The sequence below is a fragment of the Parasteatoda tepidariorum genome, chromosome 10 (assembly GCF_043381705.1).
Source record: "Parasteatoda tepidariorum isolate YZ-2023 chromosome 10, CAS_Ptep_4.0, whole genome shotgun sequence".
NCBI lineage: Eukaryota > Metazoa > Arthropoda > Arachnida > Araneae > Theridiidae > Parasteatoda > Parasteatoda tepidariorum.
Genome location: NC_092213.1, coordinates 39,044,695 through 39,107,237, shown reverse-complemented (window position 1 = coordinate 39,107,237; position 62,543 = coordinate 39,044,695). Strand labels below are relative to the sequence as shown.

Genomic DNA, 62,543 nt, shown 5'->3' with positions numbered 1-62,543 from the left:
GGCTACAAAATCGCTCTTTTCGGTGTAGGATATTTATTTTTGCTTTCTGTCTGTTGAATAAAAGTTTAAATGTAAACAAAGTTTTACCTTAGGTAATTTGTCTCAGCTATCTATTCTCTTCATAAAATTTTATTTAATTGTAAGTAATTTTAAGGTTTAATTATGCAATTTTTGAATAGAATCGAATCTTTCTAATAGAGTTCGTAATATGTAGTTATGAATATTCCGAGATAAAAATTTATCGACTGTGCTAATTTTACGTTTTTTACTAAAATAAATTTTGTGAATAATTTTTAGATTCTTGAAAAAGTATCTTTAGTATGCTTAAAAACAAGATTCTTGATAGAAATCAAGATTTGACTATTTCCTCTGAAGATTCAGTATTTGAAAAATCTAAAATCGAAAATGTGCGTGATATATTTTATCGCAATACTGTTCCTTCTGAGGGAAAGAAGAATACTGAATATTTAGATAAAGTAATTAAAATTGAAAATATGGATGACACTGAGACATCATCAAAGAATAAATATGAAAGTTATCAAAGTTGTGTCAAAGGTATTAAGAGGAAAGCTGACACTTGTTCGATTGTTTCTGTGAAAATAAAGCAAAAACTTTCAAACAGCGAGCCAACTAGTCAGCTTTCTAAAAATTCAACTGCTGGTGTGATCGAATCTTTAGTGTCTGTTAAAATTAAGAAGCATAATATTTCTACCAGCGAACAACATATACAGCCTGCGAAAAATCTAACTGCTGAGCCTCTACAATTGAAGAAAGCTGTATGCAATAATGCTAAAGAAAGTAAAAGTGAGGAAAAGTTTGACTGTAGTTTATCTGATAGCAGAAAACAATTTTGCAAGCAAGTTCCGCAAGCACAACAATCTATACCGACTTTGGAAAATGTAACTGCTGAGCCTTTAAAAATGAAGAAAGCTGTGTGGAATAATGATAAAAATAGTGAAAGTGGAGAGACGTTTGAATGTTGTTTACCTGGTTGCAAAAAACAATTTCACAAACAGAAAATTTATGAAACTCATATTAAACATTTCCATGGTGTTTTTAATTTTGAAAAGTCTGAACCTATCATTACTGCACTATTTTATGACTGTAGAAAAAAGGGTGATGATAAACTTTCCTGTAAGAAAAAGGTTAAAGAGAAATTTTATAGTAAGTCATCAGCTAAGTTAAAAGATGTTGAAACTGAAAATAGTGATATCAGATCTACTCTACTCCCATCTTCATCGTTTGATTACAAATTACCTTCTAAATTTTCTGATTCAGAAATTCTGCTTCCAAACTCCTTAATAAGAAGTATTGATCTAATTTCTGCTGGAAAAATGATTACAGAAGTAATATGTGAGGAAAAAAAATTGCCTTTAAATTTTCTAGATAAAGATTTTTACCCTATCAAATCTGTTTCTCTTAATAAAAGAGGTTTAAATTTGGAAAATGATAATGAAAATATTTCTGGGAGTTGTAAGAAAGCTAATTTATCCTCAAAGTTAAATTTTCAGGAAAAATTTTCTTCTGTAAGAAGTGATAATATCAAATTGCTCGGTGACAACAAAGCGCAACACAGTTTGAATAATGCATCCGTTCGAGTTCCCGTTCTATCAAATACTGGTGACAGTTTAATTAGTACAATTACCCAAGAGAATAACGAAAAGTCAATTTCTGATATTAAAAATAGCATACAAGAGGATCATATATATGCCTCTAAAAAACTTGATGGTGAATATGTAAATCAGAAAATAGATGCATATAAAAATAATTCTGTGTTATATTCACATTACAAATTAAATGAAAAAAATGATAAAATAAAAAACCCTTCTATAGATACTAATAAATTAGTCACAGGTAGTGATATTCATTGCGGAAATGCATCTACTCTAACTGTATGCAGTTATGAGAAATTCGTGAAAAAGAAAGAAAGAGAATGCTTAGACTTAGATTCATCTTTGAGTAATAAATTCTCTATATTAGAAGTAATTAATCAAAAAGGAAATGCAAATAATCAAGATAAGATATCCACAGCTGTGTCTTTAATTTTACATAATATGACACACAATCCCTCTTTTGGTTTAATGCCTAATTTAAATACCAAAGTTTCACAAAATACTCAAATAGCAAGCAAAAATGTAGACTTTATTCGCCGTATTTTTGAATTTTGCAATTGTGCAAGAAACTTAAAAGATATTCTTTTTAAGTGTAAACAAATTCTTCACAGGCTTAGTGAATATTCTGCGTCTGAAGATAAAAATATTTCTCTCTTACCTTGTGCTGTTGATACTGAAAAGTGTGATAAGCTGTTGCATTATGTTTTCTTTCTTGATGTTATACGAGATCCATCATTTGCTTCTACTTACGTCCAGCATATTTTAAAAAAACCTGATTTGGCAGTTTTAAACAAATTAACTAATCCTGTTTCTCTATATTTAACAAATACAGAGAAGGAACTACCCAATGTAAAACTACGTAGAGACAGGGAATTTTTGCAAAGGAATTCTGATTTCTTTACAGCTCTTCTAAAAATCCAAAAGTCATGCCATATTTTGCCTTATTCTAATTCTTCAATTTCAGCTGAAGAACTATGTCGTCCTACTACTAACCTGAGACTTGAAAAGAGTGACTATTTTGCACAAGTTTTTTGTCATGTTAAATCTGAAAAAGACCCTATATTCCTGCAAAGTTATGGTGTAAATAAAGATTTAAGTGTGTCTCCTTTTGTAGAATGTGTTTGCGATGACTATTACGTTCACAAATTGGCAGGTTTTGTTCTGTTACCAAGACCTGATAGTTTTGTGACTAAAGATATGTGTGTCGGTTTATGTTTCGAAAGTACTACATTTTCTTTTAGGCATTTAGTAATTCAACTTTCTTTGATTGCTGAGGAAGTTAAAAAAATTATATCTGAAATACGAGAAGAACTGTGTAAAGAAAGTACTCAGCATTGCTTATCAGATATGGCAAACAATTTACTCATTATATTTAATTTGATTGACACAGAAACAGATAGTGTATTCTCATCTCTTGATTTAGTTAATAATTTTGTAAATGAACTGCCCACGCTAGAGAACAAGAGTTTTTGGGGTGAGATTAAGGTAGGATTAATTAAGCATTCTATAAAAGAGATTATTAATATCATTGAGAAGTTGAAAGATTTAAAGGAATGTGATACCATCTCATAAATCCTAATTTCACTAGTTTGATGGTGTACTGGGAAACCAAGATATCTCTGTATATATAGTTAGAAACAACAGAATAGAAAAAAACCTACAAACGCCACAAGCAACATTGAAAAATAATAATTTAAAAGGACGCTGTAACATAATAAATTATTATTGGAATAAATAAATTATTGGCGAGCTTATCCACGACGTAAACATAAGTAATCCTCTCATTTCTTTGCATTTCAATATTTTGAAATATTTTAATATTGTTTGTTAAAATACATCTAATAAAATTAAAATGTATTTTAATTCAAAATGTTTTACTGGGCTCTAAATAGTGGTTTGACCACTAAAATCTGACTCACCTTGAAGAAAAAAAATCAAAATCATTGATCTCCCAGCCCAGCAACTATTAAAAATTAAACATAATAGAAGATAGATTTGGTTTTATGGTCTGTGTTTTTATCACAAACTGGAATAATCAATTTATCATAATTGTGAATATTACCCATAGTTTTTTACCCCTTAAATGTTGCATGATTTTGAAGAAAACTGTCATAAAAGTGCCTATTTTTTCATTCAAGAAAATAGTATAAAACTAAGTGTATGTACAATGCATGTATTTCATTTTAATTTCCAGGTTAATTTTTAGCCTATTTTTTAAACACATTATTAGTCTGGTATTACCACCTGATGTATAGATTGAGAAATAAACATGATTCTGGGCATAAGGAATAGATTATATTAATCTTTTTGGTCCATTACATTTCAACCCCCCAACCCAGAATTATAATGGTCGCAAGAGATAGAGGGCAATAACTTCATCCCATCGTTTTGATAAGAGCAAAAAGGAAGGAACTTATAATTATATAATAATTTATTTATGGTAAATATGCAACATTTAGACTAAATATTAAAGCATACAGAATTTCAATTTACTCAAGTCTTCAGTTGTGAACCTTATCAGTTAACAAAAATTTAAATTAGTTACGTTAATTTTGTATCATAAATTCTTTATCTTTGAATTATAAGATTTCTATCATAATTATACTGATGAATTTCAAGCTTCATATCACATTGGATCGACTTTCCCTTTTAATTTAATTTAGAATTTTTCATGTTCATTAGATATTTGCCTAAATGCACTACTGTTTTTTTTAAACAATGCCTAATATTGATACATTGCTTCACAATATTTTATTTAAAAAGTGAAACTATGTTTTCTCTTTTAATTTGCCTCTTCCGCGACTTTATGCAATTTCTTTGTGTGTCAATCATCTTATCATTCTCTAGTAATTTTTGCAGTGATAGGATATTTAATATTTATTATACAACTTAAAAATGCAGTACGACTTGCATATAATGAGTAGCTCGGGGAAAAAAAAATGCTTGCTAAATCTGAATTGTTTGAAGGAAAAAAAATTGATAAAATTTTTTTTCGAAAATTGCTTCCAAATAATCTTTATTGAGTATTAACAAAATATTTTTCTATCGATTGTTTCATTCAATCTACCTAGCTTTTCTAAAACAGTTTTGTGTATGCGATTGTGTTAAACTTTCCCATGCATCTGTCATCAGGTGAATTTCGTCAAGAACAAAATTTTTTAAATACTCTTTCTTTTCCATTCTGTCTTAACATCTTAAGAATTAATTGCTTTCTGTAAAATGGCGTTTGAAACTGCGTATCAAGAGGGTGCAAAACTGAAGTTGAGTTCGGAGGGGGAGGAAAAAGCTTTGTCTTTTAAATTGCTAACATATGGGTGAGCTGACCAATTGTCAACTTGCTTTTCAAACACTTTATTCCACTCGTGCAAAAATGAGACATATAGTTATGAAGTCATCCATGCTTTTTTAGTATTTTATTTTCAAAGGAAAATCAAAAAAATCACTAGAGTTTCTTTTCTCAACAAACAGCTATAAAGTTATCTTTTGAAAATAATTCTGAGAGAAAAAAAATGTTTGAAAAAGGGTTTTGCATGTAGTAAACTTAAACATTTATTAATGATTGAAAAAATTCATTGTAAATATGATTAAATCTTTTTTCTTTTTTTTATATATGCTCATATGCTGTTTATAAAATATTTTCTATGTAATAGTTATAGTCTATTATTTTTATGAATAAAATGTTTTTGGAGAAATGTATGAATTCAACCATGTTGTATAGAAAATACTAGTATAAATTATTAATGTATCCTGATTAAGAAAAAACAACTGCCACTATTTTTTACAAAATATTGCTGTAAATATTTTACTATATTGCGCATGTTGTTCATATTTTGTTTTTTTAATATTTTCATGTTGTAAAATTCTTTATTATTGTACTATTAATTAAGCATGTTTTTTTTTTTTGGAAGAAATATATATATTTGTATGGGTAAAATAAATTCATATGAATAGACGTTTCTGCCATCATTTGATAAATCGACGTCTCGTTTTTAGTTTTACACAAAAATAAAGACATTATGCTAAAACTAAATTGTATAATCACTCTGGAAACACACAAATTATAGTCTGAGAATTACAGATTTGTCAATCAAATTAAAGAATATTATCTTAATAAATATCATTGCAAGCCTTTTTTTTATGTAGTGGAGGAGATATTGGATAGTTTTCTAAGTTTCACTAGTGAAGCTAATTAAGGAAATTTCATCTGCGAAATTATTATAGTTATTATTTTGTTTTAAATTTGTTATGAACATAGAAGGAAAAAAAATCCAATTTTTCATGTTTTAAAATGTAAATTAGAATCATTTATTTATATAAATAAAAAATCATAAAGAGTAGAATTGATTACATTTTATACTATAAATGGTTATAAAATGAAGACAAAACACTAACAGCAAGTAAAAACATGTATTTGTATAAATAGCTTCATTGATAATTTTTTGTTTGAAATATCAAGGGGGTCTTCAGATTTCAATTATTGATAACCCACCAATGTTACTGGTGTTCAAGTATAGTATGTCCAAAATAAAACGCAATTCAGGAAAGCAAAACATGGACAAAGGAGAAAAAGAATGTACATTGAACACAAATTACAAAAAATTTTTAATTCTTGTAATCTGTCAATTGACAAATTAGGCACACTTAAAAAGATTATTGAAGAGATGAATCAACGTTTTTGGGAAAACATTTTAGATGTCGGGCAATCTGCATACTTAAAACTTTTTTAATAGCTTCACAGAAAAAAAACCAGACTTTAGGAGACTGTCACAGTCCTTTCGAAATCAGACCATTCCCCTACCCCCCCCTACCCAAAAAAAATAAGACATGGCTGACCCAGATGTTTGGGCAGTGGCTGTGTCCTGATGAAACCATTGGCAACGATCTGAGTGCATAAATATTCCACAAGCAATTACTTTTACTTTGATGGCAATATTCCTCATTTTCAGAGGCTGGGTTTTATTTGGGATGTGCTGTCATTTATATAAAGTCCCTGCTTTTCAGCCAAAATATAACTTGAGAACCACAAAATAAAATTTTATAATATTTTGTTAATTTCTTCAGGTTACATCTGACTAAATAACAAAGGAATCCTAATTTTCTTTAAAAATGTAAAAGATTTTTCAAAACTTTATTTGTTTAAAATTTTCAAAAGAAATTAATTTATTAAAGAATGGTACTCTCTTTAGTAAATATTTCATAAAATGGGATAATTTTCAGAAATTTTTTGATAAATATTTATAATTTAAACAAATATTTTTAAAATGAAAATTATTTCCAAAAGTTTAATTTTGTTCTAAAATTTCATTTAATATAAAATATGCTTATTTAATATAAAATAAAACTTTAATTATCACAATAAAATCTACTAATTACAATGCGAAAAATAGCAATCCGAGAAAATAATCTATTAATCATAATAATAAAATACTTCAAAAAGCAAAGTAATTTTCACCCTCACACTTTTATAAAAAATTTAAAAAAAAACTTTATTACGTCCTAATGCAATTTGTATAATGAAAACAAATTGTAATTTGACGGTAATTTAAAGTCAAGTAGTAATTAGTAGTAATTTAAAGTCAAGATTTGGGAAACAAGAAGTAAAAAATGCAGAAAAATATCGGTCACGTGATATCTGGCTTCCATGATTCGAACATGAATGACATTTCGAACGAACGTATTTATATAGATAGTGCGCTTAGCGTTGCGAACGTTTTATACCTTTTGTTCCAACTAAGTATACTCCAGTTCTACACCAACAAGCAATATTAAAAATAATTATCATTTGTAGAGTTTTGTTCTATGGGTAAGTGATATTTTACTTTGTTTATCCCCATCATTTTCAATGTTATTATTAAAATTTCACTATTTGTATATATTATGTATTGTTTTTTTCCGCCATGTTTGCTCTTTTCAGACATGTTCGTTTGGCATATTTTGGCTTAAAAATTTGGCGGAACTTCGCCAGAGAGATATAAGAGAAATGGCGTATGCGCATGTATCTTAAAACTAATTTACGTTTATTTTTTGACTAAAATATAAACTTCTTATGATGGAAGACAATAATTTTGTTGAAAAGAAGTTGAATGAAAGTGGAATAAATGATGACGAAAAACATAGTCACGATACTCCTAGAACTAGTAATGATTTGGCGATTGCAATCGGTTCAGAAAGCGTAGTTGCAAGTGATGGTAATTTGAATGATTTTAATTTACAAAATGATAGTGAAGGTTTTCCGTCTATAGAGATTGTTAATTGTGAGAGTAGACCTGAACTGCGTGCTGATTTTGAGAGGGAATTCGGAAGCTCAGGTGACGAGGAAGTTTCTCGCCACATTCTAGAAATTAGCGAAAGAGATAGTATTTTGTTCGCCACAGATGACCTTGAAATCCATGATAACGAATCATCTGAAACAAATTTTAAGGATAAAGTTACCACTTCTCTCATGGAAGATCCAGATCCTCTACTTGTACCTGGTAATTCTAATGTTGAATCTGAAGATATAGCTTGTGTTAAAGCTGTAGAAAAAGCTGTAAATGAATGGGTTCAATGTTATGAAGGTGTATCCTCAAATCTGGATGAAAGTGCTATGCACAATGAGAGCTCATGTGACTCCTTCCAACAAGAAAGAAATAAGTGCAAAAGCAATTCTTCTGAAAGCCATGATTTTGAAAATAATGCAAATGAGGAAAGTTCAACCGACTCATTTAAGTATGGGAAAAGAAAACGCAGCAAATATCCATCAGAGAGTCATGATTATGAAAGTAATGTAAATGATGAAAGCTCATCTGATTCCTTTAAAAGGGGTAAGAAAAAGCGAAAGATCTCTGTTAGCCAGGATTGTAGTTCCCCCAATGTAATTCCTAAACGCCATAAAATTGAATGGAAAGTGGGAGAGTCGGTCAAGATTAATGAGAAAGAGGTTTGGTATGATGCAAAAATTATTGATATTAATTGGAAAAAATTGACTGTCAAAATACACTACCTTAATTGGAATTCAAGATATGATTTTTGGATATCCATGGATAGTGAAAGGATAAGATCATCTGACGGTTTAAAATCTACTTCCAAAAAGTATAAACGATTTTATGTAGGACAAGAAATTCTTGCTAACTGGAGTGACAATGTAATGTACGAGGCTGTTATTAAAAAATGTTTAGATAACAATGAGTATTTAGTTACATTTAAAGCTGATAGTGTGCATCGTAAAAAACATGCTTCTGAAATTAAAGAGCGCCCTAAATCAGATGTTGTTTATAAAGAAGCAGATCAAGTTGTTAAAGTTCCTTCTAAGCAATTTGTGATAGAAGAAGATCATAATCAGTATAAATGTTCCTATCCTGATTGTACTAAAAGCTTTCGTAAGGAAAAATTATTGATGTCTCATATTAAACATTATCATGATGGAAAAGAGCAGAAAAATACTAATAAGTTACCTACGCCGAAACTTGAACAATCTCATAGAAAACTGACTAGTCCTAAATTAGAAAAATCCTCCTCAAACAAAACAACTAAGTTTGAACAAATTAGACCCCGTACATCTAATTCTGAATCATCTCAAATAAGTCCGCTTAAACAAAATTTGCCGAAAGGTGAGCCATTAGTTCAAGAATCCAATGTAGCTTCTAGTAATGTAGATGTCAGGGATGAAAACAATGTATCTGCATTACTTACATCTTCTGAAGCTTCGAATATTTCTTCTGAAGTTTCAGTTGATGATGAGGTTTCTGGAAAGCCTAGCGAAGAAGAAGTAGCTGCCAAAAAAGTGACAAATAAAAATGAAGCTGTTCTGAAAGAAAAAAGCTTAAAAAAAACAAACATATCTTCTAGCAAATCAACTTCTAAAGTGATGACTTCATTACTTAAAGTATCTCCATCAAAACCGAATGATAATCCCAATGTACCTCTTCGACGATCTTTCGGCAGAAAAGTATCTCTTCCAGCTAAATTTGCTGACTCAGAAATATATTTGACTTCTCCATTAATGAAAAGGAAAAGTATTGCAATGTCAAGAGCTGAGGTTGCAGTAACAAATAAATCGAACTTATCAAATCTGAAACAAGGTAAAAAAGAACAAGAAATTATTGAGACTAAAAATGCTTCGTCAAAAGCGAGTAAACTTACTCACAATAAATCGAAAAATTTGATAAAAGAGCCAACTTATTCAAAAACAGAAGTAAATGAAGAAGTTAGTACTTCGAAGCAAACCATATTACCGAATAAGTCATCTGAGATGAGTCAACAGGCTGTTCCAAGTAAGAAAATTGGCAATACTTCAAGTATTTTGTCCAAGTCATATTCTCAAACATTATTTTCTACTGATAAATCTAAAACTACTGTTAAATCTACTAAAAAGGAAATATCTTCTAATAATGAGAAGAAAGATACTCAAGTCTTAAGTGTTACTGAAAAATCTGATGTCAATCAAATTGTTAAAAATGAAGAAACTCCCGTTTCTGCAATTTTACCACAGGACTCTACTAGTGAAAATGACTTGACTCATCCAAAAGAAAGTTTGACCACTAATAATACAGATACTCTAAAGGAATCTGAGGGTGTTAAAAATACTATTAGTGAAGGCCAAGATTTGGAATCAAATCTGGTACCAAACGAAATGGAAATCAAAGAGGATATCTCCTCAACTGATAATAAAAGTCCAGAGTTACTTCCTAGTGAAAATAAAGAAACAGAAAGTAAAGATATTTTGAATGAGACAAATAAAACTGTCAATTTTTTTAATATTAAAGAAAAGAAAGACATTAGTGCTAAAGTAAATCCTACAGCTCAATCTCTCACCCCTACTCATGTCATGTGCACTCGTTTCAAAGACTCTTCGTGTGAAAAGGGTAAAGGTGGAATAGCTGAGAGCATCTTGGGACTTCGCTCCAAAAGAAAGATTAGAAAACCATCCTGGGCTGTGAAACCGAAAAGGAGAAGAACTCGCTCAAAAAATGAATCATTTTCAATGGATACTGATTCAGTCGGTAGTACTCAGCAACCTGTTGTGGCTGAAACTGAAAGTCAAGAACATTCTGAACATGAAGAAACAGATGATCTAGTTGCTTGCATTTGTAACAGTACTGCTGATGAAGGCAAAATGGTTCAGTGTGATTATTGTAAAACTTGGCAACATTGCATTTGTCTTAATATGAAAACTGTCGATGAAGAGAAAGAGCACATGTGCTGGAATTGTCGATATTCCAAATCTATTAAGGACATTACAGATAAACACTATTTAGAGTGGGTTGCTAAGAAACAATTTCCATCATTCAAATGTTCAGAGGAGTGTAAAGATACTGGTAGTAGTAAAAGTTTAGAATCTCTTCGCCGAGCTTTTGAACTTTGCAATCGTACACGAAATGTAAAACAACTTCTTGTTAAGTGTAAACGAGTTGTTGATACGTTTAACAGATTCTCTGCAAAAGTGACTGGTAATAACGAATCATCATCCTCTGATGTTTCTGATTCTTCTGATGAAGAAATAGATGAATCTATGAATGAACAAAAGAAAAGAATCCCATTTAATTTGCATAGTGTTTTCTTTTTAGATATTTTAGTTGATCAATCTTTTACTTCTACTTATGGGGTTAGCCTGCTGACTGCACCAGAGTTAAAAATTTTGACTGCTCTTAATAAATCTGTACGTCTTTACTTGGAAAACACTAAAACGGAGACTGCTAATGTTAAATTCCGAAGGGACCAAGAATTTTTACACAGGCATAAGGATCTCCATAGTATTCTTCTTAAAATCCAGAGACATTGTAAAATATTACCTTATAACCAATCAGATATTACTGCTGAAGAAGTATTTCTACCAACTACTAAGGTTAGACTTGAAAAGAGTGATTTTTTTGCTCAGCTGTTTAAAGATTATAGAGCAAAAAAAGACCCAATTTACATGCAAAGTTATGGCAAAGATAAGGATTTATGTATTTCCCCATATAGTACTGCCAACTGTAATACTGATGACAATCATAAGCTATCTGGATTTCTGCTGCTTCACAGAACAGAGAAGAGTCTGAGTAGAGATATGTGCATGTGCATTGGTCTTTGTTTTGAGAGTGTCTCGTTTACTCTTGGAGATTGTGTTGCGGAATTTGCCACAATAGGTAAAGAAATAGAATATACTGTTTCTGAGATGAAGTCTGAGGTAGATAGAGAACATGGTGAATTTTGTAGCACAGAAATGAAGGACAATCTCTTGGATATATTTGAATATATAAGTGCGGAAGTGAATAGTGTGTTCTCTGGTCTCAGTATGGCAAATCACCTCAGTAATATACCCATTGATTTAGGTAAACCTGTTGGTTTGACAGAAAATGAAAAGGCTTTGTCTCAATCAACAATAAGAGAAATGCGCGGTATAATGAAAGATTTACAGCTTTTGTTAAGAATTAATGAATTTAATGTTGCTAAATAATAATGTATGAAGCTTTTAATGTCCTGTCTGCGTATGCTTAATTTTAAGATTTGCTCGGTTTATTTTTTCAAATTCTGTTTTTTTTTTTTTTTCCCTCTTTCCCAATTTAATTACAAGGGTCTTTTTAGAATTATGATCAAAAATAGAATCTTTTTGTTTTTATTTAAACAAATTAATCTTTTCAGTTTATTATTTCATTAAAAATGCTTTTAATAAACAGTTGTCATTTTTTTATGTTTAAATTTTTAAAGCATAATTGTTTTTTTTTTCCTTTCTAGGATATAGTTTATTTTGAAAGGAAAAAACTCAGCCATTAAATATATTACCATTGGTGTCTTTTTTTTTTAGTAATTTCACACAATAATGTATGAAACTTAATGTCTTGTCTACACATGCTTAATTTTAAAATTTGCTCAGTTTATTTTTTCAAATTCTGTTGTTTTTTTTTCCTCTTCCCCAATTTAATTACAATGGTCTTTTTAAAATTCTGATCAAAAATGGAGTCTTTTTGTTTTCATTTAAACAAATTAATCTTTTCAATTTATTATTTCATTAAAAATGCTTTTAATAAACAGTTGTCATTTTTTAATGTTTAAATTTTTAGTGTATAATTGTTTTATTTTTCCTACAATATTGTTTATTTTGAAAGGAAAAAACTCAGCCATCAAATATATTACCATTGGTGTTTTTTTNTTTTTTTTTTTTTTTTTTTTTTTTTTTTTTTCACAACTTTGGTGAACTAAAAATATAAAGATTTTTATATACTACTTGAGATTAAGTAATTTATTTATTCACTTATAATAATACTGTATTATTATAAAATGTTGTATAATTTAATGATAATGTATTAAAAATACAATGCATTGTAAGATTTTAATATTGACATTTTTATGCTAATAATTCTTAAGCTTCATAATACAAATAATTTTCTGTATGCAATAATTGAATTATGACAAGAATTGTAGTTGTCCTGATATTCCTGATAAAAATTATTTTGTCCCGAGATTTAGCTTTTGGTTCTGATTCTCCTGAATTTATTCCAGTAATCAGTAGAAAATTTTGAATCAGTAGAAAATATCGGTGATAACCGAAGCTGGTGTGAGCAGGGGGTATCAGCCCCGGAAGTCAAGTCATAAAAACTTAAAACTTTTTCTATCGAGAGAGCACAACAAATGTCTAAATTTGCCTTGAACACGCTAAAACAATAGTGTTGATAAACATGTTATCACAGTGTATTTTTTTAAGATAAAACTTGGATGCATTGCAGGGAATACTGGAGATCAATGGAAGGGACGTCACATATTTCACCACCAATGGGTTAAGCAACAAATTGCGCACAGGCAAAAATATTTTGTATATTCGAATTTAAGATGCATCATATATATTAATTTTCAGCAATAAAAAAAAATGCCTTTTTTGAGTCGACAATATGAAAAAGAACCTGACTATTTCAAAGCATTATTCAAAGTTTTTTGGAGAGAAAAAAATTTCTTCTAATTTTTTTCTCTTTGCTAGGCATTTTAAAAAGTGCCTCATTATCTGTCGAAACTAAAAAAAGAAAAAATATTTTTCAAATGTAAATTGTTCTGCTGAAAAAGTGTGATACGTTAGAAAGAAATTTAAAATTTTCTTAGGTGTCTTTTTTTTACTCCATATTTTTAATCCATTACAGCTTTCAAATCTTGCTCATGTCATTCTTTTCATCATTGAAATTTTATGAGTTTAAAAGCCGTAAACTTTCATTGTAGACTTTTTTTTTATCAAAAATAATAAGGTTAAATTGTTTTCTGAGGTGTCCGGCGAAGTGGGTATATGATTAGGCTTAGCTAAGTTTTGTTTTTTGTTTTTACATCTGTGCTAGTTTTAGTAAGTGTCTAACGCTCTATATTTTATGATGAAATCCCTGAAAAATAATTTACTACTTTGTTTATAGTTCTTTATATTAATTATGGTGCTCAAAATAAAATTTCTTTTAAAGAGAAAAGGGGGGAAACAATATAACAGACATATTATACAATCAAAAAATTACCAAAATAGCTTAATGGAACAACTAAATGAGCATATTTAAAGATGTAAATATATGAGTTTTCGCAAGTTTTTGTATTCATATACCAGTTTTTCAAGGAAAACAGAACAATTTCCTTAAAATAACTGTATTAAACAAAAGTACATGTCTGCTATAAATATTAAAACTGCTTTAAATTACCCTTATAGATATAAATTTTCGCTCTATCATTTATATTTCAAATAAACCAAAACTATTATACTTTTCTTGCTTTTTGATGAAATTGTGTAGAGTTCAAAATATACTCCATCCAAAGTGAAACCTAATTTTGACATCCATAAACATTAACTCTTTTATTTGATAATAGAAAAAAATGTATTATATAAAGTGCATCAAAATTTCCAGTAAAATAAATTTAATGGTTTGGTTTTTGAGCCTTTGAAAAAAAAAAATTTGATTTTATACCCATTTTCTCCCACTTGAACCTATGCTTTTTTTTTCTCTCCTTTTTTTTTAAAGCAAACATTAGATTTTTTATGTACTTGTTGAACTCAAATGTTATCTTTAAGGCTTTGAAATTTGTTGATTTTTGAAAATCTTTGTTTGATGTGTTTTATGAACTGTTAATAAATTTTTTTCTCTCAATTTAGTTGTGTAGTAAATTCTGAAAATTTTGGACTTGTCTCTTTAAACTGCACTTTCTTATATGGAGTACATTTAAAATACTTACTAACAGGGCTCGAAAAACGCCCGCCTGCCAGTCCTAGGCAGTCAAAAATTCCCCGCGGACAACGAATTTCTCAAATCCGACGTCCGCGTGGACAGCCATTTCCCCTTTAATGTTCATGATGTATTTTCAGTTTTTGTTATCTTACAAGCATAGATATAAAGGCCCTGCTTACAAGAGACTAGCGCCTCACTTCTAAAATGACCCTCCAATCTAGAAATACAGCAACATACTGCGCATGGTGGAATTAATGTTTCCTCTGTACTGGCTTTAAACAAGAAGCGTTAAACGCAATTATGAATATCTACCTAAATGGAAAACCCCTTTCAGATTTCTGTGCAGAAACCTCTGTAAGTCAGTGGCTTGATTGTGGAACTGGCAAACGTCTTATTTGATTCATTTAAAAAAACGCATTACCCTCAGATAAATTGACATTCCAGATAACTTGACCTTTGTCATTTAAATTATTTCATAAAAGAAATAAATTATTTCATAAAAAAATTAATTATTTCACAAAGGAAATAAATTATTTCATAAAAGAAATAATAGGTTACTATTTGTACCTAGTATTTCTTTTATTACTGTATAATGTAATCCTAGTAACTACTAATTCATTGTACAATTTATATAAATATTTGTAATAAATGGGAGAAAATTATATTTTTATTTGTTGAGAAGCTACGGGTTAGTTTCAAAAGAGGATGGGTAAAATTTCTGAGTTTTTTCGAGCCCTGCTTACTAAATAATTTTTGTAAAAATCAACTTTTTGCTAGTATACTATTTTTGAGATTTTCCTTGGATAATCTTATTCTTTCTTCGGGAAGATTTCTACTTGGGTTTCTGGTCTAAAAATTTTTTAAATAAGTTCCAGATTATAATAAACCCCAAAGGGCAACTCATAGCTACTTCCAAGCAAAGCACTATAATATTTCCATCAAACTTATTCAAATAAAAGAATCAGACTGTTTTACATGGCAATTTCATTCGACAAAAACTTGTATTTGTAAATTTTCCTCAGTAAAGTTATTTTTATTAACTAATTGCATTTTTTTTAAAAAAACATAATGGTGCAACAAACCTGAATTCCTTACTAATGTTTGCTGATTTATAGAAAAGCACAGGAAAATTTGGGTAGTCAACGTAGAAGTACCCATGTGGCTTTATTGTTGCACTATGCATCATAGTGCACTTTTTTAAAATTTTATTTTATAACCATAGTTAAACAGCCGACCCAGTTTTTTGGGTTTAACGCTAATAATGTTCAACTCCGCAGACTTGTAATTTTGAGCCTAATCCAGCAGACTCCTGGAAGAAATTTTTCCCTCATGTAGGACTTTTTGATGGAACTAACCCGCATTTGTGTTACATGGAGAGGAAAACCTTCCACAGTCAACCTGATGGCAAGAGGACCCTAACCCATGATCCCTCTACCATGGAGGATATTTTACGTCAGCACTGTGGTCGGTGCGTGCCGGGTGCGGAATTCGAATCGACCAGCTGTCGCTGAGATCGAACTCGGGTCACCTCATTGGGAGGTGAACGCTCTTTCCCCTGAGCCACCAGGGGTCATCATAGTACACTTGCAAAAGTTAGTTAATACAAAAAATACTTAATGTTTCCAGGGTAACTTAAACTGGCTTACCAACATTAGAAAATCCTCACGTAAATTTATAATAACATTTTCTTTACCTTAATGTAGTTTTCAAAGTGAATAAGCTAACTTTGATTAAAAACAGTTTTAAGCAAAGGTGGCATTAACTTAGGACAAGTAATTCAAATTAAAACATACCATATTTTTCATAAGCTGTTTCTGCTTGAAATACCAATATATATGTTTGTATAAAACTGAATGACACTGAAGGCTCTTGTATTCATTCTTTTGATTTTTAAGTTTATGTTAAAGTTGTCAAGAATACAGTCCTCTCCATGTTGAAGAGCTCAAATTCTCTTGGAGAAGTCATGGCGGCAATATCCCTATTTTTGCCAAAACTGTAGTGAAACTTCTGTTAAACGGACACTTTTGGGGACCAAAAAAAAAAGTTTTCTGTTTACTTACAGGAAGGGTACCCTAATGAAGAAGTTTAACACCGTAAGTTGTTTTTAGAATATTTTTAATGATATAGAAATAATAAAGTAATCTACAATAATTTTCTACAAGAATATTTAAAAAATATATATATTTTTTTATACAAAAAGAATATGTGAAACAGTTTGATATAAATACATAATTCTAGATGTAGCTACATGAATATAATTTTCCCATTAACATAGATATTCAAGTTAGTCCTATGATACTGAATAGGAGCTTTTAGTCCTTAGTCGGTTTCAATTATTAGGCTTACGCCTCCTAACACCTTCCCATCACTTGATAGAAAAGGTGGTAAATACCTCATTGAAAGTAAACCTCCCATGATCCACAGAAGAAAAAGAAAGCAATTCATACCTGTAAGGCACCTATGGAGTTGATCTATTTGCAGTTGATCATCTATCAAGTGTCTGAATAGATATTTCATTTATATGAACGCCTCAAAGATTATATTTCTGTTATCTTTTTTCTACCCCAGAATTGATAAGAAAATGAACGAAATTTTCAGTGAGGAAGAAGCATTTAAGACATCATTTCAGCTTGCAGGATCTCATAACCTGTGTAATACGGAGGAAAGGATCAAAAGATGCCGTTGTTCAAATTTCAGATGGAAATTAAAATGTAATTTTTATAAAATAAAAAAAAATTGTTATTATTTCAGGACCCTTTTTTTTTACCAGAACCACTCAAGGAAGTTATAATTTTTATTATATATTATTTTAACTTCTTGCTTAAAACATTCTTTATTTAAATTACTTCAATTTAAAAAACAAATTTTTTTTTTAATTTTTAAAAAAAAAGTGATTTTAGTGCAAAATTGTGATCTAATGTTTGTTAATTCCAGATTCGTGCTTTCTTTTTCTTGTGCTATTAATTTTGAATTTTTCTTTTTTTGGTGTAAATACTATAATTATACTATTTTAATATGTGCAAAATTTATATAATATTTTTTTTTCTCTCAGGTTGGTTTTATTATTGAATATGATGGCAATTTTTTGGTACTTGGCCTTCATTACATAAGCTTTTTCAGAAAATAGTGCTAAAAAAAATGGGTATAAGAATTTATTTATTTATTTCTGTTACATATTTTTATGATAATTTATATATATTTTATGTGTGATTATGCGATTTTTAAACTTAAGTTTAACTTATAAATCAACTTCAACCAATAAGTGTCCTGAAATAAATATAATAAACTATTATGTTTATTGCATTACTATTACATTAGTACATTGCATTATTGTTACTAATAGTATCTCATGTAAGAACGTTTTGCAACATTTCTTATCAAAGATAATTTTGAATACGAACTAATGCAATATTATTGCGTTTAGATAGTTTATTTGCTGTAGTTTTTGAAAATTTATTTATGATTAAATAAAAATTGATCTTTTACTATGTAGTTAAGATTATTACATACTTTAAAAATGTTTTCATTAAACTGAACTCAATGGCGCAACTGCCCACTTACGTTTTTACTAGGTAAAAATTTATGCAGGTAGCAAATTAGAGATTTGCTACAGGTGCAATTTTCCTTAGATATGCTTAAACTTTTAGCAGTTCTGAATGACTAGGAGCATGAGAGCATATTTTAATTTGGAAGAAGTGTAATCCCATTAGACATTCAGCGCAAAGCAACCCACTGTTATAAGCAAAGACTCTACGCATCCTACGGCAAGATATTAAGCGAGTAGCTTCTGTGAATGTTTTCATTTACATTACTTTTTTTTGTTTTGTTTTTTGCTTATTTTAAATAATTTTACACGCTTATTTATTTATTTTTCTAGATCCTGATCTTTACTATAAGCTAATACCCTCTCCCACGTTCTGGACTGGACTTACCATAGATTATGATACAATTTTATTTGAGTCATCTGTTCAGTCACTTCTTGATTTGTGTTTGGATAAGCTTGTGAGTAACGAGCTCCATATAAGATGTATTTATAGAAGAGTACCCCCAAAGTTTCATTTCTTATTACTGAAAAAAGCTTTTATTGAAGGTAAGGAAGATTCTCTTTTGAATCTTTGTTTTCAAAATGAAATAAAATTCTAGAAAGTTGTGAATATTTTATTGTTTGATTATATGTATGGAAACTAACTTCATTGTTTCTTTGCAATCAGTGAAAGCTTAAAAAAACATGAATAAAATTTCATACAAAATATAACTTGTGGGTTCAGTGAAGTCTTTCTGTTAGTGTTGAAGTTCGGAATAAGAGTTACCAACTTGTGGTGCCAACTAAGTCATCTACATAGAATTGTAATTAAATTGTATTTTTTACATTACTAATTAATCATAAACCAGGCTTCAAAAAGTACTGTATGTGTGTGTACACTTACACAAGCCAATTACTGTTTTCATTTATTTAAACTGGCGAATAAGTCAGCAAAAATCATTTTCCAGTCTTTTAAAATGTTTTTAGATATTGTGAAGTTTTCGAATATAAGCCAGTCCATTTAAAAGCTGGGAGTACCTTTCTTCTTTGAAAATTTACCCAAAACTCACAACCCAAATACCAGCTAACGTTATCAAAAATATGACACACTGTCTTTGTGAGTTTTCATGTGAGTTGTTTTAAAATTCTCTTTTTGACTACCCAGGCATCTTAATGTATTTCTTTACCTTTGTTCTGAAAGTCCTACCTATTTTTTCTGTAGCACTTATTTTATTTTTTTCTTTCTTCATCCAATCCTTTCAATTTACCGACTCACATTGACATCACGAGCAGTTCAACTTGATAAAAAGCCAAAGTAAATTAGACACTAATAGCATGTTTCACTTTGTCTGTTACGATTTTCTCTTTTTTGTTTAATGATTTTCTAAAAAATTATTACTGTATGCCTGTGTTATAATTTCTATTTTTTCCCCAGGTAGATTTCTGTCGATTATACCTCTCTTGATTCATTATCCTGAACAATACTTTGATATTCCAATTCCCAATAGTCTACGAAATTGGTCTGTGTTTTTGTCAAATTCAGATAATAATTATAGCCTTATGAAACCTGTAGTAAGCTTCATTCCTGCAGTGATCAGAGCATTCTTTACTAATAGCAATTCTAAATTACGTATACTTGATATGAGTCAAGTATTTATTCGTAAGTAAAAACTTCATAATTTTTGGCATTATTCCACTTCCACTTGATGAAATAACTAGTATTGCTAGCATATATAATAAACTAATAATCTAATAATGAAATAAACATATATTGCTGTACTATGGCAATATTTGTTATAAAGTTTGGTGGTTAGTATCAAAACTAACTCTATCCAATTTTTCGTAACAAGTTAATTTGGTTTTTTATTTTGTATGCTATGTGAAATATAATATAATGTAAATATGTAATTTATACAATACGCATTTGATAAAATACATAATTACATTATTAAGCATATTATATTATACACTGCACTATTTTTGTTTTGTTAATATGTATGTTTACATTATAATTAAAAATCTTCTCTATGTAACATTGTAATACATTTTTACAAAAAGTGAAAGTGTCTGAATCAGTAATAAAAAACATGAAGTGATGTCCAACAAAGGAAAGGGTAATATTTTGTGCTATCTAAACTAAAGCAGAAAAGCACTTTGGATAAAGCACAAATGAAAATACACAAATAGACAAACTATAGTTTCAGTTCTATTAACAAGAACCTTCTTCAGTGTCTAAATATAAGAGAAAAAAAGGCGTGAGAGTATTTACTTTGAACCCCAGAGGTCAACAGATTAAATTGAAGTGGATTTCTAGATATTTGGAAATGATGGGATGCTTTATAGATCATTAATTAAACTATTAAATTTTTCGAAATTTATAATGACTCCCAAAACTCGAGTTAGGAAGGTAAAGTGCTATGTTGAATGACTTTAGTAGAAGATCGGGAAATGTCCTTATTTTGGATTTATCTTTCGTGTTCTTTAAGTCGATGTTTAAAGGTATGTTTAGTTTGTCTAATACATGCAAGACCATATTGACATAAAATTTGATAAATACCCCAGCTATACCCCAACCTTACTATAGAACTATTAATATCAACAATAGAGTCTTTAAACGTTTTGCGACGAGCTTTTTTTTCTTCTGCAGAGCAATTTTGGTAGCATAAACTATGAGTAGGATACACTAGAATGCTAAAACTATAATGTTATATTTTTAGAAAGATTTTAAACACTGATTTAGGACCAGGCCATATATATCCCATCAGTCCTGACAACTGGGACACATGTGTCCCAGTAGTCTTCAATGAGTAATTTTGTAAAGAAGACCAATGATCACATAGGACTGTTGGGACATGTGTTCCCACTATCCAGGCGAGAGGGACACATATGACCCGATAATGAAAACTGAAGTAAAACTTTGCCACTTACCAGTTTATTAGAGGTAATCCACTTCGTGAGTAACTTCTCTGGCTTTAGATTTATAGATCAATCGAAAGTAGGCGGTATTTTCCAAAACTAAACTATTTAGGTTTGTACAGTATGGAATGAGCTGCTACAATGCTTCAAAAACGCTGGAATTGCATTATGTACGGTAGTGCCATCTATGCTCTGTGAATGAAAATGCCTTTAAAAATATTGGCAGGACTGGTTGGAAAGTCTCCCATTAGACAGAGAAGCGTTTCTGTACCAAAAGATTTTTTTGAAATTTGTTTGGGTCGTACGTGTCCCGTTAGGCGTGAAAGGATTAAGGTTGGTGAATTTAGTTTATTTACAGGGGGGCAGGGGGAATGAATTTTATCTCAAAAATAATGGTACATTTTTTTTCCTTTATGAAGTAATGTAACAAAACACTTAAAATTTATTTTGAATGGAAATAATCTTTCTTTCTTTTTCTTTTCGATACTGGCATTGTAATGGTACTGCTGAGACACATGTGGTGCTGTATATTATAACACTTAATTCTAATTTAACAAAGGGGTAACTCAGTAACAAAGAAAACACATTGGGAGCTAGCTTCCATAGACATGACTTAAACTTTACCTCAAAGGTTACTACTGCGCATGTGTGTGTATAAAGGGAAAAGCAACATTTCAGAGCATAGCAGCAGAGAATTTTCTTGAAATTGAATGGGTCTGCACTCACCTCTCTTAGAAGGAATGTTCTGTTACTGCACTTATGCACTATTTATTAACAGTACTGTACTATGAATTTTTTTTTTTTAAATTTTTTTCTATCCCACCTTTGTTAATTATATCTGTAGCACATTTTGGGATAGTATAAAAAAAATTAAATGGTGGAAGGCAGCATACTCAACTAACAACCAGTTCTTTTGACAATCATTATACTTCTTATGCGTTTGCACTGAACCTTAGTACATTTGTTGCTCTGTTAAATTTGAGTATGTTGCTCACCCTGCAAGTTGTTTTTCTCGCATAACATTGTGTACTAAGCAGTTCCTTGCATTGGTAACGTGTCCGAAAAGCTGGATTTCTTCTTATTTATATATCCTTCGATAGTAGTATCATTTTAATGTCACAACGGTTACCCTGAAATATTTAAAGATATTTTGATATTTAAAGTTGTCATTTAATATCTTTGCTCTAATGTTACATGTATTAAAACTGAAGTAAAGATTTGTACACTTGTACCCATGTCCAAGCTATTCCTTTACTAGATTTCATTCTTTACCAAAAAAAAATCAGCTACATAATCAAATTTAGTCTACCGTTTTTAATTTTTCAGTTTTTGTTAAACAATGCAAAAAATTCAGGTTCAAAGTACTCTTTAATTGCAAGTGTTAATTTTTTATCTAATTATTTAGTGGACTGATCTAGGCTATCTTAAATTTTTTAATAATTTTTTTTTTCTATAAGGAAATAGTGAAAATTCTATCAGTGTTAAACTTGATGTTCCTAAAATGAATATTTATAAAATAACCTGTTTGAGTACACTAATTGTTGTTGCATTAGCAGAGCAAGCACAGTAGTGAGTGAAAGTGTTAACTCCTATGAAGAAACTTGAAGATTTAAAATTTTTTTTTTATTACATACAGTACCATCTCGACACAGCATACAACTGAAAATATTAACTGTAAACACAGCTTAACAAAATATGGTACATCATCACCGGAAACAACAACATAGTGAAGAGACGCATGCTTACAACAATGCATGTCTTATATACAGATTCCATAATGATATGTACGGATGACGTCACTTACGTTATCTGAAAATAGTGTATCTATTGCCAACACACGACAGAAACTAAATTCTGTTAATTTAATGTATTCAGAAGAGTAAAAACCACTCCAACACTAATTTTTCCCATCTATCGACATTTTAAAATAAATTTGACTTGTTATTGATTAAGTAGAATCCTCCACCTAAAGTATTCTGCGATATAGGTAGCAGAACGATTTTTTATGTCTTTATTGTGATAATATTTTCTAATTTTTTTAAGGATTTATTTACTGTCAATTTTTTTTATTATGTAGGCTTTTAATTAATTATTTGAGGCTCCTTTTTTGAAATTTACATTTGTGAAATAATTTCGAAAAATATCAAGTATTGTTAAAATAATTTTTTTTAAACTTCTCATTTAAGAAAAAAATGCTAATGATTTTAGTGAGAGTTGTTTGATTATTTTTGAAGGTGCCTATTGAACATTTGTAGTTATAAAACATCCCATTGGTGAACATAATTCTCCTTATAAATAACATTAGTGCATCAACGTCACATTTTCTAACTTTATGTGACAGCAACACCACTCTTTTTATTCAGACAACGTTACAGGGTATCTTATAGCTCATTGCAGTTCCTTTAATCATTGTAGTTTGTCTTTTGCTTCCGTTTGTTATACACTATTTTGTTCTTTTTTATAAGCTGATTTATTTTCACAAAAGAGTGTTAAATTGTTTGTATTTTATGTTCAGTTATAATAGCTCTGATGTCTGGAGACAATGAAGGATAGTTATCTACAGTGTCGATAGCTAATTAAAAGAGTAAACTACAAGTATAAGCTTTCAAGCAGTAGCCTGAGTATTATCTTGTTTCTTATTCCAACTTCATACTTAATGTGACGAAAAATCAAGATTTATGAATACCATGGTAGAGATAAAGTGGGGAGAGTGGGAGAATTACATAAACTTGAGACGTAATTCTATATACATAATTCTGCTACTTGGCATCCCACAGCAGCTTTCAAAATTATTTAATTTTTTTATATGTCATATAAAATTATGAAAAATTCTTATGCATAAAATGTATATTTCATCTTGTTATATGCTTTAAATATTTTATCATATTGTATCTTTTTTTCAGCCACTGTTTTGTTGAGTGATTTTTTATCATTACTTCAAGAAGATTCTTTTCAGATAAGTTCACCTAATCAGACTTGTATGTGATATTTTCTAATTTCATATATTTCAATTTTCTGCTTTTCTTCTTTTTTTTGTTGTTTTACCCAGGGTTGGCAAGATTTTGCCGCAGGGGGAAAAAACCATGGTGAAAACCGTCCTGGCAAAAGCAGATTTTTGCCAAGCAAAGTGGCAAAAACCTATATTTTCCAAGATGAGAGGACAAAAAAAATTAAAAAATTTATTATTCCATAATTAAATCATAATGTATTAATATATGATTTTAGTAGTAGTAATTTTTTAAATTTGCGCAAATTCAATACTTTATTCATCATCACAATACAATTTGTGCTGTCTCAACATAGCATAACAGAACACTAGTTTTGAAACATTATTTAGAGTCAACCTATTCCGAATTTTAGAATGTATAAATGAAAAATTCAAAAACACTCTTTCAATGGCAGTACTACTAGAAGGGCATGAGTGTAAATGAGACATTAATTCCCAAAATTCTCTGGAAATTTCACAGTAATTTAAATTGTGTGGTTTTGTTTCCATTTTGAAGTAATATTGAGCAATGAGGTGATTATCAAAATCTGTCTAATAAAACATTCATCTTAGCTATCTTATGTCTCTCTTTAAATATAGTGTAAGAGTGATATAATGTAAAATAATACATACCAAAAGTTATTATGAAGAAGTGGAATAAAAATAAAATTTCTAAAAAAACATTTATTTAAGGACTCTAAAATGAAAAAAGGACAAAAACTTTTAATCTTTTAAAAATTATTACCCTTATATTAATTATTAATATATTAAAAATAATTTTTTCATGTAATGTATCAAAATNGAGAACAATTACCTCCTTATGATTGATTTAAATTTGTTTCAAGTATTTTGTAATAATATTTAATCAGCAATTTAGATAATTTGGTTTTTGCCTGTTTTTACCAGTTTTTGCTGGTTTTTACCAGGTTTTTGCCACTGTTCTGGCTAAAACTCCAACACTGATTTTACCTATTGTTATAAAATTTATTCAAGCAGAATAATTTCTTATTATAGTTTATCTTTATGTGTCTTAAGTCATTTATATTGTATTTGTTTATTTATAAATTGAAAGTAATGAATGAAAATGAATATTTTATGAACATAATAATGGGTATTATATACAATAACCCTCACAACAATAGAACTTGCAAGAGAAGCACAGGCATTCAATGATTAACTGCTTTTTTTTTTATTTTTAAGTTTTTTGATACATCTGCGCTATAACAATTATGTAAATGTATCAAAATCCTAATATCCTGCTTTCCGGAATCGCAAAAAAATCTAAAATTCAACTTAACTTGTTCCAGTTTACCAAATTTTTATGATTTATAGTTCTGTAGACTTGTAGATTTTGTTAGTCTAGGAAAATAGTTGAATTTTCATTATCATATGTTGTTTGCAATTCTAAATTTGTACTGCTTTTGTTGATTGATTTTTTTCCCCTGTTGCCCTATTCCAGAGATATACTTTAAGACATTGTAAAGATATACTGAAAGAAATAATATTATACCCTATCATTGGTATCTATGGTGGGTTGCATATTTTAAGGCCTTTGTAAAATATACGTTAGATATTATTAATGATTTTTTATCAAAATATAAATTGACGTAAAGGTAAACTATGCGCTTTGATAAGAACTATGTGCTAAAAACATTTTTAGGTGTTACTTAATTAAAAAACTTATTGGCTTCAAAAATGTGCAAATCGAATTAAAAATCAGCATGTTTTAAGCCCTCAAAAATAAGTGCTCAGTCTCAAGACTTGCCAGATGTGAATGAAAAAAAACATAAGTGATTTGAAATATAAAATGTTAAGTTACGTAAAAAAAAATGGAAAATTGACATAAAACATTTTGCTTTAATCAAATCCAGTTTAAACTTCTTTAAACTGATGTGTTAATTGATTGTGCAATTCTGTTTTGCTCGTTGGACATGCTCTTTTGTTTAATTGGCAGTATCTTTGTTGACCTGTGAAATAACAATATAATGTTTAGGATTTATATTCTTGGATAGTTGAACTATTGATTTCATCTTTTAAAAAAAAATCAATTTTTGTTTTCTTTTAATTCACACATATTCTCTCCCTTAATGTTTGCAGCCTTTTAATTTAAAAACTGATTGTAAGATTTTAAGTTTTTGCATACTTTCTCTTTCTACATAGACTTTCTATTTATGCCTTGCTACATAGACTTTCTATTCATAGACTTTCTATTTATTATATTATTATAATTAAATGTTTTTTATAGATACTTTGAAGGTACGTTTCATTTCCGTTTTCGAGGGAGACAGAAAGATCCTTTGTGACATCAAAAGAGTTTTGTTAAAGAATAAAAATATTAATATAGAGGTGATCGGTCTGCATATATTTAGTTTAAGTAATGAAGAACCATTTCTGGAACTTTTCCATGCAATGGATAAAGAAGTATGGGGGCTTTTTTTCTATTTTATCATTTTAGTAATTTTAAATAGTCATAGTTATTTCTACATTTTTTATACACTTTTAAAACACATGCTGCTTTTTATTTTTTACTACATATTATAAACTTTTTTAATATTATGTTTTCGAGTTACACTTTATGTACAGTTTGCAAAAAAAAATACAGCAGCTTTAATAACTTTTGATCTAATTATCATATTTTCTTACTTAATCTTAATAGTTCAAGGGCATAATGTTAAATATATATAATTAATTGGTGCAGATGGCATTTCAAGTTACAAAGTCAGCATATTTTCTTTGAATAAACATACAGTAGAGAACCATTTATCCGGTATCCAGATAACCGGGAAACCAGAAAACCGGGAAAAAATTTGCTCGATTTTTTCCGCCATTTTAAACTAGAACGAAAAAAGCGGAAATTGGACTCATCCTGGAAGTTGAGTAGAGGAAAATGTAAGGAAGGGGAAAAAAATTTCCCCCGTTTATCCAGAGAAACGTCATTTCCTCCATGACCTTGAAGGCAGGGAAGGGAGGAATGTTTTATTTTTTCCTTTAGGCCGTCAATCAAACTCAAGGGTGTGGCATGCTGATTTCGTTTTCTGCTTGATTTACGAGGGGGGTGGGGAAAATGCATTGCATGCATATCAGTGAACAGAAAAAGAAAAGAGAAAAATATATTTATTTGACATCGACTAATAAAAATAAAATCTTTTTCTTTTGAATAAATTCTCATTCTTTGGAAGTGCGGTATCAATTGCAAGTTTTTCTTGGTGTGGAATCACATCTGCTGTAATTAAAAATCTTGTTTTTATCAACAAAAAAAAAAATAAAATAAAAGGAGAATTGTTTATTAATTTAAACATAGGATTATTTTATGAAGCAGATTGCAGTTTTGTTTTTCTGATTCCACTACGTTTGATTTTTTTTCTTTTCGCGATAAATTTCGCACTCAATAAATTAATTCTTTTTATTCATAAATTTTATCATTAGGTTTTTTTTTTAAAATTCCGTTGATCTTGCCTTGTTCCGGGTTTTAATATTTATGCTAGTGCCTTTTTTAACTATCGTTTCGGTTCGATAATTTTCAAGTGTTTTTATTTAGATTAATAAGTTTTCCTTTTATTTTATCGTTTCCCCCCGTATAATTAGGTATGAAATATATTGCGTTATTTAATCATTGGTTTTGTTTATATTATTTAATTTAGGAATTGTAATTATTTTTAAAAAATAAATATGAGAATTTTGTATTTTTTAAACTTGATTTTCTTGTCTAAACTTGCGAATTTTTTTATTCTTTTAAATGTTATATTTCTACCATTTTTTTTTTTTTTTTTTGAGTTAGGAGTACCTTTCTTTTTTCTCTTACTTTATCCATTACACTTTTTCCTTGTACTTCGGGTTCGATAAACATCGATTAACGACACTTTTTGGTCGATCCAGAATACCGGGAAATTCAGATATCCGGGATTGCGATGGTCCCGAGCATCCCAGATAATTGCTTCTCTACTGTACTTTTTTTTCCCAAAAATTTGAATGTATGTGCCTCAAAATATGGGTTGCACGCACAATCTGAAAAATTCTGTCTCAATAGTTCTCAATATTAATTTTGGATTTTGAGAATTTTGACATATTTCTGGAATTAATTTAGTCAATCTAAAAGTTTTTACACGCAACTGTATGTAAAGATAACTGCATGTAATAAATTATTTTTTATTTAATATAGCAATGATTGAATAAATTTTAATTTTTAAGATATTTTTACACATTTTGAGATATTTTTGAACATATTTACTCCAATTTCATGTATGTAAATTAATCCATTCAATCCCAAATTTAATGGAAAGTGGTCAAATAATTCTTTAAAAAATTAAAGTTTATAAATAAAACTTTCTTTGAGATTGCAAAGTAAGCAAAAAGAGAAATGAACATTAAAATGCTTAAAATTTCAACCCCTCTTTTGCCCGAACTATGGGAACCATATTTTGAAGATTAAAAATTCAAATCTGTTTAAAAAAAATTTTAAAAAAAGACATGCTTACGTTAATATACAGAGAAAGTATGTTTTTGTGTCTGATTTCCTAACTTCAAAAATGTTTTTTGTTTATGCTAATGTCTTTGCTAAAATAATGTTTTGTTATGCTTATGCTAATATAATGCTAGAAAATCTTAAAAAGTAAATCTTGAAGAAAATCATTAATTTTATCTCTTTTTTTTTTTTTTAAAGAGTAGCATAATGTCCAAGCTATATGTTGCAACTGTAAGAAAAACTAAATAAACTTTCTTAACTTTATATGTTTTTAAGTAGACTAAAAAAGAGAAAGTAACACTAGAACAGAATTTAAAAATGTTCTAAGGATGGCCTTGGCCCATATAGATCTGTCAAGTCAATTAAGACGAGGAAGAAAAAGAGAGAAAATAATTTTATTTTTGTCAGATCTAAAGGATAAGATGCATCAAAGTCATTAACAAAATTTCTGATGATCATAGTTTATTATGTAAGTGTTGTTACAATTGTTGTTATAGGTTTGACAAAAATTAAATTGTTTTCTATTTTAAGTCATCTTCAAAAATAAATTTATTTTCTATCTTTTAGTAAATCTAAACCAAAATAAAATTATTTAATCTACTTATACAAAAATTAAATATCATATGACTGTTTTCTGTATATTTGAAAAAAAGTACCTAGTTTTTAAAATTTTTATTTTAATATTTTCTTTTAAAACTTATAACTATAGTTATATTTTCTGTTAGTTTATGTCAGAATGTGGGAAAAATTTAAATTAGCAATAAATTTTACACCCGTCATTTAGGAAACAAATATAATTATTATTGGCATCAAACACAATTTTTGATCATAATGGTCAGAAAATAATCGAAGCTTCTATTGTCATTTAGAACAGAGCTCAAACTCAGTCTGGTCTAATCTGGAATCTGCATGCGATAAATTTCTATGTATTATGAATATGGATTGTCTATTAAAGCATCTACACCAGATAACTATTCTCCTAAGCCAAATTTGTAAATTGTGCAACATAAGTGAGGAAATTAATACCCATCCCTTGATTTGCTGCCCTGTATTCAATGCTGGATCACATTGGGAGAAATATTGGGAGGCTAGACACAAATTAGAATCTATGGACTGTACTATAAACTGATTTCATTTGATCTCTGTTGTCCTGTAACGCTTATGTATGTATGTATATATATATATTCTATTTGAGGCAAANACACAATGACAAAGCTATTCCCTACATTCTTATCAGTTTCATAGTTCATCTAAAGGTTCACATTCCTTTGCTCACACCTGTTCCTGATAAGTCACCTTTCTTTGTAACAAAGGAGTGATGAAGGTCAGTGGTCAGTACCCATACATGTGTTTGTAAGGGCAAGTTAAAACTAAATAAGACATTTTAAATAAAATTTTAAAAAATTGAAATTAGGAGTGGAAACTTCTTAAACGGGAAAAAAACTTCTTATAAAAGTAAATTTAACATTATGGTAATTGGTTTTTTTAAAAAATAACTTCTTACGCGGGAAAACTTCTTAAAAGGGAACTTGTTAAGCGGGTTCCACTGTATATATATTCTATTTCGGGCAAATCGGTGGCTAAAATTATTTACTAAAAGATTTTCTTTGTTAATTTATATAATTTTTCCATGTGCTAATCCATGGCTAAATTTATTTACTAAAAAATTTCTTTGTTAATTTATATAATTTTTCCATGTGCGAATCCATTTTGGGTAAATCTGTGGCTAAAATTATTAACTGAAAAAAAAAATTATTTACTAAAAAAATTATTTACTTAGAAAATTATTTACAAAAAAATTATTTGCTAAAAAAATTATTTACTAAAAAATTATTTACTAAAAAATAATTTACTAAAAAATTTTTTTGTTAATTTATGTAATTTTTCCATGTGTAAATCCAATTTGGACAAATCCGTGGCTAAAATTATGTGCAAAACAGGCAATTCATGTTTTTTTTCTCTTTTTTATTTTTTTCTTAAACAAATATTTATTTTCTGTAATTATTGTCAACTTATTTAAATTATCCAGTATAATATTACCTTGCACGCATCCATTTCGGGCCCATCCTTGGTTACTAATAAATCAAACACACTTCAGTAATGCAGTAAGAACGCACTTTAATACAAAAATCCTCTAGTTTTGCTTTTATCTCAATTGGCGCTTTTGTTTTCATTTTTTGCAATCTTGTTACGAAAATATTTTAAATCATATTTGAAAAATGTCCCGTTCATGTAAGTTCATTTGAATTCGCTACTCGCTTTTTTGATTTCTTTTCATGTTTTATTCTGTTTTTTTTTCTTTATATTTTATTTTCTGTTTTTTCGTGATATTTTTTCTTATTGTGTTCTACTTTATTTGTTGTAAAATTTTTTGAGTGCTCCTCACACTATTGAATTCATATATTTTGCTTTGGCTATATTGATACTATATTAGAAAGCACTCTTTTTTGTGGATATAATCGTGTGAGCTGATGAAAATATTAATTTTTTTTTTCTGGATTTTTTAAAATTTTTGTCCTTTTTTCCGGATTTTTCTTTTTCCTTCCGGTTTCTTGTTATTTTATTTTCCCCTTGTTTTCTCTACATTTTACATATATATATACATATATAAATATATATTGTATATATTGTGTGTATGTATATGTATGTATATATATATTGTATGTATGCATATATATATTCCAGTAAAGGAAGGTTGATTTATTTATTTATTTTACAGGAACTTCTTCATTTTTCTCTTGAATTAAGTAAGCTCATTGATATAGCAAGATTTATCCCAGAATTGCAGCTATTTCGTAATCTACAGACACTAAATTTAGCATATTTTCAAAATGGGATAGCCTTAGATTCTAATTATTCGACTATTCTAGCTTGTGCCTTAAATAGTTTTATTCATCTCAAGCAATTAAGCTTGAGAGCATGTTGCTTGAGTAACTTATTACGAAAGCTTTTAAAGCATAATTGTGACCAAATATATACTTGCACGAAAAGTAATAACTGTCTGATTAATTGTTGTGTTGTACATCGTGGGAAACTAGAATATCTAGATGTTTCAAGCTGCAAACTGAAAAATGATGATTTCCTTGTACTGAAAGAATTTTCCTTTGCCAGTTCTTTAAAGTATTTAAATCTGGGACACAATTATTGTGATGTGACAAGGTATGATTCTTTCAAGATTTATTTTAAATTAAGTTATTAATGTGCATTAATAACTCAATTTATTATATTTTTATAACTATATTTAAATCTGTATCAAACTTTGAAAATTTTTAAAGCTATTAAATCTTTGATCTTATAATTTTGAGGAGCATGTACATACGTATTTGAGTGTAAATTTATGTGATTAATAATTATTTAAAAATCACAGAATTGCCATTTATAGATGCTTTTTATGCTCTCTTGAAATCAATTGATTCAGTTACAAAATCTACAAATAATACTTAAACATTAGCTGAGTTACATAATAAATATTAAAAGCTAATTACTTTTGTAGATTATAACTGGTTTTGAAACTGTTTTTTTTTTACTTGTAACCTTAATGTACAGTCCGCAAAAAAAAAAAGATATCACCCTAAATAACTTTCGTTCTAATGATCGGATTTTCATGAACTAAGTGTCAATCTTAATGGTTCCGGGGGGTGATCTCAAATATGCTAATTAATTAGCGCTAACTATTAATTAAGTTGCGAAATCAGTCACGAAAACGTACTTTCTCTGAATAAACATATAATTGTTTTTTACATATTTGGATTCCTTATCTTCAAAATATAGAGGGTAGCCGCAATCTGGGAAATGTGGTCCCCATAGTTTGTTCAGGAGAGCGATTCAAAGTTTGGATCCCTTAATGTTAATTTTGCTTTTTGCGTTTTCAGTCATATTTTGAAAACTAATGAAGCAATTCAAAAAAAAATTGCACCCACTCATAAAACTCATTTACCCAAAGATAATTTCATGAAAAAAATAATTTTTAATAATTATTTATTATTTTTTATTATTTAATTAAATTGAGGATGAAAAAATATTGAATTATAAGGTATGGATTTTTTTATACCATTTTAATCTACATATTTTTCAATTGAAAAATCTGAAGTTTCTACTGTTTTAATTTATTAGAAGATGAGAAAAATTAAAATAAATTAGTTTTAAAAAAATAATTTGGCGACAATGAAGAAATGATTTAATGGGGTGATTAATATTAAAATGTGATAAACTTTCAAGGAACTTGACTTAGCGCGCATGGCATAAAATTTCATTAATATTTTTTTCGCTAATAAGCGTTTGCTAATCTTTTTATTTTTATTTTTTTAAAACTATAAAATACGATGTTTCTTTTTTAGTCGTCTAAAATTCTATTTGCAATTTAGTAAAGAAATTTTAATAAAACATTTTACTGAATGAAAAACATTTTATTCAACGAATGTCGAGTTTTATGAAAGCATGCTTGTGATAGAATATGTTTATGCACCAGATTTTGCTTTTTTAATGTGATTATTTTTTAATTTTTAGTTTTTTTTTTCTCAATAACTGATACAATTTCAATAATATACATACGTATGAATAGATTTGGAATAAAATATTTATCAATTTCTTGGATATATTTTTTAAAAATATTAATAAAAATACGTAGTCAACATTTTTAAGCATTTCTCACATCATCGTAAATTTCTCGACGTCTTATATATCGTCTTAATCTTAAAATTAATTTTTTAATCACCTGTCCGGAAGTGTTTCGCAGAACTATTTTACCAACTATTTAATTAAATTTTAACATTTTTAAAAATCTTATTCTTTACCCTACTACGTTTATTATTTCATCATTAATATACTGATACATTTTTTTAAGTACTTTATTTTAGGTTTTCTTTAAAGTAAAGTCCCTTTTTAAATTATAGTCAAGTTTTTTTTAAAAGAATTATTGTCTGCTAGCTAATAAAACCTTGTTAAGAAATTAAAAACTTTCCGCTGTTTAAAATTACTTAATACAAAGCAGCTGATTATTTACTGCCGTATTTTTCGGCAAAAGCGCCGCGGCACTATCGAAAAATTTTTTGTTTTTTTCCTGTATGCGGCGCTTCCGACGAAATAATTTTTAGTAGCAAAAAAAATTATCAAGGTAAGTTATTTAAGATGAAATAATTTTCTGAGGGAAAGACTATAGAAAAAATTAATAACGCAGTCGACGAAATATTCGCCCGTATCGCGATTTGCTGCAAATCAGTTGCCAATTCTTAGCAAAATTTTGGCAGCAGCCTGCAAGAAAATAAGTAAACGAAATAATAATTAGAAGAAAAACATCGCACAAGGAGAAAATTTAAAAGGTATGCATCTTATATCCACCCCCAGCTTAAAGAAAAATCGCAAGCTAGAAATCTACTTAGCGCTTTGGCAATTGTAATTGGAGCGAACAGAAAATGAAGTAATAGGACCCCAAATCCGGCACTCACGGGACTGACGAAATGCCGAACTTCGGATCTCTTTCGGAAATACCAATATGGCGCCCAAATATTACTATAATTCAATTAAGCTGTTAATTTCAGAAAAACCGATAAATTTAGTCAAGTTTCGATCGTAGATTATGATTGGGTGAATTTAAAACTGGCTTATCTTAAGAAATTTTATTAATTAAAATAATAATCTATATAACATAATCAAAAAGGAATAATTCGAAGGAGAAATAATTTAAGAAATAATCCGAATCCTCTGAAGAAGAAATAATCGTTTCTTCTTCGGAGCGAGATCATAAATCTCGTTTTTTCTCTTAGAAACATTTTGTTTTAACAGAAGACGCTCACCTCACAAGAAGAAAAAATAAAGCTAACAAGGAACTACAAAAATAAGTAACAACTAATGCTTAGAAACTAACAATGAATAACAACAAAAAACAAGCTAAAAACTAATAACGATAAAAAAAACAAGCAAACAACTAATAACAAGAAAAAAACAAGCTAACTATTAACAAAAAAAAATTAACAATTAATAACTAATAAAAAAGCCGCAAAATAAAAAATTAATGAATCGAATAAAAAAAAACCAAAAGGAATAGAATTCATTTTGTAGTCCACATGGTAGTTTTAATGTCAACTGGGTGTGACCAATTTTTGGTCAAACAGAAGAGGGAAATGTGGGGACAAACCAGTAAAGCACAAGCACAGCTGTCAAGATTGATTGATCAGTTTTTTCCAACTTCCATTTCTTTATTTTGTTCATTGGAAATNTTTTTTTTTGTTTTGTTTCTTGTGACTTCAACATAGATTATCTAAAATAGTGTTGATGTTTTAGAAGTCACTACAAAGAGTGTAAAGATACTGAACATAAAAAGCTGTCGAATACATAGCCAAAATTTTTAAGCGTCTTAAAATACCTCAGCATCTTAAATGTCGTCCTAACATCTTAGCTGTGAAATTAAATTTTTAATTATCTGACCACATGTGATACACTTATGATTTCATTATATCTTTTACTCTTTCTTTATGATTCCATGTAGATTTTTTTCCGGATAATATACTAAACTACTTTTTTTAATTTTTTACTTTAGCACGATTCCCAAGATATTATTGTAGTATAATTTGTTATCAGGAAAAATGCCTTATTTTGTTAAGGAGGAAATACCAAAAATTGAAATTTGTATGAAGATGCCGAAGCCGTGCCAATTTTAGAATCATCTGATTTTTAAAAAAAAATGCAATAAAATATACGAAATTTCCGAACTTATTTTGATTAAAAAAGAAAAAAATACGTGGCAAGAAGGTTAGCATACGTTTTACAGAAACTGTGAAAACAAATTTTCCTATATTTCGTCAAAAGAGGATAAGAATGATTTTGCTCCAAGGGACCTATTCAATAATTTCATACCCAGAATGAAATCTGCTTGATCGAAACATATTTCCTTGAAAATAAAAACGAGGAAAATATTATTTTATTATTTATCTAAGCTTATTCCATTTATTTAATGATATTGGTACCTAGGTTAAAGATATGCGATGGAAGCCCTGTTAACTATTGTACTATAAATGCACTAAATCATGTAGCTTGAATAATTTGTTTTAAGCAAATTATTTAATAATAATATTAAGCAAATAAGGGTGTAAAAATAAACTCGATCAAAATACTCCGAAGGCATACCCTAAAATATGTGTAGAATAAACTTTAGAATCGATATATAAAAAATGCCTTTTCAAACAACTTCGAGTTGGACAGAAACGCTAACTTGTTTGAAATAGTTGTCCTTGTAACTATTCAATTTTTATTCCGGGTGCTAGGGGACATTCCATTTTCACATTCGACTTTTAAAATTTCAATTGTAAACGGAATTTTTTTATGTCCTTAAATTAAAATTTTAAGGCTTGCAGCAAAAAAAAAAAAGTTGTACTGCAATGATTTTTTTACAGTAGAAAATTATTATTTTTTCAGTCTAAGAACCTATGCTTATAACTTATGTAAAACTTATTTTAATATTGAGTGAAATAATTTAATATGTTGTGTAACTAAATAGATTATCCCAAGAAACTGAATCAAAAATATAAAAAGTTCATTGATTTAAAAATTATAGGGAGAATTGAATAAAAATAGACATGTTTTTAGCATCCAATAATAGAAGTCACAAGTTATTCAAGTCTGACATGTCTTGAGAATGGGCGATTATATTTGAACGCTCGAAACATGTTGACTTTTACTTCCCTTTTCATATTTTTTGAAGCCAGTTGAGTTTTTATCATCAATTATACTGTTTTACATTTGGGTCTTGATCATTATTTCTATAAGGTTTTTACACTCGTTAAAGTAAACATATGCATTTTCATATTTTAACAGGATTTATGAGGTCTTTAAAAACGTAAGGGCATCAATATTGTAAAAGTTATATTTGGACCTTATGAGCTCAATTTAAAAAGAGAGTATCGTATCAGATATATATGTTGCCGGCAAAGTATGAAATCTGGCATTCTGTAGAATGCCTAGGCATTGTATATAATGCCTAAAATTAGCCAGCAAATTATGAAATTATTTACACCGAAGAGCCATTACATTATGACCATCCCTCATCTATAACAATGGGCTCGCTCAGGTTTTCATGGTTTTTCGCCCAGGAATAATGTTTAAATGGGGCACATTAGGACCCATAATCCTCATAGAACAACCCCTGACGTCTGTAAGCTACCTGAATATAGTTGCAGAACAGGTTCACACATTTATGGCAACAGTTTTTCCTGCGGGGGATGGTGTTTACCAACAGGATAATGCACCATGTCATAAGGGTCGAATCGTCAAGGATTGATTCGAGGAACATTCCAGTGACTTTCAAGTCATGTCTTGGCCCCCAAATTCACCTGACCTTAATCCAATAGAGCATTTGTGGTCCTACTTGGAAAACCAAATTCATGCTGCCACCCTACCCTCTCGCAATGTTAGGGAATTGCAGGACCAGTTGGTGAGTGCTTGGTGCCAGATACCTCAGACTACCTATCAACACCTTGTGGAATCAATGCCATGGTGGGTGCAAGCAGTTTTAAGGGCTAAAGGTGGTCCTATGTGTTATTAGCAAGGTGCTCATAATGTAATGACTCTTCAGTATATATTTCACACATTTCCTAGGCATTCTATAGAGTGCCAAATGAGAAACCGGCAAAGCATAAAATGCATCTCCGATTGGTCAAAATGTCATTCAAAAGTGGCAATTAGGTTATTTTCTTATTTTTTCCCTTAATAAGAAAGGCATAAATTATGTTTTGCACAACTTTTTTTTTCTTTGCACATTTTGAATAAATGTTTTTAATAGCACTCTCAGTCTTTTTTTCGGAATGGCATTTTTATTTTTGAGAAATGCATGTTACTGTGAATGACCGAAATCTGGAGAATGTCGACTTTCACCGGTGAATGTCAACAATCACATAGTCGCTTTGGTGATTGTCCGAAATATTTTTTACATCCGATTTGATATTCATTTATTCGCGGATATTATTACATTTATTCAATATTTTAATACTTACTGACGATAGATTAGGAAAAACATCAGTGTAGGGTATACCGGGCAATTGCACTTGACCTTAAAAAAACTTCAGTGTAGGGTATACCAAGCAGTGACACTTGACCTTAAAAAAACTTCAGTGTAGAGTATACCAAGCAGTGACACTTGACCTTAAAAAAACATCATTGTAGGGTATACCGGGCAAATGTATTCCAGGCAGGGAAATTGACGTTTAAAAAACATCAGTGTAGGATATACCGAGCAAATGTATACCAGGCAGTGGCACTTAACTAGACCTAGTATATATTACGGACATTTACCAAAGGTCTAGTCATGCTGGGTCTAGTTAAGTGCCAGTACCCGGTATACATTTGCCCGGTATACCAGACACTGATGTTTTTTTAAGGTTCAGTGCCATTGCCCGGTATATATTAACCTGATACTCCAAACACTAATGTTTCTTCTAATTTATCGTCAGTAAGTATTTAAATATAGAATAAATGTAATTATATCCACGAATAAATTAATATAAAATCGGATGTAATAAATATTTCGGACATTCACCAAAGCGACTATGTGATTGTCAACATTCACCGTTGAAAGTCAACAACCACTGATTTCGGTCATTCACAGTAACATGCACATCATTTACCTAATTCATTTACATAATAACCTCATTGGGACGTTTATTTCATACTTTGCCTAAATAGCATCCCGTATTATATAGAATGCCTAGGCAAAGTATGTAATGCTTCTCATATTTCATACTTTGCCTAAAAACATCCGGCATTGTATAGAATGCCTAGGCGTTCTATTCAATACCGGCGTTTCATACTTTGCCGGTAACATATATAAGAAAACAAAAATAATTATAGTAGCAGGGGTGGTAAATGTAGCTGTAATCATATTTAAAGAATATGCTGTGCCACATTTTATGGTGAATTTGTGAATGTCAGTTTCAGAATGTATCGAAAGATGAGGATGGTATTTGCTAATTATCTTTATCCAAAGAAAGCCTTGTAACCTAAATATCTAGCAGAATGAGGCGATTTTTTAAACAATGAGTCATACAATATGCAACATATTGTTTCAATATCTTATTCTTAAACATAACATATTTCAATGTTTTTTAAATACCACTAAACATTCAGCAATTGCTTGAGTTATAGAAAAGAGAAATATCGTAAATTATAGAAAACCTTGTGAATTACTTATACAATATACATTTTATTTTTCAAGCACTTTTTTTTCTGCAAACTTTCTTGCCTAGAGCACTCGATTAAAGCTGTAAAAATGATTATCCCTAAAATTTTGTATATAGCCATAATAAGTTATATTAATTTTATTTCAGTATGAAATCCTTGAATAAGTATAGCAAAAACAACATAATCTAAATATCAGATAAAAAGTTCATGCATTTAAATTCTAAAAACTTAGGAAATCATAAATAATTATCGTAATAAAATCATAAATTGATTCAAATTTTATTTTCAAAGGAGATTAAAATAAAAATGAAAAATTTGCTTTTTGGACAGAAATTATCTTAAAAATTGTCCATTGCCTAGAAACTTTGAGGTATTTTCTATTAACTATTAAATAAACCTCTCTGAGCAATCACAGAGCATTATTTAAGTTTTTTTTACAGTCAGAGCTTGGTTGCTTACCAACCTAGTGAAATTAAGTCTTCTTTTGAATTAGTCAATGGGTTACCTTAAAATATTCATTTGCACTGGCGACTTTTTTTGGCGGTTTCCTGGACTATCGCCAAATATATAAACCTTAATTGTGACCCAATTTTTTCAAAATTTTGTCTACCCCCCTAATTCAAGTAACTGGATTCCAAATATGTAAAAAAAAAATATATGTTTATTCAGAGAAAGTACGTTTTTGTGTCTGATTTCGTAACTTAATTAATAGTTAGCACTGATTAATTAGCATATTTGAGGTCGACCCCTGAAACCATTAAGATTGACACTTAGTTCATGAAAATCTGATCATTGGAACGAAAGTTATTCAGGGTGATATCTTTTTTTTTTTTTTCGGCCAGTACANCATCCAAGTTAATCTCAATATTTTCTGAAGTGAAAAAAATGGTTATTTCTCTGCTGTAAGTCTGGCCTTAATTTCACTTTAGAAAATTATTACATGATTTAATACTAATAATATATGTTTTTAAAAGCTGCATACATTTAAAAATACTTGATTAGAAGATTATTTATAACCTGAAACTATTCTGAAGTATGTATATTTCAAATTCCTTGTAATTTAAAAAATTGTGTGTCAAAAATTCCTAACCATAACTTAGGGTTTGTTCAAAAGTGCTTTCTGTTTCTAATAAGCCCTTTTTTATTATTGTAATTTACAATCGAAACAGCTTAGAGAAATTTTAAGAGCACGAATAATTGTGCTTCTTAACTTATACCAATTTTTACGGAACTGAAAGAATATTTTGATAGATCCGAAAGTACTTTTTAACTAAGTCATATGATTGGTTTAAATAGTAGGAAAGGTTAATTGAAGTTTGTACAATCACTGTAGAATAAGAAGAGCTTCTATTAATATTATGCGCACTTTTTTTCTTTAAAAAATTTGAGATAAGTGTACTAGATAGCTGTGGAAGGAGTTTAAAAAAAATTCATGTTTATTGCAAATGAAGTAGGTTGCATTCTGAAAGAATAACTAATTATAAATGTACTTTTGTTTAAAAATATATTACTGTTTTCTCACATGCCTTAATGTAAATTTTTTATTTTTATCGTTTCTTTTTAAATTCATTTTTTTTTTTTTTTGTAAAAAACCTATCAGTTGACTTATTACAAATTTATACAGTTAGTTAAATGTTAAAATGTTTTTTATGAAGCAACTTATTAAAAATATTATTTTATGCATTTATGAGATTCTAATGATTCCTTCAATACATTGTCAATTATATATTTTTCAAATTTTTTCTAATTATTTTTAGATTGGCTGAGTTAATAGAAAAAATAGGTTCATCTCTAGTTGTTCTAGTCATTGAAAAATGTTTAGGCCCTGATGTCCAACTAAAACCTCTTTTTTCCAAATTTGAACATTTATTTAAATTAAAGTAAGTATTTTAAAATATATACAGAGTATAAAAAAAGTTTAAAAACATTAAATGTTTGGCCGATTGAATTCAGTTTATTTAAGCAATTTGTTTAAACAATAATATATTCCTACTAAACTGTAGATGTGTTAACCTATTTTACTGATTACAAAAGTTAATACCAAAATTCAGAATTTCAATAAAGTATATGAGACACAAGAAAACAATAAGTTTGAAGGTCTGCATGAAATGATAGTCTGCATCATGAGAGCTAGCTCCTCTGAAAAGTATTAAAATTAGAATGGCATGTTTTCGGATCATCCTCAAGCTTTTTCCCGAGGTCATTACCAATAGCTCGCTGTTCAGCTCTAATGCTAGTACTGCATCTTACACACTATTAACTTATTTGAAAAATAATAATAAAATGTTTCTTCAAGTATATCTGTTTTCAAAAATATCTGTTATTGATAAGTAATTAGGCTAATAACAATATTTATTTTTAAATATATATGTTTACAATATTTAAATAAATATTAGATAAAGTATGAATTTTTGATCTTTTATTTATCTCTCCTGTTTAAAAGGCTGTTATAATTTGGATATTTGGGATATTTCCTCTGGTCCCACTGACATGAAATTATCCAAGTTAACTGCATTAAAATTAATTTATGAAAGTTATATTAAAGCTTAGATATATAATTCAGCACCTCAGTGACAATTGTTTTACGTTTTAGATCGTTGAACATGAAAGAAATGCAAATCAGTGTAGAAGATGTGACAGCATTATTGAAAGCATTGGAAAAAATGCCTGAACTACGTCAAATTGCTTTATCTAAAACTGATGTATTTTCTGACTTTTCTGGCAAATTTGAAAAATTGAAATGTAAGAATCATTTACAAGTAGTTTGGAGTCAAGCAAAACATAATACACGAAGACCTTATGTCCTACGGGCTCAAGAATAGTATTAGTGGAGATTTCTAGTTTGTTGTAACTATTTTGGAGATTTCTAGTTTGTTGTAATAATTTATAGTTTGTGTTGTTGTTTGTTGTATAAGTAAAGAAACAGAGGGGACATAAGTTTTAAGTACCAAATGAAAAAAGTGTTAAAATGGCGAAACAGCTTTTTATTCTACGTTAAGTAATATTTTTGTTTAATATATCCCTCTAATAATATCTTAACAATGCAGTTTCCAACTGAACTGAATTTTGACTGTTTTTCCTGATTTTATCCAAAATTCTTGTTCATTTTGTATATTTTAGAAAATGTAAAAATCTCTAAAAAAAATTCTGAAAATAAATTTCCTACCTCTTTTATTATTTGCTGAAGAATTTAGGTAACAAATATTACTACTAAATAATAAAATGAGCATAGTAGAAAGTAAATTATAAAAATAAATTCTATTTTGTTTCTGTAATCAGCTGAATCTTCATTTGTTATTTTAATTTCAGTATTCTTTGTATCATAAACAAAATATTTTTAATTAATTTAAAGTGAACAAAAGAACATGTTAAAATCTTGACATGTATGCTTATATATTTGTTGTATTTTTTAATTAGAAAACTAAGAACCATTAAAAATTATAAAAATGATAATAAATTACTTTTAATCATTGATAAAATTGAAAATATTTTCAGCCTTGAAACTTGTATAATGTACTGTTTACCGCTTTTTGTGAGTGATAATGTGACTAAAAAGTGTGCTTTGCCTCATGGGCCGTGTTTTGGTCAAGACATATTTAGAGAATTGGAATTATCATAATTATATTATGTATTAATTAGTAATTTAATGTCCTGTATTTTTATTATTGTTTGAGAATTTTATACTTGAACATGAAGTAAACTTTACTATTTAAAATGTATATTTGTAATAAATGATTTTCTTTCATAATTGTGTTCACAAATTATATTTGACATCAGTGTACATTTATTAAAAGGCCCATTTTTATTTATTTATTTATTCATTGAAAAAAATAAGTAAATATGCATGTAAATTGTAACAAGAAAGTGTAGAAATAAATAATTTATATTGTATACAAAATTTAACTTGTATTGTTGTGAAGGGTTTTTTTATTGCATTGTGTAAGGTAACTAATTTATATAGTAAGTTGTCTTAAACTAATACAATAGATTTAAAATGAAATGATAAGTTTTTACATTTCACACTTTTTCAAAATCTGTATAAATTGATCATTATTTATTATGGAATGATTTTGTTGGCATCAAATAATAAATAGTTCAACTCATAAAATCTATTAAAAATTCCAATATTTTCCAGAAGTTTGAAGCTTTCTGCCCCTTTTATCTTTTAACGATTGCCTGGAGCATTTGGTAAGAGGGCGCTGGACAAGACCCAGAATTAGTATTCTGTACTTATTTATTTCCACCTTTTTTAAAGTAGTGTTTGGTTTAAAAGAATATTTATAGGTTATTTTTTATTAATCATGTATCATTGAAGAATATTTTAGTGAATGGTTGGATAAATGAATGAGTTAATGTAACTACTTTGATTCTAGGAGCGAGAGGTCATTCTATTGTTTCGTTCAACTTCTGAAATTTCATTTGTTGACGGAATTGTTTAACATCCTAAAAAATGTTTTTCAGAGTGGCAACCAAAAAATAAGTAAATTAAATATAAAATAGGTACTGCTTTGAATTTTTTAGAATGTGTGATGAATTATATGTCATTACGTTTTTTTCAATCTAAGAGCCATAACCATTATCTTACATAAAACTAACTTTAATTTCACATTAAATATTTTAATTTAATGAATAATACGATAAATCTATTGTCGCACATCTTGGTGATAAATTTAAACTCGATAATACCAAAATTCTAACCACCTCTGCCACATCAGCTCATCTTGATACCCAGTTCATGTGATTGCCGATTCTCTTGTTAACGTTAGTAGTTCTCTCCATGTTCTCCAATATTAGTTCACTCATCATCTCTCCGTGGAACGTAGAAATACATTTCGTCTTGATTTTCCTTTCTCAGCTTTTGCTGTTTCTCTAGTTTTGTTTTTATTTAATTTTCTATTTCACTCTTGAGGTGCTGCGGTTTTTCCAATTTTATTTTCCACCTTAATTTATGTTTTCTCGTTGCAACTTCACATTTCTGTCTTTTATAACATTTTTTTCTTTATTCACGTCCTGCGAGTCTTTATAGGCCTTTATTTTCTTCATATTTTCTGAAGCCAATGAAGTTTTTACCATCAAGTATAATGGATCTTTCATGATCATTATTTTGATCATAATCTTATACTGAAAGAAGCAAACATCTGTAAATTTTTATTTCAACAGGGTTTCTGCAGTCTTTAAAATGTTTAAAAAGACCATGGCAACTGTATGTGCCATCTGGTGAGAAGACCGATTCCATACCTTCGGCCCTTCTCCCTTCCCTCTCAGGGCCGTACTTAAGCTCGGCTGGGCCCTAAGCTCAATTCTATTTCTATACATCTAAAGTAAACTGTCATTATTTTTTATTGTTAAGTATTAACATTATATTATTATAACATTTGATAATATTACTTGATTGTTAAATATATATATTGTGATGTGACTGTAATGTAGAACCTTTCTTTCATTGCACATATTTTTTAAACGAGGAAAAAAAAGTTACAACAGAAGCTCATTTTAAGATCATCATAATAACATTTCAAGCTCAGAATAAAAATTTGGTATGCTGGAAACGCCATTATATATTTAACAGAGTTTTTTCTTTCTTCTAAATTCTGAACGTATGTTATTTGCAATTTTAAATGATTTTTTTTTTTTTTTGCCAATTTTTTCGCAATTATTTTTTCTTTATGTTACATTTTGCTTTGCTGCTCAAAATCTCTAAGACTTTGAAACATGAAATTATGAAAGTGTGCAGAAAATATGCAAGGAGTTTGGAAAAAATACAAGAAAATACAATTTGATTATTAGTTTTATTTATTTTTATAACCACCACTGAACAGCGGACTCTATTTTGAGTTTACGACTACCATTGTTGAACTCCATAGCCTTGTAATTTTTATCACAATCCAGTAAACAAACTCCAGGATCAAGTATTGAAAGAAATTTGTGCCTTAGTGGAGGATGTTTTGATGGAACTAGCCCGCATTCTGTTACATGGAAAGGAAACCCTCCCACTGTTAGTCTGACAGCAAGAGGACTCTTACCCATGATCTGTCTACCACTGAGGATATTTTACGTCAGCACTGTGGTCTGCGCGAGCTGGGTGTGGAATTTGTCTCCACCAGCCATCACTGGGATTCGAACCTGGTTCACCTAATTCGGAGATAAACTATGAGCCCATCTTCACTGAGTAATAACTCTGCGGAGGTACCGATTTTATAGATTTTCTTCAAAATGTAAATGGTATTTTTTGAAGAAAAAAAAATAAAAAATAGAGATAAACAGTTGTTCCTTTTAATCTGCTATGATTAGTAAGATGAGAAGCAACCACCCTGGTTGGTGAGCAAAGTGAACAAGGGACGATGCTTTCCAGTTTTTTTAAATTATTGTTAAATTATTAGTTTTTTAACGTGCATACTTAGAAAACATAAGAAAAACTTTTTTCAGTATTAAGAAATAAAATTTAAAAACTGTCATCAGTTGGAATAGAACCCACGATCTCTCACTTTTGAGTTAGATTTCATAGTCATCAGCCCCAAACATACACACCGGACTTGCAAAGTTATCTTTATTTATTTTTTTAAATTCTGTAAATTAAGAGTAATTTGGATACTTGACATTCTTGTTTTTGTTGAAAATTTCTGAATATGTTCTTTATGTATAACTATTAGACGTGTTTTTTTGTTTTGTTTTTCTTTCAAATTTATGAGGAAAAAAATTTTTTTTTTTAATCTGATGAGTCAAAATAGAATATCCTCTGAAATTTTAAAAAAAGCACATCTGCACGCGGAAACACGGTACCTTTTATGAAATGTGAACCATGGTACTGACTGCACTGAGAAAAAAAGTATGGTCTAAACTATTCGAATATAGTAAAATTTGCGGTATTTATGGGAACACCAAAAAACAGGGTATTTTTTTTCGTTGCGATTTGGTTGTGACTTCTCCTGAAATTAACATAATAAAAATATAGTTTTTTACCATGCTGTTCGGTCGTAAATGTGGTAAATTTTGGTAATTTTATCATATCTTAGAGAAGCAGTTCCAAACTGTGTTCTATGGCCTAGGACCCCCTTAAAATGGATTTTTTGAAAATAAATTTTAAAAAATTAAGAAAAACAATGACTTTTTTTAAAAAAAATCAATATTAAATATATATTAATAAAATACGATAATTTTTGTAAAGTGTTAATAAATTTCAAATTTTTTCAAAATGTTATGATTATTTTTTAGTTCTAATTTAATTCATTATTATTTTAAATATGATTTTTTAAATGAAAAGATATATAAATACTTTAATATAAATAAAAAGTATTCGAGAAAAAAAAATTAATCTAAAGGCCCCAAAAATTTTAATGACCTAGGGCTTAATTCGGCTCTGAACTTTAGGGAGTTAAAGAGGTTTCGCGAATTAGTGCTTTTTATAACCAGGGATGAATACTTTTATGACTTCTATCTAGTACTTTTTGTAATCTCTGATTATGTTTAGATCCAACCTATAAATCATATCTCATATAATCTTTCGATTTCCTTTATTAAATTATTTGAAGTAAAATTCTAATTAAATAGACATGGCATTTTTTTAATGAAAATATATTTCTAAAAGCAATATATTGAATGTTGAGCAAATTAGGAAAAGAATAAGCATTTATAAAATATTATATTAGTATTCATACCGCACTTTTCAAATCAAAATAAAATAACTAAATTTCTTTATAAAGAAAAATTCTTTCCAAATTACCTATTTAATTTTTAATGTTTATGACAAGTTTCTTCAGTTCATTTAGAAGTAAATCCTAATTTGGCTTATTTTATTCATTTTCAGCCAAAATAAATTAAAAACTGGACTAGATATAGCACAAGGACTGCAAATTCAACTGTCGGATATAAAACTTTATTTAAGATTGTTAATGATAAAACGATGAAAAATCTTCATTCCTCTTATTTAATATTTTAAAATTAGTCTTTTTTTTTTGCGTTATAATGTTCGCAATTACCTTAATAAATTTTAATCGTTATGTCGAGGCTGATCCGATAGAAGTTTGGTTCCGGAAGCCTAAATAATAATTTGGAACCGCTGCCTTAGAACATGGAATAATAATCACCTATTCGGTTAATTTTATTTTACATTTTTATTAGATGTGTGGTAATAAGAACTCTACTTTTTAAAACCGGAATTTTCGATAAGCTGTTGTAATGCGAACGGAAAAATTGCAGATAAATTATTTTTATGAAACAATGCAATTATACTAAGTATATCAAATTCATTTAATTTTCTTCTGTAAATCTAAATAAATATTTCGATGCTATGAATTTAGAAAAAGTAAGTAACTAGAAATTAATACCTTACATTTTATTTATATAAAACTTGCATATTTTTTGAATTTTTTTTTTTTTTTATGTGTTCCTGATTTTGGTACAGTTCTCAAATAGTAAATTTTCTCTTTTTCTAATGTATTAGATAAGAATAAATTATAATCAACGAACACAGTGATGTACTTATAAAAAATAAGCCATGTTGACTAAAAAAACAATATAGAGAATAGAAAAGCAATTAACCCCTTAACGATCGGTTAATTTTCAAGAAAACGGTCATAAAAGTGCCTATTTTTTGTATTTGTATTACGTATTTGATTAGTGCTGAAATCTGGTTTAAAATAAACTAACTATCTACAATTACTTTAAAAAATATCCTGCTACTGGTGTGTAAAATGAGAAATAAAATGTTTTCCGGACAAAAGAAATGAATTAGTTTTATTCTTATTGGCGCGTTGCTACTGAACACTCCAGCCCGTCAATATCACGGGAGCGAGAAGGAAGGGGTTAATCGCTACAATGATAAAAATGAATGCACCAGCACCCCTTGAGCTGGTTATTACCTCCCTATCCCCGTTTATAATCGAAGCAGGCAAATTTTTCAATTTTATGAAATTTACAAATATTTTTTTTATTCTTCTTCTAGAGATCCTACACACTGGAGCAGATAAGGGCTGTTATATTAATACTGTTTGTAGATAATAAAAAATTATTATATTTCGTTAGCTGATATAGTACATTTGTTAAATTTTTGTGTTAGAATAAAAATTATCCTTATTTACATAAATATTTGGCTTATTTTTTTAAGGATTTATTGAAGGGTCTATTAAATATCTGAGAGAATAAATATGATACGGGTTTGAAGTATCAGATTTATTCTTATTACCATTTGTTATAGAATGAAATGTTTCAAAAGACAAATGTCTGTTAATGCTTAATATTTAATCAAAAAAAAAAAAAAACATAANAAAAAAACATAACCCATATTGTAATCTAACGAATTGCCGCTAATAAATATTGCGACAGAAAAAAAATTAAAGCGTAATAGATTTCCGGATTTTAGAAACACCTTCTAGTTTAACAATTCAATCAAATTGGTTTCGATGTCTTTCATCCAGCCTCTCTCATTAGTGATTCAACATATTTCGGTATAATTTTTGTTTCGTTCTTACTTAATATTAACTTGTTTGCGACAGTTAATTTGTATACCTTTTTTTCCACATTTTTGCGAGGAGTTAAAAAATGTAATATTGAGGGTATTAACTGAAATTAAATTGGCTTTTTTTGTATGCCTCTTTTACTTACATCATTCACACACCCACCACGCCTTCTGTCTGCTCTAAATAATGCGATAATATAAAATGACATAACAAAACAAAGCGTGTGGAGTTTTTTAAATTCATATTCCAAAGTATTAGTTAATTGTTTTTTGAATTGACAATTTCAGTCATTTTTTAAATGTTTTAAGGTGCTATTTAAAACTGCAACATGTCTCATTTGTATCATTTTAAAGTGAAATAAAAAGGAATTCTGATCCTTAGGAGCAGATATTAAATAGTCTCGTGATCGAATGATGGGACAAAATTACTTTTTAAAGAAATAAAAAAAACTTAACCTTTTACACTAAAAAATTATTTATTTTTGAATAATTTATTAATACTCAAATTGTTTAAAAGATGATATGTTCACTTCTAATGACAACGAAGTTTTTTTAATTTCATCCAGACATTTATTTATATATCTTCAATTAACTTTTTTATTTGTTTTTTTTTTATTAAATTAAATGTACACGTTTAAAATGAAATTAAAAAAACTATCAAAATTTAATAAAAAGTTTCGATTTACAATTTTAAGAAGTTGTTTTGACTTTGATTTAAAAGTTTTAAGAGCCTTTTTAATTGAAAAATTTAGAAACCTTACTAACTTTTAGTCCCGCAGTGGACTGATCGTTAAGACACGGTTCCCAGCAGATCACCGAAGTCAAGCATCACTGACTGCGGTCAGTGTGCGGGTGGATGACCACTTGTATCAGTCTGCGTAGGGACCGAGGGGTGCGGTATTGGTCCTCGTAAACTGTTCTTCCGTAAAGTGCTCGGCTTCGCGTGCAGGTCGTCGGGCTACCGAAGCGGTGGTGCCATCCCCTCTGCAGAATATCAAAATTGTGATGGCATGTCTTCGGATCATCCTCAGGGATGCTTAGATGCAATAGCCCATTGTGCAGCTCTAGTGCGACGTAAATGAACAAATCAACAATTATTAACTTTTAACGCATAATAGCAACAAAAATCAAGGAGTTAAAAATTTAAGCAAGAATGATGAATAAACAATAAAATCATAATCGAACTGAATAAATGAATTTTGTGTACGAAATAAAATATTACAAATTAAAAATATTTAAATTATTAATTAAAAATATTAATAATATTAAAAAAATTTTTTCTATATATTTAAACATTTGTTTAGCTGATGATCTCTTGAATTCAATGCTTTATCAAGCAAAATCACATCTGTTATCTCAATTTTATACAGAGTAGACTAAATCAAGAATTTTGGCTGATAGGGCTGTCAAAGAGGGAATTGAACAATGGTCTATCATTTAAATAAATAAGCAGAGAAAAGAAGAAAAAAAACCCAAAATTTAAAAAAGAAAAGAAAAACTAACTAACTAAATAAATAAGATATTTTTCTCTTCATATAGTTCAAATTACTGAATCAACCTTAATGTTCATTTTAAAAATGTTGCTACAGATTTCTCACTTTTCATCAGCAAATAACTATCAGATTTGATGTTTTATTAAAAAATTAATCTGAAAAATTACAAAATAAAATCAATTACAATGATAAAATTAATTAAATAATCAGGCGAGATGAAACATTTAGGATAATTTCAAGAAGAAAAAAAAAGGTTTTTATAATAAATTATAAAAAATATCCAAATTTTGTAAAAAAGTGAAACAAGACCCTCCCCCTATTTACAACCCTAGAAATTTTTTGTTCCAAGCAACTTATAGCCAAAAATCAGACCAAAAGGTGTTTCTGTGGATATCTGATATTTTCAAAGTAAGGACAAAAGAGCACAAGGCAATTTCAAGAAGTTAAAAACATTTTACCACATTGTAAAGTGAGGCAACTATTTGACAACTCTGTGGGTGGAAGCTATGAAAGCGGGTACATTTTCATCAGTGGAAAGAGCGTTTGATTGCTCTTTTGGGTAAAAAAAAAGTGAACTGTAGGAATTATTTAATATTTTCAAACACCTCGAATAGATTTTGAAAAGCATCCGTCAATGTAAAGAGAAAAAAAATGTATTTTGGGCTTCAGAGGGCCCCAGCTCCAAAACGAATTTAAAAAAAAGAAGTGGGATCTGGGAGCCCTTGCCATCTCTGTGCACCAAGCTACAGCTTTTTTATCTTATACATATGTGGTCTTATCCACACATCATCTACCATAGTTATCGATAAGATGTTTGTAGGTGGTTTCAATAGATTTTAACAAACATTTTTATTTTAATAACTAATAAAAACATATTAGATTTTGCTTAAGTTTTATTTCAAAACAAAGATTTTTTTAAAAATTAAATAAAAAGTATTTAATGCAGTTATTTGACGTCTCCAAAATGTGTTTACAACTTTTCTAGGGGGAGCCAAATTTTCATACTCCCTATCTTTTCTAGCTCTGTACGGTTCTGCATGGTTATCAATAAAAAATATTCCGAATAAAACTGAGAATTAAAGTTAAAGTTAGTTTTTTAAACTATCTGTGTTTAGTGCTCACATTTTCTTACTGTTATACAACTCAACTCGGTTCAACTTAATTCAGTGTTAACCAAAATATTAAACAGGATTCCTCGGAAAGGGTCCGCGTATTAAAATGGTAATCTTTACTAATCTTTATTAATTTATTATCAAGTAAAATTTTTTTTTTATAATATTGACAAGATTGCATGAATGTACTTATGTCTAATTCTATTTTTAGGGGATCGACATTAACCATAAAAATGATCGTAAAGTTGTGCGAAGGGCACCAAAGAGTGAGGATATTTATCTCCGGCTTTTAGTTAAAGTAAGTAATTTTAACAAGAATGTGTATTTATCATTTATTTAAGTCGCCATTAATGTACACTGTTTTAAAACTTATGATTTTAATATATCCCCCTTAACTGCTGGTAAATACTAATCTTATGAACTCTTTTAGCCCTACATGTGTTGTAACGAAATTTTTAAATCGCATTATTTATTTTTAATCTAAGCATGCTTGACATAATAACGTGTGTTTGGCTAAAATGTTGTTGGATTCATGTTCTAAATTACGTTCTGTTGGTAACAGTTGTTTTCATTTTCTAGTTGTATCGATTCTTAGCAAGAAGAACTGGAGAGAAGTTTAATAAGATTGTAATGAAACGTCTCTTTATGAGCAGAATTAATCGCCCTCCTTTGTCACTAGCACGTTTGGTAAGTTTTGATTTTGTTCAGTTCGTAGTACTAAAATTTATTCTAATGCCAGTTAATTGATATTTGAGATCTATAGTTAGTGTTTGTTTCATTATAGATAAAGTCTGTTTGATAAAATGTATGCAGTTGCATTTTTACGCCCATTTGATCATTGTCTTGAACTAATTTTATTGTAGTCAAAAGCTTTTGTGATATTTTGTGTAACTAGTTGGCTCCTTAAAATTTATTAAGATTTTATGTTGCTGGAAAATTTGAGTGTATGTTTGTAGATAAGTTTTTTTTTCTTCATAGTTTTAAATAAATGATGTTAATGTGACACTATAAGTGGATTTTTGTCTGCTATTAGTGTCATATGTGGTTCTGAGGCTACTTGTGTAGTTTAGTTAATGCCACTGCATCATATATTAATGATGTCTCCAGTTTTAAAACTGATGTTGACTGAAGCGTTGTATATTCCATTATCACTCCATAGTCTCTTTTGAGGCTGTTATTGGAGAGATAGACCATACAAGGTACAACCAGATCTTTAAGTTGACAAATGTTTTAACTAGATATTTGTAATGTTCAGAATCTTTTAGTTTATTACATTTGTTTAATAAGAATGCTTAATTTATGATTTATTATTATATAAATTATCAGGGGTCTGTTCAGACATTTTGTATTAGGTTTGTTTTTGTAAAATTGTGAAAAAACTATTCATAATTTGTGAATATGAAATAAGCTTTAAGTCACTTTCCTTCAACCGGGGTCCTGCTATTGTGAACTAGTGCAAATAGGGTCCTTTTATTGTATAAATTGCTAAAAACCTCTTCAAGATGTTTTTAAATTGTTAATAGATACAAGATTCTGTTCAACTATTACTGCTACTAAATTAGAGATGCAATGTACGAATATTTGGTATTAAGCCTATACTGCTGAACACAGAGTATTCATTTTGGACAAAAAAAATGAAAACAAAATCACTGAAATTTGTAATAATTTCAATTAACATATTTTAAATAACATAACGTAGTTATGTTTCACTTTTAATGTGCTGTGCATTAAGTAAACTTAAACAATTCTTAAATTTATACTATTTTATATAAAAGATTGCCAGAAATTAACATTTATTTACATAATATTTTATTTAATTTATGAATAAATATAAATTTATTGTTTTATTCAACGTTTTAACAATCCTATGCGATCAAAATCCATTTTGGCTTCCATTCGTTCCATAGCGTAAAAGGGCCAATCATTTTACATGTTGAATAAAATATTTTGGCTTCTGCAGGTGCGTCTACTGAGCTAGGTTTGGTGAGATTATTTATTGCACTCGCATGTGTCACTCTGCTGCATTTTGCAAATATTTTAAATTTCAGGCTTAATTTTCCACCTCTGATATTGAACCAAAAAATCTCTTGATCATTTTATAATGGCTGGTATAATCAAGAAAAGAGTTTTTTTTGTAAGAAATTAGTTCTTTTATCATGATCATGTCAAGTCTGTGAAAAAATTTTTGGATTTTGTTAATGTATATAATGTATGAAAATATTTATTGAGTGCTTAAAAGGTGATTATCTTTTGTTGAAAGATTTGTCAATGCACCCTTTTTTTAAAGTGTTTCATTTTTTATTTGTTTAAGTGAATGTATAAAACATAATTGTAAACATAAATAGATCGAATCTGTTTTATGCCTATTAAACCCTACATTTAATCAACCATTATATGCCTAACATTCATATCACGTCTCTTACCAGAATTATTTATGCATTCTTTAAGCTTATGACCCTAACTTTTGTATATATTTATACATAATGTTTGTAAGATTGTTTTTTATTAAAAGATCTTTTTAATAAAAATGAAAATTTTTCTCTCATGGGAGACATTACTTCAACTTTCAGAAATAGTAATAAGCCTTAATTTTTATCCTATGCAGTGTCGGATAAACATATGTTAAAGAAATTTCTCATTAAATTAGATTGTTTAAAGTGAACTATGCGACAAGTTAATAATTTAATATCTTATGAGCCGTGAATGGTCAACATTTTAGAAGAGTTATATTTATTAGTGTTAGTGCTTTTTTGTAACATAAATTATAGAAATTTTTCTACTATAATAGGGTCCTGTAGTCCGATAAGTGTCCTGAAATTGTGTACTATAAGAATTGATAATGAATTTTGTTTCACTTGCATTAAATAGTATTTATAGTATTTGATGTGAATGTGATGTTATAAGTGAATTATTATTTACTAATAGTGTCACTTGTGGTTCTGAGGCTACTTGTGTAGTTTAGTTAATGCCACTGCATCATATATTAATGATGTCTCCAGTTTTAAAACTGATGTTGACTGAAGCGTTGTATATTCCATTATCACTCCATAGTCTCTTATGAGTCTGTTATTGGAAAGATAGACCATGCAAAGTACAAGTTAACATTGTGGCTACTATTTTGAGAGTTAAATTAAATATACTGTATTAAATTTACATATATTATCTTGCTTTCAATATGTAACTTACACATTTTTCAGTGTAAGTCAACTGTCAACTGATTTAATTGGTTATTTTCTTATTTAGTATATCTTATTAAACGCATATTTGTAATATATTTATTGCAAATATATTTAAATATAGGTATATTTAAAATGTAGAATTAGCATATTTTTTTAAAATTTTATAATTTTAGCTGTTTTGAAATGTTAACTTGTAAGAAAATTTAGAATAAAAATTTAGGAAAAGTTGAGAATAATAGGTTTCTTTCAGTTTTGAAAGAGTGCTAGAAATTATTTTAGAATTACTCAAATTTCCACACTGATTTCATTATTTTTTAAAATCAAAAAATACTTCAATATAATTTGATAAAAATAGATTGAATTTAAATGTAAGTTTTTGCAAAGATTGTTTTCATTTGTCTTCATAAATGTTGAAAATATTAACATGTTTGGCACGACATGTCATTAGTGAATGCCCTAACTTAAAAATTGAATGAGGCAGCGTGACTATATTATGTGCCACACTACAATGCAGTGTTGTCCCTCCACAGGAAAAGCCTAAACATATTAATTAACAGGGAATTTCAAATTTTTCCTTGCAAATTGGAAAAATCCAAGAAATTTTATATCTCATTTATTATAATTTTTTTTTTAAATTGCCGACCGCTGTGAGTTTAACCTAAGGGGATATTTAAAGATAATAGATAATTAAAAGATGCTATATCATTGTTTGTTTTAAGAAAGTTGAGCTGGTCCTTATTTCTATAAGGCCACCCACCCCTCTGCTGAAATGATGAAATTACTTAAAATTGTCGTAGTTACATTATCTTAATAATATCTAGCATTTATATAAAATATATTTGGTTTTGAAAAGGTATTCATAAAAGTTGATTTGCTTATTAAAGTTTACTTTTAAATTTTTAGGCCAGAGTAGTGAAGAAACCAGGTAATGAAAATAAGACAATTGTTGTTGTAGGCACTGTTACAGATGACTTAAGGCTTTATGAAGTCCCAAAACTTACAGTAAGTTAAACACTTAATTTCCTTATTGTATATTTTTAAAATGTTCTCTTCTGTTTAGTAAATATGTATATATTTTTTTCAGTTGTGTGCTCTACGAGTGACCGAACGAGCAAGAGCTCGTATTTTGAAAGCTGGAGGTGAAATAATCACTTTTGATCAACTAGCTATGAGGAGTCCTAGAGGAAAGAAGACTCTTTTGATTCAAGGTATAGTGATTAGGATGCAAGGTTTTCTCACTTAGATATGTTGTGAAGTCTTAAATGTCGATTCTATTTTTAATATTTTGAAATTTCTTAAGAAATCAAAGAAGAAAAGTTAAAAATACTGCTTTTAACTAAGAAAACACAGCATATATCTTAATTCAAGCTAAGAAAAGATAACAAAGCTGGATTTTATTTTTGCGCTTTGCAGTACGAAGATGCAGAACAAAAGTTTATAAGTTAAAAAAACAAAACAAGCATGTCTATAATGAAAAGCCAGAAAGAGTCAGAAAATTTGTTATTTAACAAATGCTAATTCTGTTGCTCAAATTTTTTTTTTTAAATTTGAGTAATTTATAATTTTGCTATTTTTAAGGGTAAAAAAAAAAAAAAAGACTTCTTGAAGTATAATTTCTTAATCTAAACCCAGAAAAAAAATCTATAAGAATTAATGTTGATAATTAAATTATATTATTGCATTGTTAATCAAAGAATATCAGAATGTGTTAAACGAACTTGAAGTGATCTTTTGCATATCTAATTGACAAGTTGCCTCTGTTTTTGTAAAGTTCTGTAGAATGTTAGGTGTGAGTGAAAAAAAACTATGATTTAACTGTAATTTAAGCCATTTTTGTTAGAAATATTAAGTGTTTTATAATAAGTGTGTAAGTTAAAAAAAAAACAGCATTACCTGGATTCAGTGTCATGCATACTGGGCATTTTCCCCCCTGCTTTTGTCCACAAAACCTACCTATTAACATAATTCAATTTTCGCAAGAAAAGAGCATTCAAACCCTGGTGTAACATTTTAAAAATGTCCCCAAATAGCTTTTATCTTAGGTTAGTACTAAATCTTTTAATATAGTGGGTAAATTCTTTCCACATATGAAGTGTTTACATAAAAAGTTGCTTTTTAATATTTTTGTTTTATTTATATAATGTATTTTTCTTCATTCTGTGGCTGTAATGAAATTTATTCTTTTCAGGATGCCGAAAGGCTAGAGAAGCTTGCAGACATTTTGGAAAAGCTCCTGGTGTTCCACACAGTCATACTAAGTAAGTACAAATTACTAAGAATTCCTTAATGGGACAAAATCTGGGCTTGTGGGGCTTCTTGATTTTAATAGCAAGTACTGAGTGACCACCCTGTTAGTACATGAAAATTAATCTTATAAAAAATAGTTGTGCTTTTTAAAATGTGTAAGGAGAATAGTTGTTTTCTGATGGGATATTTGTACTTGTTGAATCAAAGATAATCCTCTAAGGCTAAAAAGACAAAGATTAGTTTTGTTTTTCAAGCAAAAATTATAAAGATGTGTATTGTTTAAATTGATGAAATCGTTATAATGGTATAGCGTTTCAATTTTTTTTGCTTAGCCATCATAATTTAGCATTGTTTGCTCATAGTTTATCGGCAGTTATTTATCATGCTCCTTCAACATGGTTTTTCCATTTTCAATATGATGTTATTCCGACATTCGAATTTTGCTTTGAAATTTATATCAATAATTTAATAGTTTTCTCTGAAGTTAATCATTTTTTTGCTTCTTGGGGCATGATTTTTCAAATTCAGATATTTCTAATATGATATTAAAACATGCGAATTTCGATTTTCAGTTATCACTTTCTGACTTGATTGACTCATTACGATTCAATCTTTATTAATGGTGTTTAGCGATAGTTTTTTCCACAGTCAACCCTTTTTACGTGGTTGTATCAAATTCGTATATTTTTATGCTGATGCGATGTTATTATTGTATTTATGTTACTCCACTTTAACATGTTCAATTCCTTCGTGTCTGCCTTGCCACGTCTTGATAATTTTTTTTCCACAAGTTTTTCCAAACTCTGATAATGCGCTATTGTGACACAAGAATTTCGAATTTGGGTTTAGGCATGCTCTAGGGCGACGCTGACGTACCCCCACCCCCCCAAGAGTCCGCCGTTTAATAATTTTTAGTATGAACTGAAGTTTCGTGAAGAGGCCGTTTTTACAAATTTGAATTTTGTGCAGAGGACATTTTTTAGAATTTGAATTGTGAAGAGGCACCTATTTCCACTTGGTTTGGCCCTTGGTATCGATTCCAAATTCTTACTTAATTTTTTATAATAAATGGACTTCAATTCTATTTCCAGTTATTTTATGTTTTAATTTAAAGATGATACAAGATAGTTATATATAGTCTATTAGATAATTAGGAGTTTACTAGTTTTGCCTGGAGATTTACCACCCTGGACTTTGTTCCACTGCAACCTCATTAGGTTAGTGCTATAGTATACCTAGCATTAGTTACATAAGCTGTTTAATAAGTAGAGACTTTTATTTAATCTTCATTTTTATCAGCCAAAGATCCAAAGAAATATATTTTTTGTTCTGGCATATTCTGACATAATAAAAATTGATAATCATATAAATGTTGTAAATTTTCCAGACTGAATGAAAGATTAGTTTTTCTTCATGTAGTGAAATAAAGGTCAAGTTTAATATAATTAAAAATGATTTAGACAAATATTTATGGTGCTATTTCTTTGTTTTATTGAAATTGGTTGTGCTCAAATATTTAAAAAAACTTTCTTTTGCAGACCATACGTTAGATCAAAGGGACGAAAGTTTGAGAGAGCTCGTGGCAGAAGGAAGAGTCGTGGATTTAAAGTTTAAAATATTGGCTGTAAGGTTGATAATCTTATGGAATAAAATGTTCACATCTATTATTTCTCTTTCATTTCCGATTCATTTTTTCATACACCTACATTTACTAAGGTTTTGTATTTTAATAAATTTATAAAAAGTAAATTAGTTACTCATGATTTTGATATACAATTTTTGAAAGTTTGATGATGAAAAATGATATATACTTTTTTCTAAGGTGTGAAATGCAATTGTGCTGTGGTGTTTTAATCGACATACTTTTTTTTCTCAAATGTATAGTTTTAAAATTTAAACAAGTGAAGAAAAGCTTTTAGTCTGATGGTAATGGTTGCAGCAATGCCTATGTGGATAGAAACACCCTTTGAGGACCATATTTTTAACTTTTTCTGAACCATTTTTAGGAGGTCAAGTTCTTTGTTATGTTCTTTGCATACAATTGTATTGAATTCAGTACAAAGACCCATTTATCAGTATTTAGGCAGCAAAGTACTTGAGATTTTATCAGGAAATTTTAAATTTCTTTAATTATAAATTTCCATTAAGAACTAGATTATTTTGCAATTTAAAATTTCATTTCAAGTTAACTTATTTATGACTATCAGTTTATTACTTATTTAAATAATTTATATATTTATCTGAGTTGAGAATAGAGGCAAATATAGTAAGACAAAGAAAATTAAGTATCTGCACACATAATCCAAAAGTAACGGCAGGCTCATGATTTTTCTGAGTACAGAATGATTTTATTACAATACAACATTTATTTCAGAAAAATATATACATGCACACTAACAGAGGTAGATTAATTAAAATGGTTTTAAACAAAAATGAAAGTGAAGAACATTTACTATTCACCATACCGGACACCATTATTATAGCCGATTGTTGTTCGCTTAGTGTTGAGTAATTTTCACATTAAAATTTTTTTATAATTTTGCCTCCCCCCCCCCAAATCCTTCACTGCGAAATCCATATTTAACTTTTCATGTCAGGCTTGAGCAACTTGTTCATTTTTACTAACAAATGAAATTGCATTAAAGACATTCCACTGTATTTGTTTACTTTGTTGTAAAGCATTGTGATGGGGTCGCTGATTTTAAGGCTAAATAAGTAGTTCTTTTCTCTACGGTAATAACATGAACACCTCGAAGATGGAAGGCTTTTGTACAAATCAGTTTAGTAGTCTGACTTGATAAACTGCACAGTGGAACAGATTACAAAATCTGTCACTATATTTGGGCCACTAAACAGTGCTATAAAGAAGATTTTACTATGATTGGACTCTTAAAAGATGCAATTTCTCGTTTATGGCAATCAGTGCAGAGGCCTTTTATCTAGGTGTTGTTAGAACTAAATCTTCTACGTTACATAAATTATGATTATGTTGTCTGCTGCTTATTTTATTTTACCTGCAAAATTTTTTACATGGATACTTTATTTAACTGTGAAGGCAAAATACCAATGTTACCAGGCAACTGTAGTTTAAAAAAGATACTATGACAATCTCGCAATATGGTACGTTATTTGTACCAACAAAGTTAATTAACATTTTCTATTAGTACCAATTTTGATTCAACTTTTATATTGTGTCATAATTGAATAAAGTAAATGTTTCCTCATTAAATGATTAATTAAGAGATTATGTTAGAAAATATGCATAGATTTTTATTTTTCTGAAAAATTTAGTTATTAAGGGTAGTTTGACATATTTGTCAGGATATTTTTTTACCTCTCTTTCTAAATCTTGTTGAATGGTGACATTGTTGACATTCTCATCTTGTACCTGTTAAGATTCTCTACTCAAACAACAATCTTTTTTATAACATTTTATAGATTGATTAAATGAATAATAATTTAAAATGTCTTTAGAAAGATTAGGTTCTAATATTTATTTGTTAAGAACCAGTTATTATTAAGTTGTTGGAATAACCAGAGGCTGGTCGAACTACAAGTTATTTTTTCTCGTAAAATTGTGCAAAAGACCTAAATATTTTGATACATAAAATAAAGTAGCAGAGTTTTAAGGAATTGCAGGGTGCATCTTCACAGGAAAGGGCACTTGTTACTTCTGCACTTGTTTAATTAAATTATTAAAATATGTAATGACTGAATTTGATCTCCAATTTTTAAATTGCTTAAACTATTTTATATTTCACAAAACAGAAAATATTTCCATAACAGAAAAATTTAAATTAATTTTTTTATGTATTTTAAACTGAAAATTTGGAGAAAATACATTTAAAGGTGCATTTTAAATAAAAGGTAATTATTTACAAAAATAATGGTGAAATTTAAAATGACTAAAAATTCATCAAAATACCCAAATAAAAGATATAAGTATCTCTGGAGTTGAATGTGTGAATTTTAACTAAATACTAGATAACATAAGATAAATCTTACAAAAATGAAGGAATGAAATTAATTAGTTATCAGTAAGTAAATAAATTAGAAATGGGCTTTTCATTAAAACAGGTCATTAAGAAAACTTTTTCCTGAAGCTTATTTTCTCATCGAGGGCACATTTATAAGGATCAAAGGGCAGATGGGGTTGGCCACCCTTCTAAAAACGTTTACGTAGATTTTAAAGCAGAATAGCCAAATTTAAGAAAATTTTTTGTTTTGTTTATGCTACTGAAATCTGTCTAGCAGGCAGAAGAGTGCCACCCAGGGAATATGTGCTCTTTTTTTTATCACAAAAAGAGCACATGAATTTAGTAAATTTTATCAATGAAGTTCAGAATTCAACTAAAAATCTTTCTGAAAACTAATAAATATGTCTTTTACTTAAATCATGAGGTATTTTTAACTCTAAAAGCTTGTTCCACGCATAGGAAGCGCTCCTTAAAACTTCTACGGGTGTATTACGCTTTGAATTTTAAATAAGAATTTAGCAAAAGACAAGGCTATCTATAAATATTTTTTCTCTGTTTGAAGCACAAATAGATCAGATGCATTTTCCCTATCACATTGAACTCCACTATAGCTATGGCTGGAACCTTGTCAACAGCTGCATTGTGAATGTAGGTTTTCAATCCTATACAGGAAAGAATGATCTGTAGACAATACACATAGAAAAGTACTGTGAGCATTATTCTGTTGCCTATATTTAACAATTTCGATTTAATTTACTATTATACAAGACATGCCTCTAATTAATCTTCGGGTAACTTATGATTGATGAAGATAGACATAGTCTGAATCTCCCTTCTCTATATTGGGATCCTGCACACACTTGACTGCTAATAGAAATACAGGAGAAACCACACATACACAACCATGAACTTAATACAGCTCTCACATGACAAACAATCTTAAACTCGGTGAAACTTAATGCATCTCTCGCCACAAGCGCTCTATATCCAGTGGACTTAATACAGCTCTCCCAATCTTTCGCAAATACAGCAACTATTGGTATATGTTTAATCCAATTCCATCCCAGATAAAATTCTGGTGGGGGAGTACTGTGGCTTAACTACAATTATTAAATATCAATTCACTAGTATATAACAGGTGATTGTGCTCCGGAAAAAATCCAGATTTATTGCCAATCGCAGTCCAATGTCCAAAAGTTTCAAGAAATCATTGACGATATTTATGTATACAAATTCTTGTATATTTTATTTAGAAATATTGGAACTAGCATTTATACTTTCAGGGGTCGCATTCCCCCTAAAATTCCTAAAACTATGTGCAAACCCTAAAAATCTGATAAAATTTTGTTAGTGTTCCTAAAAAATTAGAGTTATAGGCTAAATATAAATAAAAAAGCAATCTAAAATGTAAGAATTTAACTACATTCATTAAAACTGTTTTAATTTTGCCACATGGGAATTCTGATCCTGAGAGGTTTTTCGATAAATAAAGCAATGCTTAATGTGAGTCACCATGAGAATACTATTATGTCTCTTAGACTAATCAAAGATACCATTCGAAATTATGGAGGAGTGTTGAAGATCACCACAACACTATTGAGGGCAGTAAAAGAATCTCACAAATCATATCAAGAATATATTAGAAAAATGATCATGATTAATTTGTTTTTCTCTAACTTCTAATATAAATTGCTGATTTGAAATCTAATAATATCACACAATAGTTTTTCTTAATAAAGTAAGGTAAAGGGTAATAATAAAGTTTTGATTAAGAAGGTAAAAATTAAATAAAAATCCAAGTTGGTGTTAATTTATTTTTTCTCTTGATTTATTCTCACTTTTGCCTGTTCCTGAATTATGCACTTAATTTCTGATAGGTAATGTGTAAAGTTGAAATTTCATTTTTACACTTTAGAGATTTCATTCTTGACTTAATAAATTTCAGAGCTTTATTTTATGGCTTGCAATTATTTATGATGTGTGTGAATGAATTGTAATAATCTTCTGTTATGTAATGAACTACCGTGTGATCTGTTTTTATCCTAGCAAAATCATATATTACCCCTAAAATTTACCTAAAATTTTTTGAAAAAAGTTCCTAAAATTACCCTAAAATTTTAAAAAACTTTGCTGCTACCCCTGTACTTACTTTGCATCTTTTTCATTTGTAAATATTTTTTCTGGTAGAATAATAAATATGATTAGAGATAAAAGAAAACTTATACATATATTCATTTAAATTATGCTGCATATAATTTATTTAGAATTT

General features: G+C 28.8%; 4 protein-coding genes across 5 annotated transcripts in view; 3 read left to right on the top strand and 1 right to left on the bottom strand.

Annotated features, from left to right (window-relative positions):
- The first annotated feature begins 7,286 nt into the window (after positions 1 to 7,286).
- On the top strand, positions 7,287 to 42,715 carry LOC107443582 (uncharacterized). Of its 2 annotated transcripts, XM_043043344.2 has the most exons (10): positions 7,289 to 7,416; positions 16,654 to 16,851; positions 17,811 to 17,900; positions 18,636 to 18,848; positions 19,717 to 19,941; positions 24,101 to 24,175; positions 26,429 to 26,604; positions 31,365 to 31,804; positions 40,570 to 40,692; positions 41,406 to 42,715. In XM_043043344.2, exons 3-10 carry the CDS (start codon positions 17,897 to 17,899, stop codon positions 41,632 to 41,634), a joined length of 1,485 nt encoding a protein of 494 aa, XP_042899278.1. In that variant the 5' UTR covers positions 7,289 to 7,416; positions 16,654 to 16,851; positions 17,811 to 17,896; the 3' UTR covers positions 41,635 to 42,715. The 2 variants fall into 2 exon arrangements, with proteins under 2 accessions (XP_021000500.2, XP_042899278.1); XM_021144841.3 differs by lacking the exon at positions 16,654 to 16,851 and having other exon boundaries at positions 7,287 to 7,416.
- Positions 7,517 to 14,487, top strand: LOC107443581 (PHD finger protein 20-like protein 1). Its single transcript, XM_016057497.3, has one exon. The coding sequence runs from the start codon at positions 7,660 to 7,662 to the stop codon at positions 12,028 to 12,030; it is 4,371 nt and encodes a 1,456-aa protein (XP_015912983.2). The 5' UTR covers positions 7,517 to 7,659; the 3' UTR covers positions 12,031 to 14,487.
- An 8,076-nt stretch (positions 42,716 to 50,791) lies between the features above and the next one.
- LOC107440150 (ribosomal protein L18) lies at positions 50,792 to 57,961 on the top strand. The gene is made up of 7 exons (XM_016052989.3): positions 50,792 to 50,980; positions 51,083 to 51,169; positions 51,451 to 51,558; positions 54,954 to 55,052; positions 55,135 to 55,258; positions 56,239 to 56,308; positions 57,836 to 57,961. The coding sequence occupies exons 1-7, from the start codon at positions 50,978 to 50,980 to the stop codon at positions 57,909 to 57,911; spliced, it is 567 nt and encodes a 188-aa protein (XP_015908475.1). The 5' UTR covers positions 50,792 to 50,977; the 3' UTR covers positions 57,912 to 57,961.
- A 4,543-nt stretch (positions 57,962 to 62,504) lies between these two features.
- The window catches only part of LOC107440149 (uncharacterized), a 5,801-nt gene continuing 5,762 nt past the window's right edge, over positions 62,505 to 62,543 (bottom strand). Inside the window, exon 2 of the mRNA XM_016052987.3 lies at positions 62,505 to 62,543. This exon is cut by the window's right edge and continues 1,728 nt beyond it. The gene's annotated coding sequence lies outside the window, so the exon portion shown is untranslated.

What these genes read in the sequence shown, in the direction of transcription:
- LOC107443581 (XM_016057497.3), top strand. Translation starts at nt 7,660, where the DNA reads ATGATGGAAGACAATAATTTTGTTGAAAAGAAGTTGAATGAAAGTGGA.
- LOC107443582 (XM_021144841.3), top strand. An exon ending in AAGTTCACCTAATCAGACTT is followed by an intron (nt 24,176 to 26,428) that starts GTATGTGATATT and finishes TGTTTTTTATAG; the next exon opens with ATACTTTGAAGGTACGTTTC. An exon ending in AATTATTGTGATGTGACAAG is followed by an intron (nt 31,805 to 40,569) that starts GTATGATTCTTT and finishes AATTATTTTTAG; the next exon opens with ATTGGCTGAGTTAATAGAAA.
- LOC107440150 (XM_016052989.3), top strand. An exon ending in CTTTGTCACTAGCACGTTTG is followed by an intron (nt 51,559 to 54,953) that starts GTAAGTTTTGAT and finishes TTAAATTTTTAG; the next exon opens with GCCAGAGTAGTGAAGAAACC. An exon ending in GAAGACTCTTTTGATTCAAG is followed by an intron (nt 55,259 to 56,238) that starts GTATAGTGATTA and finishes TATTCTTTTCAG; the next exon opens with GATGCCGAAAGGCTAGAGAA.